The following is a 72,089-nucleotide window of genomic DNA, read 5'->3' on the forward strand; positions in this document are numbered from 1 at the left end:
TGGGCTTTGGTTTTACCACTCTTTTCATTCATTGTCATTTCATATGTGAGTAAAGAACCTATAAGATCATCTAAGGAAATGGTTTTCAGATTTCTTCCTTTCATTATGAAAGTGGCTTTTGGTTGCCATTTAGGTGGCAGCCATCTAAGAATTTTCCTTATCATCTCATAAGTAGTGTAGGTTTTTCCTAGTGCATTTAGGAAATTGATTATGTGAGTGAACCTAGTAAACATATTAGTTATGGATTCATCCGGGGTCATTTTAAACGCTTCATATTCACTTGTAAGCATATTGATCCTATTATCCCTAACATCTATAGTGCCTTCATATGTTACTTCTAATTTGTCCCATATCTCCTTAACTGATTTGCAAGTCATTATTCTATTAAATTCATTGGCATCTAAAGCACAATATAGAGCATTCATGGTACTAGAATTTACTTGTAGCATCTTATAGTCTAAGTATGTCATATCAATTTTCTCCTTAGGGACTTATTTTCCATCAACTATCTTAGTGGGAATTTGGTCACCTTCCATGACAACCTCCCATTTTTTCCAATTCATAGTTTGAAGATATATTTGCATTCTCTTTTTCCAGAAGGTATAGTTCAAACCACAAAAGATTGGTGGCCTAGTTGAAGATTATCCCTCTCCAAAGGGAGCTATGCCTAATTGAGTCATTTAGATTTTTTTATAGCTACTAATTAAGATTTGTTATAACCCCACTCTGATACCAATTGTTAAGTAAGGTGTAGTCCCAAGAGGGGGTGGATTGGACTTTAAAAATTTCTTTTAATTCCTTTTTAGAATTCTTAAACTTCTTTTATTTCTTTTAACCAATTCGTGACTTGTTTGTTTAATTTGTTAAGCACTCAAAAACTTAGTTTCTTTATTTAATCCTTAACCATACTTAGTTTCTTTATTTAATCCTTAACCATACAAACATCCAATCATTCAATAAAACCAATCAACTATAATTAGAAAGCAAACAACCAAGCCAATACACAACACTTATGTAATATAAAAACTCAAGATGGTTGTTTGTTTATATTGGCCAAATTTGAACCAAGCCTTGTATAAATGAATTTGCTTCTTCAATATGATGTGGAATATAAAATCCAATCACTCTTTCCAAATATTTAGAATTCAGATAAACTCGTAGTTAATTTCTCTTTGGGTGTTTAACCAAGTAACGTACTCCCATATGGTTTCCGCAAGGTATGGTATAACCAATGTACTCCTTTTCGGTTTCCACAACCCAAATCAAAATTAGACTTCAAGTTTACTTGATTTCTGTAGTACGTAGTATATATGATTATCAATTAAATCATCCACGCAATTTAAATATACTGAAAATAAAGAGTAAGGGAAAGAGAGATAAATATTTTTACGAGGTTCGGCTTATACACAACCTACGTCCTCGTCCTTGGAAAACTACCAAAGGTTTCACTAAACATGTTCCTTTGATGGGCAGAACAAACCTTTACAACACTCCTTGGTTAAGGCTAGAGCCCACCTTCTCCAAACGATGTCCCCTCGTTTGGTCACTCCTTAACTAGGCTAGAGTTCGCCTCTCTAAGCAATATCCCCTTACTTAGCCAATGATCCAAAGAATCCTTGGAATCGTCAATCTACAAGAAATAAATCAAATAGCAATGTGTACAAAAACTTGCTCACACAAAGAGCTAATTAGTATAACAATTTAGAAACTAATATACATCAAAGTAAATAACTATATGGAATTTAACTTGAAGCTTAATGAAGTATATCACCAATTAATTCTTTCAATGGTTAAAATATTTAGTATTTGTAGCACAATTCTAGTGGAAGAAGATAAGTAAAAACTTAGTTGAATTCGTGCAAGTTGAGAGCAAGAGAGAGCCTTGAGAATTTGAGAGCAATATGAGAGAGATGCTGAATTTTTGCTGAAGTGATTTCTTGGTTCATTGATTCAATGATCTTTGAGGCCTATTTGTATACTTTAAAAGGTATGTAACTTGGTCCCCAAGTGACTTGGAGTATTCCCCAAGTTTTCACAAAGTTTGAGCCCCAAGCAAACCATTTAAAAAATGTTTCCGTTAAGATTTTTTTAAAATTCTGTTTGTGGCAGTCGCCTACGACAATCTGGCAATCACCTGCCATGTTATTTTTAAAGGGTCAGTAGGGTGGCAATTGCCTGCCAGGACATAGCCAATCGCCTGGCTTGACCACCCAGGCGCCTATCCTGGTTCAGGCAGTCTACTGGTTGCTATCAGCTTCAAGTACCCTTCAGTCTTTTGCTAATAATTTTTTCTTTATAACTTTAAATTTGATGAGCTTGGTGTCAAACAAAAAGGTAAGAGAAAATCCTACAACTTTCATGTTGAACACTTTTTAAAATAAGGAGTTTTTGATAGATAAAAATGCACCTTAATGCGGATGTAGAAAAATTAATAACATTTGGAAAATCCTCTTTTTGGTGCTTTTCATTCCAAAAATGATTCTAACCTTTTTGAAATAATTTTTGACCTTATAAAAATATTTTCCAAGTATGTTAAAAGGTATTTAGGTCCAATAAATTAACCTAAGAGCTACATGTATCCATATTAAAATTCTTTGAAGGACTAAAATGAAATTTCCTATAAACTCTTTCACAATTTCAATTCTTGAATTCCTTGAGGTCTTTATGTTTGCTTCATCTTTCTTTAAGCTTTCATCAAGTTCTCTTTAATCCTTATACTCTCATGATCTTCAAGCTTTATCTTTAAATCCATTTTTGAATCCATGCTTTAAGCTTCATATTGATCATTCTTCTTTGAAATATAAGTTTTCATGAATTCTTTAACCTTGCATTCATCATTGAGTCCTGAAAATACATCACTTAAACAAAGCATGTTAAGTTCTACTTGTTTGTTAGCATTAAAACAAGATGTTAAGCCTTGTAAGGCCAACAGAAAAGAAGAAAGAAAGTGATTGTTGGTTTTTGGTTGGTATGACTAGATCTACAAAATAGATTGCCTACATATCCTCTGAGGAGGAATAAAGCCATCTGCAGTTCCCAAAAAAACATTTTTAGTTTCAATTCTAAAAACATTTTTTGGGTTATTTTATTAAACCTCTTGAATTTAAATGATTTGGTTTCTTTGGGAGGAAAACCATAAAACCAAACTTGAAACTCTAATTTTTCCTTTTACGAATGAAGCTTTTTAATCCATCCAACAACTACATTATAGATTCGTTAAGAAGTAAAATTTTCTAGAAAGGATATTTTGGTTTCTTTGAAGGGAAAACCATAAAACCTAACTTAAAAACTTTGATTTTATTTTTAGAAAAGTTGCCTCTTTAATCTATCCAACACCCATATCAAGATGGTTCATTAAAATGTCAAATTTTCCAAAAGAGATTTGCCTTTTTGAAGAAAGAAAGCCATGAAACTTTAACATGAGGATTTTTGACTTTTTAAAGAGAAAAGTCACAATATTGACATCATTTAGGACTCAACCAAGATCATAACACATCACATAAATATGATAATATTCCAAAAAAATCACAACAAAATATGAAAATAATGAGATATCAAAGTTCTAGACAAGCTAGTCGGCAGGCTACAAATAGGTGGTCGACCTCTTGGTAACTATTGACTATTTTTTTCAAGCTATCAAAGGGGTAGTCAACTGTGCCTACAAGGCAATCAAATATTTGTATGCAAAAAAAAAAACATGCATTTTTTGACTTCTAAACATTTTTTTTTTCTATATAATCAAAGTAAAAGCATGTTCTAACATCTCAAACATGTATGATTGATATAAGTAAATAAAGAAATCATGAAGAATCAAACTTACACATTCAAAATCATGCCAATATGCTTTTTCATTCAAAACTTACATAAACAATTGAAAATGAATGAAATAAAGGGTTAGGTATAGACCTGATTGAAAAACACATTTCTATCTATCAAGTGGAGGGCACTCTCACTGATGCACACAACCTAAACACCCAAATAATGAGGAATAAGAGATATGAAATTCTCTCTTTGAATCTTTCAACAAAACCCCTTATTATCCCCCAAGAAAGTGCATGAAAAACACTTAAATTTTCTCTCCATGGCCCTACTTGGATGTGCACTCATCTCTTTTCCAAGAGGTATATTTATAAACTTCCAATAGGATGGAGGGAAAAGAATCTTTGAATTTGAATTTTGAAAATTCAAATTCAAACTAACGACCACCAATTACCAACAACCAACTGCCAATGTTGTTGTCTGACATGTAGCAACTCTAGGACTTGTGGCATGCCTAGATCTGTCAGCCAATCATAAGAAAACAACACAAAAATTTAAATTTTTCCTAGATCGGTCAACCACTTGTTCGTAGCACCAAACAAAAGGATGGAAAGGGGCTAATCAACTGTCCATAAGTGGGTGGTCGATGCAAAGTAAAAAATTTTATTATCTCTATATTTTTTCTTGAATTTTGATATCTATATTTGAATTAAGATTTGTTTTATAAAAAAAAAAATGACTATCGACACCTATAAAGAAGAAAACACTGACTTGGAGTGAAGATAACATGATTACATTTTTGCAATTCTTAAATATCTTTTGCTGAAAAGGAGAAAGAAATTGTTCAAAAATCACCCAAAGAGAATGACTATGCCTTTTTTTTTTTTTTTTCAATTTTAAAGGGCATCGAGTTATGCTGAATATGCTTAAATAATATTCCAAGTTGAATGTCTAATAAGTAGAAGCAAATGCCTTCTAAGCTAAAAGTATATGCCTACCAATATTGTCTTTATAATGATATTATGAATGGAATTTCTAATGAAAATAGATTTAATATTTATTTGTACAATTTTTGTACACCTCCCAAATTAATTTCCTTCCTCTCTAGCGTTATTGGAGTATCACATACCGTTAAATGCTATAAATTGCTTTTGTTGTTGTTTTGATTGATATATTATGTTTCTTAACTTGGCATGTTTAGCTGCTTTGCTTGTTCATTAATAAATCTCTCTTCATCATTCAATTCATATGCTTGCATAATTTGTTATGTTTAAAATCCTAATTCAATTAGTCTAAGAATTCCTTGTTTTCCAAACTAAGAAAGTTGTCGAGCCCACCCCAAGCTTGTGAACTTATGGCTGCCAAGGAGTGTATTTCAGGACAACATCGTTTTGACCTACTAATAGTGTAGCAAACAAAACGACTGGGTACTTCGTCATCAAAGGACAGAGCTTCAAGCCTCTATACACCAACTAGTGAAGAAGAAGAAGAAGAAGAAGAATAAAAAGAAGACCATTAAGGAAAGGTTTTGTTTGAAGTTTTTTGTTAGCTAAAGAGTAGAGATTTTAGGCATGTGGGCAACAATTTCTATTCCTTTTGGGTGCTAATCGACCACCCATCTTTGCAAGATCACTTATAAATCATGTCAACCCAAAATCCTTAAATCTCCGAGCTTATTTTTATTATTATCCTCTCGCAAGCAAGATCATGGTTAGAATTAAGTCTGTATTCATTCCTTCTCTCTCTCTCTCTCTCTCTCTCTCTCTCTCTATCTCTCTCTCTCTCTCTCTCTCTCTCTCTCTCTCTCTCTCTCTCTCTCTCTCTCTCCATGTAAAATTTGAATTAGGGCTTAAATGAATTCTCCATTTGGAAGTTACATCAAGTTTACCAAATGCTAATAAAGTAAAAGCTAATTTTGTCTTGTTCAAAGTGAGAACCCTATAAAGCATAATCCAAAATGGAGTCACATAATACTAGTTTGTGTAAAACAACCACACACAAAATGGAGGGTATTCTTGTCTAAATTTATATGGATGTTTGGGGATCGGTGAAGGTAGCATCACAGGTTGGACATATATACTTCGTGAGTTTATCACGAAAGGTATAAGGGCACTTCATGCAGAACAAGTTAGAGACATTTGTCAAATTTAAATCATGGGAAGCTGAGGTGGAAAACTAGACTGGGAGAAAGATTAAGTGCCTCAGTTTAGGCAATGACATTTAGTACACAAACTCAAGCTTCAAAGAGTTTTGCGAGTAGCATGATATAAGATTTTACAATACGTCGGAAACCACAAAAAATTGTGTGGTGGAAAGGATGAACTGAACCCTAGCTGAAAAGGCTCGTTGTCTCAAGTTGAATGCTGGACTCGCTATGAATTTTTGGGTTGAGGTAGTGAGTATAACTTGTTTCTTGGTTAATAGACCACCAAGGGCATTACAAGATGGGAAAGTTGCTAAGGAGGTGTGGACAGGTAATGAGGTAGACTACTCCAAATTGATAATATTTGGGTATCCAGCCTATGCACACATTCCTGATGAGGAGAGATCAAAGCTTGAGGTGAAGTCTAGACGAAGCATTTTTCTAGGATATCAAAAAGGTATGAAAGGGTTCAAGTTGTGGGATCTAGTGGCAATAAAGGTGGTGATCAGCAGAGACGTGGTTTTCGATGAGAAAACCATGTTGCGGCATACTCAGGAAGAAGAAGAGAAACATGTGTTAGAAAACTGTAACAACAATAAGCATGTTGTGCAAGTGAAGTTAGGGACTTAGGGCAAAAATGCAGGGAGTTCTAGCTCGATAGATCAGCATGCAGTGCAGGTGGAGTTAGAAACTTATGGTGGAGATGATAATGTTAGAACATAGGGAGTTCTAGCTCAGATGACCAGTAGTCGCGTCGAAGTATAGCTATAGACATACCCAGGTGCATCATCAGGCCACCCCCTAGGTACGAATTTGATGATTTGGTGTCTTATTATAGAGACCCAAATAATTATCGTAATTAATAACAGAAGGAGGAAAAGAAATTATTTAGGGTCTCGTCGATGAACACAGGGGATTCGTCGACGAGAACACATAAGGGGATCGTCGATGAAGATGTGTCTCGTTGACGAGAAGATACCAAGAGGATAATTTGGCAGATTTGAATTTCGTCAATGAGGGGTGAGCATTCGTCAACGAATTTCCTTATTGACCTTGTCGACAAAGTGACGTGGCTCGTTGACGATGGCCAGTGTATAAATAGGCCTAAACCTCATTTTTTGGCCAAAAATTATGTGAAAATTCCTCTCTCTCTCTCTCTCTCTCTCTCTCTCTCTCCTCAATTCGTCCCTCCTCCCTTCACTACAAGATTTCGGGTCGGATTCTCACCGGTTCGACAATCTAAAGCCACCATGACACTCTTGGAAAAATTCTCTACAAATCTACTGGAGTGGATCGTCGGTGGGACTACCTTGAAATTCATCCCAGATTCAAGGTAAGACTTTTTATTCGAAATTTGGTCTTTTCATAGTTATAGGAAATGTTGTACATGAAGAAATACTGAATTTTAGTTCTAGGAGATGTCATTTTCAGGGTATTGAAGGGAACCCTACAGGTGCAGGACAAAAACCATATTGGGGCTTTTTGGTTATTAGGTAAAGGAATAAACTAAAGCAGTTATTTTCCATGAAAATTATTATTAAATTATTCGCAAATTTATGTTCAGAAAGCATGTATTATATTTGAGTATTATTGAGAAAATGCATATTTTGGAAAATACTGCTGATACACTGAAATGTATATTTTAGTATAAAATGTCAAAAAATATAATTTCAAAATGGAATGTATGGTTTTATTTAGCATTGTGTGGCATGAATACTATTTTATGAGAATAGCATTATGTTAAGGCAATTTTATGGATAAAGTATGTTTCAATAATTTTCAGAAATTACAAAACAATGCAGTACATTACGTTTTATAATACATGATAAATAACATGTCTATTCAGATCCATATGTATGCAATGTTCGGTGCAAATCCGTGATTCATAGCCGGCGCAAGGCTTTGTATTATGTATGATTTCGGCGAAAGGCCGTATTTATGAATGATTTTGGTGCAAGACCGTAGATATGAAAGTAATTGGCGCAAGGCCGTATTTATTTATGTTATTAGAGAAAATGCTATCAATCTATTTATGTTAAACAATATATTCTCATGTATTATATGTTATTAAAACTCGAATGATAGTTCAATTCAGTTTCAAGAGCACGATACCGTAGCCATACAAATTAGATTATTACAATTCAGACTTGTGCTAACCACCCCTACAAGTAGAGGGGGTGGGAGATGGATAGTCGATGTAACTTTCAATGTACAGTTGTAGACATCCACCTGGCAGCCCGGACCGGGTGTGGCGAGTCCATCGTACTTACAGACATTTTTGACTCGGCAGTGGTCGGCCAGCCATTGTTGGGTCTCGCCTTCGGGCTGCATAACCCGTCATGGGGGGTAATACATGACATCAACTAGTTATACATCTTGGGTAAATTTCAACATTATTAGTTATATCAGTCAATTCATGAACAATATGATTTATAAGAATTATGAAAATATATGTCTACTCAGTTATGTTATGATTAATGTTTTCTAGTATGTGAAATGTACTGTATATATACTATAACATTACATGTTCATGTTGTCACACAACGGTATTTAGTTTATTTTCCCTTACTGAGAGGTGTCTCACCCTAACCTAAATAATTTTCAAGAAATACAGAAAGACCTGCGAATTGAGGCCGCCATTGAGTTAGTTTGGTGCTACCCCGCTAGGAGGGTAAGTTTCAAACTAGGATCAGAAGATTATTGTTGTGGGATCCTAGGTATACTTTTTGTATTTTTTGATGTTTTAAGGATTGTTTATAAACACAATATTATGTTGGTTTGTAGTTTACTCTGGTATTATGTATATTATGGTTTGGAGAATGAAATTTATTTTATTTCTGCTTAGGTTTCCACTGTGTATGACAGTTGCGTCCCCGTTACCCACGAGTTTGGGTTGACTATATATTGTGTATGTGATTTATTATATGGTAAGATAGGTAGGTTATTACACTTATGCACTTATCACTAGTAGCGGGGATCATACTACCTTTCAAAAGGCAGTGCACAACTAGGAGAAGGGTAGTTGGATAGGCGCTATGGTGGAGGAGATGAAGTTACTGCATAAGAATCAGATGTGGGAATTGGTGGTGCTTCTAGAGGGGAAGAGGATGATAGTATGCAAGTGGGTAATTTTTCTATTGTACTATGTTGATGACATGTTAATTGCTGGGAAGATTTTGACTAAGGTGAATCAATTGAAAACTCTGTTGAGAAAAAGATTTGACATGAAGATTTTTGGGTTGGAGATTCGCAAGGATAAAGCTACAAAGAGATTGGGGCTATCTTAAGGTATTTTTGTGGACAAAACTACAGGAAGATTATGGTTATCTCAAGGTGGTTTTGTGGAGAAGGTGTTGGAGAGGTTTAACATAGTTAATGCAAAATCGGTCACCAGTACACTGTTGGTGAATCATGTTAATCTGTCTAGAACTTAGTATCCAAGGACAAATGGGGATGCTCGAGACATGTCAAAGGTCCCCTATGCTAGTGTAGTGGGGTGTTTTGGCAGACAACAAAGTGATCCGGCAGTTGTAGGATTTGTGGATGCATGCTATGTACGAGACTTGGATGATAGGAGGTCTACAATAGGGTATGTTGTGGGAGGGTCTATTTGTTGGAAGTCGAGGGTATAGTCTCAGGTTGCACTATTTACAATTGAGTCGGAGTACATGACAGTGGGTGAAGCTGCCAAGGAAGCATTGTGGCTTACAAGATTAGTCAAGGAGCTGGGTATTCAGCTAGGTGAAGTTCCTGTTACCACGGACAAGTTCAAGTATCGCTTGGACTTGGTTTATGTCTCCAGGTGTTAGAAGGGAAGCGGTCCCAATCTACTGTCCCAAGTTGAGCAACGGGTTATGCTTTCATATTTCTCCTAAGTGGTGAGTATTCGTCAAGGTGGAGATTGTTGGAGATGTGACTCATATTGAGTGGAATACATGAGTCGAGAAATCATGATGATGTAAAGAACAAGAAAGCTAGTTCCAGGATCAAACTGTTGAGTGTTTGGACGACGATATGAGGACATTTTGCTCTCGATATCAAATCATCGGCTATTTCAATTTGCCGTAGGAGCATCTCTCAATATTTAACCATCAACAGTTTGCCTAAAATCGTTGACGGTTTCGTTTGGCGCAGGTGCCGAATTTTTAAATTTGGATATTAGTAGATTGGGAGATTTCAGAGCATTTTCCTCCGGGGATTGTTACAAAAGTGTTTTAGATGCACTCTAAGTCTTCTGTGCTTATAGAGTTGATATATAAACTATATTTTGTAGCCCTTGATGTAAACTTGACGAATTGATAGTGAAAAATCAACCGCTTGCTCCCATGGACATAGGCACATTGCCGAACCACGTATTTCTTATGTCTTTGATTTTATTGCTTTCCTTTATTCTCATTGTGAGTGATTCTTTATGTATATTTTTCATTGGTTGCTTGCATTACTGGTTCCGATTGATTTGTTGGTTTCTGCTGTGCATTGGCATTGACATTTATGCCACTTCGGATTAACATTTGCACACAACCTAAACACCCAAACGATGAGGAATGAGAGATATGAATTTCTCTCTTTGAATCTTTCAACAAAACCCTTTATTATCCCCTAAGAAAGTGCATGAAAAGTAGTTAGATTTTCTCTCCATGGCCCTACTTGGACGTGTACTCATCTCTTTTCCAAGAGGTCTATTTATAAACCTCTAGTAGGATGGAGGGAAAAGAATCTTTGCATTTGAATTTTGAAAATTCAAATTCAAACTAGCAATCGCCAATTACTAACTGCCAATTCGTTATCTGACATGTAGCAACTCTAGGACTTTGTGCATGCCTAGATTTGTTAGCCAATCACAAAAAAACAACACAAAAATTTAAAATTTTCCTAGACTAGTCAACCACTTGTTGGTAGCACCAAACAAAAGGAGGGGAAGGGGATAATCGACTGTCCATACGTGGGTGGCCGATGCCTAGCTAAAAAATATATTATCACTTTATTTTTTGTTAAATTTTGATATCTATATTTGAGTTAAGATTTGTTTTATCAAAAAATGACTATCGACACGTGTAAAGGAGAAAACACCGACTTGAGGCAAAGATAACATGATTACATTTTTGAAATTCTTAAATATCTTTTGCTCAAAAGGAGAAAGGAATTTTTAAAAAATCACCCAAAGAGAATGACTATTTTTTTTTTATCCATTTTAAAGTTATGATGGATATGCTTAAATAATATTCAGAATTGAATGCCTAGTAAGTACAAAAAAATGCCTTCCAAGCTAAAAGTATAAGCCTATCAATATTATCTTTATAATGATATTATGAACGAAATTTCTAATGAAAACATATTTAATATATATTCGTACAATTTTTGCACACCTCCTAAATTAATTTCCTTCCTCTCTAGCTTTTATTGCACTTTCTTTTTCAAGTATCATAGACCCTTATATGCTATAAATTGCCTTTGTCGTTGTTTTGATGGATATATTATGTTTCTTAACTTGACATGTTTAGCTTGCTTCGCTTCTTCATTAATAGATCTCTCTTCATCATTAATTCATATGCTTGATTGCTTGCATAATTTGTTATGGTGAAAATCCTAATTCAATCAATCTAAGAATTCCTTGTTTTCCCAACTAGCAAAGTTGCCGAGCCGACCCAAGCTTGTGAACTTATGGCTGTTCCAGGAGTGTGTTTCAGGACGACATCGTTTTAACCTGCTAATAGTGCAGCAAGTAAAACGGCCGGGTACTTCGTCGTTTCAAGCTGTTGGGGTCGTTTTCGCCAGGTTCCAAGGATTGGCCAAGAGCAGAGCTCCAAACCTCTAACCCCAACCAGTGAAGAAGAAGAAGAAGAAGAAGGCCATTAAGGGACGGTTTTGTCCGAAGTTTTTGTTAGCTGAAGAGTAGAGATTTCAGGCATGTGGGCAACGGCTTCTCTTCCTTTGGGTGCCAGTCGACCACCCATCTTTGCAAGATCACTTACAAATCGCGTCAACCCAAATTCCTTAAAGCTCCGAGCTTCTTTTTCCGATTATCCTCTCGCAAGCAAGATCATGGTTAGAAGTAAGTCTGTATTCATTCATTCTCTCTCTCTTTCTCTCTCTCTCTATTTGAATTAGGGCTCAAAGGAATTCTCCATTTGGAAGTTACAGAAGTTTACCAAATGCTGATGAAGTAAAAGCTAATTTTGTCTTGTTCAAAGCGAAAACCTTATAATGCATAATCCAATCCAATTAACGAATAATTCCAGCTTCATTGGGATTTTGGAGTATGATCTGTGGCTGTAAATGCCAGCTTTCTTGCATCACAATGTGAATTTTCTTGCTTGAAAAAAATTAATAAATAAATAAACGAAACCGAAGGTAATGCATGGGCAAAACAGAATGCATCTTTGTAGATATGCTAGTGTCTAAAAGATAAGCTACGCTTGGATCAAGTTTCAGCTTGACTTGGTCTTAAAATACCTGCATTGAAGCTCGGCCAGATTTGTTTGGCCATCTGAGGTCTTTACCATCCTAACCAACCTGATCGTAAAATTGTGCGATTCTTGGGATTAAGGGGTAGCGCAAAACATGCTAGATATTAGGAAAACACACATGCATGTGCTTCTACTCAGTCCACAACCTCTTCTCAGTCCGTTCCTTCTACTCAGGCCTCCTTACCCATTCTATCACCTTCAATACTTGGCCCAGCTCCACACTTACCTCCCGCAAGCCCAACTCATTCACAATCACTTTTTTTTCTCGGCCCAGGCCCCAATCCACTACCGCATATATCTTCCCCTGCATCTTCTTCTGCCTCCCAATCTCCCCAAACATCAAACACCTCGCCTCCTTCGAACTCCATCCCCTCAAATGTCCCTCCAATCCTTGTCTCTCATCGGTCACCCATAATAACTCGTGCTCAGACCAATTCCTCCCATCCTAGAGTGTTCTCTGATGGTACTGCGCCCTACCCAGTCCGCCAGTGTCTCACCACCACTGTTCTAGTTCCTGTTCCTAATGAGCCTTCAAGCTACATAGTGGCCTCAAAATTTTCGGGTGCGGCAATGGCCAAGGAGTTTGCTACTTTGACTCAACCATACTTGGACGCTTGTGCCACCTGTTCCCTTTTCAAACATTCTTGGGTGTCGCTGGGTATAACGCATCAAGACCAACGACGATGGTTCATTTCAGCGACAGAAGGCCCGATTACTGGCCAAAGGCTTTCATTAGCAGTCTGGACTTGATTATCACGAGACATTCAGTCATGTGGCCTTCAACAATTCGTCTCATGTTGTCCATTTCTGTATCTCAGCACTAGGCATTGCGCCAACTAGATATTGAGAATGCCTTTTTGCATGGAGCTTTTACTGATGATGTCTTTATGCAGCAACCTCAGGGCTCTGTGGACCCACCTCATCCTACATTTGTGTGCAAGCTCAAAAAGGCAAATTATGGGTTGAAGCAAGCTCCAAGAGCTTGGTTTGATCAACTTAGTTCCTGGCTACTTGAGTATGGATTTCTTGTCTCCAAAGCTGATACTTCACTTTTTATTTTCAGTAATGGTGTTGTTAGAATTTTCTTGCTTGTCTATGTCGATGACATAGTGATAACTGCGTCTAACTCCTCCGTTATTGATACTTTGATTGCTGCCATGAGTATTGCCTTCCCTGTTTGGGATTTTGAGAATTTTTCTTTCTTTTTGGGTCTTGAAATTGATCATACCACAGCTGGTTTGTTGATCTCCCAAAGAAAATATATCAAAAATTTACTCACCTGCAGCAACATGCTTCAATGCAAACCCATGTGCTCACTAATGGTTGCATCACTTAAGCTCTCTAAATTTGATTTACCTGATTTTGATGATCCGGGATTGTTAAACATCCTATGGAGTATATAGAGTCCAAAGGGGGGGGAGTGAATGGACTCTTTTCGCGTATATTAAATTTCTCTACAAAATAAAATCTCTTGGCAAGATACAAGAAATTATATCACAATATAAATATAAATCATGCACAAGATATAAAGTAAAGAGTCTAAATAAGTGAAAGAACAACACCGGTATTTTTACGTGGTTCGGCACCAAGCCTACGTACACGCCTTAGAACCTAACCAAGGATTCCACAATCTACAATCAATTTGTCTTTCATCAGTGTAGCAAGCCTTACAACTCAAGAACAAATCCTATACTCGAGAACAAATTCCTACCTGCTCACAAAGAGCCTTCGGTTCACCAAGAACCTTCACCAAATGGTTCACAAAGAACCTTTACAACCAAGAAGATGATTACAATGGAATGCTCCTTAAATGAGTTGAAATCAATTGCAAACAAATCCTTACACTACTCTCTCAAGAAATTATTCAAACAAGATAAATGAGTAAAATAGGATTGAGCACTTGTGATGAATGACTAAAATGCAAAGTGCAAAGTGCTTAGGTTTTGGATAAAATGATATTTTCACAAGTATGATCAACAATGCTCAAAAACCATTCTTAAACAAGTCTAAGAACTTGTATTTATAGGAAAAAATGGGCTACTAGCCGTTTTATGGCCTTTCTGCCCGCCCGGGGGGGGGGGGGTGTTATTAAAAAACTATTTTGAAAACTAGCCGTTTTTCTGCCGTTGTTGTTCTATCATTGTCCCCAAACCATCGACGGTTTTTCTGGGCTCTCTGAAACCGTTGACGATTTCTTCCATACGTCGATGATTACCCCAAATCAGAAAAATTCTTCAACACAAAAGTTGTGAGATTTTTTCTTAACTTTCTATAGACACCAAGATTGCCCTTTTTGGAGTTTTCTAACAAAAGTTATGCCCCAAATACCGAAGGGTGTTCAGGACTCGAGGAAGCCCTACGGTAGTTGATGATTGCTCTATTTTTCCTTGTCAAAAAGTCTTTTAATAACTTAAACATTCGTGGAAAAAAGTATATGAAATATATTAAGTCTAATGAAGAATAAAACTTGTCCAAGTGAGTTTCCACTTAAATATAAGATATCTTGATTTATGAAAACATATTTGAAAGATCATTTGATATCTTATATGCTTAAAATGTCCTTATAAAAAGTATTTGACTTCCTTGAAGTTTTAGGACATTAGCCATGCTTTGATAAGACCGGGACCAAGCATGAAAATAATTATGAAACCAAAATGTTGAAAACTTGTCCCTTTGGAAAACAAAATTGAGTTTATGATTGTTTTGACAAACTCTTTGAATTAACTTTGAAAACCATGAAAGATGAATTTGTGACTTTAGGTTAAATCCATATAAACTCAAGTGTCCTAGTATGCATGCATTTGCTCAACTCTTGTTCAGAAATCGTGAATGAAACAAAACCGCAAGAGTTACAAAATGTTCCTACCTCACACAACCCATATTACATATAATTCAACATAAAGCTTCCTTTGGTTGTGCTTGGGCCCATCCAAGTACGTGACCTTTTGATCTTTCCCACTTCGATCGTCAACTCGGTTCAATCTTTGCCTTTGATCTAGTATTTCATGAATTAGTCACTGGAACCTGTACTAAACATAATCTGGAAAGATGGAATGCACGAGGAACAACAAGTAGGTTAATATCATCAAAACATATAAACTATGATAGTGTAGCCAACAAGGCTAACATTCTCCCCCGTTTTGATGATGTCTAACCTATTAAAAATTTATTTAATCTTTGCTTTTGTATTTATACTGACCATGACCTGATGTGCAAAGATAAGCTTACCTTGAATCACTAATGGGTTGTTATCATCAAAATAAGACAATTAAGCTTACGTAGCCTCTAAGGCTAACACGGTTCTCTACAAAAGCTTAGTTGGAGGTCTTCAGTACCTCAATTTCACCCACCCCAATATATCATTTGCCATGAATAAACTTTGTCAATTTATGCACCCCCCCAAACTTACTCATTGGAGTGCACTAAAAAGGGTCTTGCGATACCTCAAGGGTACAATCAACCATGGTTTATTTTTTACTTCTCAATCATGTTTTGTTCTCCAAGCTTATTCTGATGCCGATTGGGGTGGTTGTCCAGATGATTGACGATAGATCGGTGGCTTTTGCATCTATCTCGGAAACCATCTCATATCATGGAGCTCTAAGAAACAGAAAACAGTAGCTAGATCATCCATAGAAGCTGAATACAAATCCTTGGCATCTTCGGCAGCTGAATTAATATGGCTTCAAACTCTTCTCAAGGAACTTGGTCTGTTTTTACCTCAAGCACCAACACTTTGGTGTGACAACCTTGGTGCAACATACCTTTGTGCTAATCCTGTTTTTCATTCGAAAACCAAGCACATGGATAAACTACCATTTTGTTAAGGATCGTGTTTCTGCCAACACACTCGGAATTTCCTTTTGTAGCTCCAAAGATCAACTTGCGGACGTTCTTACCAAACTGTTAGTTGCAGAAAAATGTAATTATTTTAAAGCAAATCTCAATGTGGTTGACACCCCATTGGACTCGAGGGGGCGTATTAGACTATGTGCTCCTAGTGATAATTAGTTATACCAGCCCAGCTACAGCAGAATAAATTGTAACCAAAATATATTCTGTGCTGTTAACTGTAACCATTTGATATTCTTTGATTCCTCATGTAATGTCTATATATAGACACAGCTTTCATAAATAAAATGCAGAGAATATACAGCAAGTTTTCATTTCTGTTAACACATTCTCTCTCTCTCTCACCCACACACACATAAAGATAACAATTTTTCCCTTTTTTTGTTTGGAAAATGGGCCTCCGTCCATGGTTGAGAGAGATAATCATTATATAATTGTAGAGAAACTACAAGAGTACAAACACCCAAACAAGACAAGCATAACATAAGCCTCAAAACAAAAAGTTTCACTTCTTCCTACCATCTAACATAGTCTTTTTACCACTGTTTCTACGTCTTTGCATCATTGTGAAACCCCTCACAAGTCATATCTAATCCTTGTTTCATCTCTTACGCTCATCATGGTTACAGCTTCCCCTTTTTATGCACGCATGTATTGTTAGGTTTGGTGCAATCCCAAGAGGGGGGGGGGGGGGGGCAGGGTGAATTGGTATTTAAAAATTTTATCTCCTCCGTCAATCCACTAATCAACAGTATTACACAAGCCTAAGGTCAATCTAGTGCATGTAATATAAATCAATGCAAATATACAATGGAATTTAAATTGCAATAAAAATTTAATGAAGCATGCACAATAAAGCAGTAAAGGAGACGACACCCAAAAATGTTATCGAGGTTCAGCCAAATTGCCTACGTCCCCACCTTGACTAACAAGCACAAGGATTACCACTATAGGCTCACTTAATGGGTGGAGCGGCACCTATACAAACCAGGTCAATTAACATAGGGCTGACCTCAACCTTTACAATCAATCCTTACCAGGGTAGATTACCGCCCCCTTAGGCCACGCCTGGAAACACAACAGTATTCATTCAAATAGATGGTACAAAAGTAGTGCTTTCACGTAAAACAGATATGTACCCAAATACGCACATTTACATACACATCAATAACATGGATATAGTGTAAGTTCAATGATGCAAGTTTTGTGCAATCAACACTCAACACAATATAATGAGTACGATGCCCAAGAGTGTTCAACACAAGCAATATCTTGGATTCTAAATAAAGTAGTTCAATAGCAAATTAGTATTCCAAAGATGCGAATCAGATAATCAAACTAGTTCAAAAGAGTTTTTCAACACTAGTTTGAAAATACTTGCTTATTTGAGAAATCTTTGCACAACAAAAATCAAGCTATTGGACACTTGCAACAAAGATGCAAATATCCTAAGCTTATTTGGTTTATCCCCACACAAGATTTATAATGAGCAAATCTGTGTGATAAACCTAAGCTAAAACTCCCCAAAAGAAATACAACAATCAATCACTCAAATGAGAGTTTCTTAGCAAATCTAGCAATCACAAACACTCTAAATATGTTCTCTCAATCTCAGGATGTATCAAGGAAGTGGAAGTTTGAGAGTATTTGGACAAAGAGAGTGTTTTCAAAAGAGAGAGAATTTTTGGCTAATGAAATTGCTAATCTCCGTTTTAATCTTTGCAAATGAGTCTATATTTATAGGCAGGGGTAAAATTATAATCGTTTGGGACTTGTTGGGAATTATCAAAAAATATTCAAATAGTTAGAACACCATTAACCCAACTTAACCCATTTTTACCGTGGTTAAATTAATTCTAACCCGCCGAGGTTCAGGTGGCTGAATCGAGGTTTGGTCGCCCGAACAGACACAGCAACAAAAGTATTTTAAATGCATTCGGTCGCCCGTGTCATGGTTCGGCAGCCCGAATCAAAGTCAGTAGCATTGATTCGTGACTTTGGGTGCCCGGTCATATGGTCAGTTGGCCGAACTCGTGTTCAATCGCCCGAGGCTCATTTTTAACTAAATATCTTGGTCGCCTGAGTTGGTAGGCTTTCCCTTTTGAAGGGTTCAGGCGCTCGTGGACAGTGCGCACAAAATGGTTCGGTCGCCCGAGAGCCCAAGTCAACTGTTGACTCTTCAACAGTTCGGGTGCCCGAGGAGTTATGAACTCCAGGGGTTCGGTCGCTCGAGTTCTCTCAAATTCCTGATAATTGCTCAATTTAAGGCACAAATTTAACACTCCTATATATTATATGATATGTGCATGAGTGTTGAGACCTAGAGTTATACTAGGGTCTTACTGAGGCCGTTTTGAGATAGTCCCAAAAATCCGGTTCGGTCGACCAAAAGGTGCCCTAAGGTCATTCGGTCCCTATGGTCATTTTGAGCTTACCATATATTCAATATGCATGATGTGTAGGTAAGACAAATACAAACCACATCTTAGGTTACTATTACAGATCCATATTACAATCATTGAATTTACAACTACAAATTAAAGTCTTCAGGGTCTTCTAATTGCTTCAAGTGTCATTCCTTGAGATTTTCATTTAAGCCTGCACAAACACTTGACAATCATCAAATACCTGAGTATTTGTTATTATCAAAACCAGGTGCGACCTATAAGGTCAACACATGTACCCCCATATTTTGTTTGGAGTCCAAAGTTGTAATCGTTCATTGTTTACTGTGCAGTTACCAAGTGTTGACCAAGGAACAAGTGGGCATAGGAGAACTACCAAACTAAGCATCTAATCATATTTGATCCAAAGTCATAACATGGATTTGGAATTCTATTTTTTTTGGCCCAAATTACTAAGCATGCTGAAAAATCCCTTACAAACTCCGCCTTGAAACTTCATTTGATGCTTTTTCATTTTTTCTCTAATAACAAACCAAGTACCATCACATAGCCAAGACCAACCTAGAAAATTTCCTTATACCCATGTGGTGCTCCCACCAAGACCTGAACCTACACCTCAATTTATGACTAGCTGATGTAAACATATATCTTCTTTGCAATGTGTCTTCTTCTCGTATATATACTTGGTACACCCAAAAAAAAAAACAAACGTATGCGGGGTCTGGGGAAAGGGCTGACCATGATGGGCCTTACCTTACATTTTTTAGAGAGGCTGTTTCCCAGCCTTGAACCATGTGACCTCTACACCACTCTATCTCAATTCAAGGGGTCATATTGCTCTTTCCTAAACCAATATATCTACTGATTCCATGTACAAGCCTTGCTTCTGCTTGTACATATACCACATAAAACTATATGTGAAAGAAGATGTTCACTTGTCTGTAAATCATGCAAACAACAACACCAGTCTTCAACAAATGACCTGCTATGCATAACCCAAATTAGCACATCATCCGAACTCCAACTAAGTCAATACCCATGTCCAATCACTAGATCAGTTGTACCCATTTACTTAAGCAAGGAGTGTCAATTCAACCTCTCACCATGAGGAATTTCTCTTAGTCTCATTTGCCCTTGGAAATTCAATTCTCACACACCATTGAATTATTTTATATTTTTAATCATCTCCCAACCAATGAAATCACCAATCTTATTTTGTTAGGATTACCAAATTATAATAGCAGAAGAAGTGACCACTAGTTTTGTTGAACATTTATTGCACTCCTTTCCTCACAACAAAGATTTGCGCTTGCTACTTTCTTTTGGATCTCTTGTCATAGAGTATCCTAATTCTCAGCAAGATCTAGATTTATGGAGCACCGCTAGATCCTAATTCTCAACAAGATCAATACAGACAATGTGTTATAGATAAGGAGGTCGTACAAAGTCCTTAGTCCAAACATTTGCATGCTTTGCTGCGAGTCAAATGGGACTTCTAGCCATATCATCCTTCATTGTAATGTTGTGAGATACATGTGGAACAATTTGTTTTCATATTTTGGAGAGGATTGGGTGGCTTTGGAAACTATTCATGATTTTTTAATGAAGTTTGTGGTTTTTGGAAGAAATGAAAAGGAAGAATATTTTGGGATTTTGCAGTTTTTATAATGATGTGGCTGCTTTTTCTCGAATGGAATGCTAGAATCTTCTATGATTGGAAGACTTCTCCAAATTTTCTTTGGGAGAAAGCTAGGGCCCGTTTAGATTTGGAAAACATTTTTTGCTTTCCAATTTTTAGTTTTAAAGAAGTATAAAAATTTTAGCTTATTTTTTAATTTTTTAAGATTTGTATTAAATGGTAGAAGATAAAGAGCTTGCTTAAATTTGTAAAGCAATTTTTCATCTTTTATTTTAGAATTTTAAATAATCATAGAAAAGACAACTTGTTTTCCAATTTTCCAGAATTTATATAAGATAATGTTTGGAATCATGGATTTTGGGATTTGAATTTAGATTTTTTTATCCATAATCCACACAAATTAAAGTCCAAGATCCGAATACTATGCTCCCAAATACATAGTAAGAGTTAGAATTCTAGAAAAATAATAATACATCTTTTATATATAAATTTTTGGAAACACAAGGTGACATTTTTTAATTATTTGAAAAGTTAGAAATGAAAAATAAACTACTTCCACAAGAAAATAGTGACAAACTGTTTATTGTTGTTCATTTATTTTGTACAAATATTGTAAAAGTAAAAAATTAGGTAATTTTTTTGTAATTTCTTGAAAAACTAAAATGTAAAATGAAAACTATTTTCCAAAACCAAACAGACTCGTACTTTTTCTTTGTTTCTTTCTGGCCACATACTTCTGGGGTTTTTGGGGTCTAATGCTGTCCGGTATCCAAACGGATTGGAAGGCAACTTTGATGAAATATTTTGATTTTTAGTTTGCTCTTTTTATGCTTCTTGCTGGAAGAATTTCTTATCCTCCGCCCATTGTAGTTATTTCTCCTCATTAATAGGTTTGTTTTGTAATTAAAAAAAAATCCTTTCTGAATTCCTCCACCTACCTATCAAACCACATCTTTTGCATGTTGCTGATCTCACAAATATAATCTCCATGAAATAAACAAGCTTATATACTATTGATGACAAACAATTAAGATTCACCACTCAACTATTAAATAAGCTCAAAACCCATGGGAATGAAGCATCCATCTCATTACTCGTACTATGTTGAGCCAATGCTTAGTTGGAAGTCTAAACCATTGGTCATGATGCCACTACTTCTGCTTTGATACTTACTGAAGTTGAACAAAAGCTAATGTTGTCAAAAGTATTTTATTTTGCATTAGTGATTGGGAAAGGGGGGTGGGGCAATATGGCGCTCTAAGATTGACTCTCAATTGAGCAATGTTGTTCAAACAAGACTAAGTTTCACTTAACAAATTCTTCTAGTTTAAGAGTAGTATGACATTAATTGTGGTTGACAAGCTTGAACTAGTCAACCCTAAAAAAAATCCATTGTGTGAACGCATTCACAAACATTAAGTAGTAAGGAAGCATGAAGAAGAAAAGCGGTTCACATCGTGGGAAGTAGAGTATTGTGGTTCATTTCATGAGACATTGGTAGGTAACATGTGTTTAGTAAGGTTGCAAAACAGGCTAAAAAGGGATAGAAGAAAGATCTTTTTAAGAAATTAAAACTTTGGCATGAGGAAATATCATACTCTGCTCCCCAAACTAGTACTTTTTTACATAATGACTGAAAATGTAAATCCTACAGCTAATATATACATGAAGGATTCAAAAGTGAATGGGGATGACATAAGCGACTATGGGCTAGAATGAATCCCTTGACAAGCTTAGCTTGTCACACTCTCCCTCATTTAAGTGGTCGACATCTTCATAGACTTTGATGCGAAACACTATTAACCTTTGTAGACAAACAAGTCTACGTCTTTCCGTTGACACCTAGCTAATTTCTTGACCTTACCACTTCACTTAGAACTCTTGTCATTTGACACCTTGATGATCTAACTCTTTGCTTAGTAAGATCTTTTTGACCTATTTTTTATCTTTGTTTGATCTTCACAAGTTGACCGTGGGCTAGATCTTCGTTGCTGGCCTAGAATGGCTTCAGACAACTAATATGTAACACTGGGTGTAATTTCATCGAGGCTGAAAAGTTAATCTTGTGAGAGGCCTTGCCTTCGACTTTGGTTATAATAGGGACTAGTCATTCATATTTGTGAAGTAGTCTCCTATTTTGGCCTCAAAGAGACTTTAAGTTGTTCAAGAAGGAAATTAACAAGGGGATAAAAAGTAAAGATGGGATTCATCAGAATGGGTGGGATATTAGAGGAAGCGGCATTGTCTCATGCAAGTCCTTTGAAGTCCATTGCCTTGGGTGTGTGATGGCTTGTTGGAACTAATGGTGCCTCATTTGTTTTTGATTTATTCTTTTTAGAATGTACTTATCAGCTCTTTCTTTCCTTCTAAGGAGGGTTATTTTTCTTGGGGTTTCGACTCTCAACTATTTTTGCAATTTTAATGAAAGAGAGGTGGATGAGTTCATCGCCTACTTATTGCCCTAGATCACTCTTGAGGACCCTTTGGCTCAAGAGAAATGCGAGAACTTTCAAGGATAGTTCAACATTGTCTAGCTTGTTATGGGATTAAAGTAGTGTTTTTTGGTGTTTTTGTGGGCCTTTTTGTTCATTTTTTAGGGAACTCCCACTACTTGACCTTCAATGGGATGGGAGGGCAGCTTTAGCGTAGTTTGATTGTATTTTTTCCTTTTCTTTTTGCAGGTCATCTTTTCCTCCTCTCTTTGTTACTCATTCTGTTCTTTGCATTTATATTTTCCTCTCATCCGAAAAAATGAAGGAAATTAAGCAGCACCAAGTCCCCCATGTAGAGTTGAAATGGTCTTCTCCCTTGACTTGCCCATTTCCTGTTCTTTTGGTGGTTTTATCCTAGTAGGTTTGGGCAATATCTGCGTTATCTTGGCTCTGGGATTCTTTTCCAGGTAGGTTTCGTCTATTATGGTGGTTATAACAAACTCCTAAGTACTCTTGTTGTTGGTGGAGCTCTATTGAGAATTGAAATGGAACTTACCTGCATCTGACTTGCACCAAATTTTAGCATAAATGAAATGGCTAGGAGCAGTCTCAAGCAGCTTGCTGAATCTCTCCATTTGGCCATGGTCTAATAGTGATGGCTTGAAGTGATGTCAAACTTTGATCCGATGGTTCTAAAGAGTTCCTACCCAAGGCTTATAGATTTGATCTCTATGTCATCGATTATGTGATGTAAGACAAGAAGCAAGACCTTGGGAAGATACTTGCTGGAGAATAATTAATAAAAATTGGGTTAAGGGATTGTTGGGTTTGACTTAGTAGTTTATTATGTGTTTAGTATTAATTGGTATACGAATATGTGTATTTGGGGGTTGTTTGTAATATTTGTGTGAAGTAGGGGTATATTTGTAGTGTCATATGGTTTTAGGGGTTTATGTATAATTTCATGTAAAGAGGCTTTCTTATAAATAGTGTGTGAAAACCATGTTGTAGGCAGTTGTTGATGAATTTCAATAGAGTTAAACGTGAGTTCCCTCACCCCCCCTCCTCTCCCTGGTATCTCCTCTATCCTCCCTTCCTCTTCCTTCTTCTCGTCTAATTTCTCCATGGCTGCAGAACCTTGATGCTGCCCCCGCATCATTTGGTATCAGAGCCCAATCACGATCTCTTTCTTCCATTTCAATTCCTTCCATCTTTTCCTTTCAATCTTCTTCTACCCCCTCTTCTTCTCTTTTTCCTCCCCCGCTGTTCTGCAACTTCTATCTCCCTTTGCTGCTGCTTCTTCTCTTTCTTTTCTTCTTCTTTCCTTCTCCTTCTCTGTTCCGTAAATTCTCCCTCCCTCTCTGCTGCTGCTTCTTCTTTCTTCTCTTGTTCTCTGGTTTTCTGTTCTGTTCTCCCATTCTCTGTTCTGTATCTAATCCTTCCTTTCTGTTCTGTCTCTCTTCTTCTTCTTCTTCTTCCTTCTTGTGTTTTCCTCTCTATTTCCCTTCCATCATTCTCTCTCTGATTCTTCTCTATTCTGAAATTTCAGTTTAAAAAAAAAAAAAAAAAACTGAAAATATCTGCACTTTCTGAACTTTCTCAGAAATTCCAGTCATGTCCCATTTTTAAAAAAACTACCTTCCAGACCCCTTCATGCAACACCGCCCACACAAAAAAAAAAAAAGCCTAGAGACCCTCTCTCCTAAAATTTTTATCTCCTTCTGGCTAACAGTAAAGCCCCACGCACCACCCAAAATTCTCCAGCTGCTGACCCATTCAAAATCCACCCTTGCCTGAATTGTTTTGACACACCGCCACCATCACTGTATGCCCCACTCCCTGATCTACCCTTGCCTGAAAAATTGTAGCTGGAGGACCCTCGCCAGTGGTGCAAGTGCCCCATGCACTCCCCATGCACTGGCAACTGCGAGTGAGATTTTCTGTGAAACTCTCTTCTTGTTTCCAGTCTCACGAGGAGATATTTTGCTTGTGGACACAACATATTGCAAGCAAGGGTGATAATTTGGCATGAAGCCCTAGAAATTGTCACTGGCAGCATTAAAAATTAGGTTTTTTTGCTGTAATTTGTGAGTTTTCTTTGTGAATTTGTTTCATATCTGCAGGACAATCAATATCAAGGTGAATTAAAGATAGTTTTTGAGAAATTGGGAATATGGCTTGTGGGAAATTGTGTTAAAGGGTTGTGATATATATCTGCAGCATGTATATGCATAAATTCAGAAACATGGTGACAAATTATAGGAAAAAGGAATGCCATTTGCCAAACTTTGGGCAAATTTCAAATATTTCCACACATTTCTCAAGTGTGGAGGAAATGTATGCAAATTCATCATTGATGGAAAATGTCCAACGAATGTGATTTCCATAAATTGGGTCACTCGAATGCAGCTTCATCCGGGACCTTACCAAAAGCCTTATGAGATATCTTGGATAGATAACACTACTTTACATGTTTTTGAATGATGTTTGGTTCCTATCCAAATGGGTGACTATTTTGATAATGTTTGGTGTGATATCATACCTATGAAGATTGGCCATGTACTACTTGGTTTTCCTTGATTAGATGATTTGGGTGTGACTCAAGGACATGAGAACACATATAACTTCCACTACAATGGGAAGAAAATCATTTTGAAGCCTAGTCTACCAACCAACCAGGACAGAATCTAAGGTTAGTGATCATGTCAAAGTTACTCAAATTGAAGACACTACAAGCAAGGAAATGGAAGTGTTTGAAGACATCCATAGTCTTTCAAACATTCCTATTGTTGAGTTTGTCATCCTTGATGAGTTCATTGATGCTAATTCTCAAGACAAGTCTATGTTGCTGCCAATGGAACATTTTTCTTGCCTGATTCAAGCATTGAGTTTCAAAAAGTCCAAGTTTGCTTCTCCATTTTGATCCTCCAACATTTCAAAGTTAGAGGCTGAATTTTTTCTAACTGGGTGAGAGTTGATGTAGGACAAGAAGCAAGACCTTGGGAAGATCTTTGCTGGAGAATAATTAAGAAGAATTGGGTTAAGGGACTGTTGAGTGCAAGGAAACAGCCTTTCTGCATAAAAGTAGGGGTAAGGCTGCATACATTATGACGACCCTCCCCTTACCCTCTCAAAGTGGGGAGCCTTATAGCTTGGGGACGCCCTTTTTTTCCTTGATTGTTGGTTTAAGTTTGTAGTTTATTATGTGTATTTAGTATTAATTAGCAAAGGATTATGTGCATTTGGGGGTTGTTTGTAATATTTGTGTAATGTAGGGGTATATTTGTTATGTAACATAGTTTTAGGGGTTTATGCGTAATTTCATGTAAAGAGGCTTTCTTATAAATAGTGTGTGAAAGCCATGTTGTAGGTAGTTGGTGAATTTGAAATTGAATGTGAGTATCTCCTCTCTCCTCTCTTCCCTTTCTTCTTCTATTCTAATTTCTGCATGGCTGCAGAGCCTTGATGCTGCCCCTGCATCATTATGTCTTGGAGAACAACTCAATACTATACAATATGCTTAAAGAATAATCCTATAGTCAGCAGTACTTTGGTATTTGGAATAAAATGACATATCTCGAAGAATTGTCAATAGTCACAAGGATAGAACCTAATGAGGGCAAAGGTATGAGCTACATGTGCAAAGGTACACGTGCCCTGCATGAGCCATGCATCCTAGGAATGCCGTGCGTGTCCCTGCTGGAAAACGGAGTCAATGCTGCCAGATAGGCAAATGTCGAGAAGGTGAGGTTGCGAAAATCCTATATTGGACACAATAAATGTTTAAGCCCATCCTAGGCCAGATATATGACCATGCGTGATGGTATATTTCGAGCTTCATGTCCACCATTCATGAGGGCAGATTTCAAGCTCCCCATGAAGGAAACAAATGAGCTCCCTCTATATATATGGAAAAGAAAGATGGTACCAGTAAGTAAACATGAGACTCTAGAATCATTGATCTCGACTCTTCCTTGTTGAATTCCCTATTGACTTAAGCATAGGAGGGTTTTGCCAAAGCCTAAGTGCCAACTCTGGTCACATCATGCCCCATTTTGTGTAGGGTCCAAGGTAATATGGAGGCATTGAAAGTAACAACCAACCTTTTACATCAATTGGTGGTGTGCCTACACCATTTTTTGCACCAACAATTTAGTGTCATCTATGGGAAATGGTCAAGAAGCCATTGCATTTTGTTTATTGCTTTGAGAGGCATTAGACAAGGAGACCTAATATCCCCCTTTTTGTTTGTACTTGTAGCTGATGTTTTAAGTTGGATGGTGGATTGGGCAGTTGGTAGAGGGTTGGTCAAAGAATTTAGGTGTGGGGAGTAAGGGGATGGTAGTCTTTCATCTTAAATTTTCTGATGATTCCATTTTATTTCTCGACGACCATAATCTTTCATTTAGAAGAATTTTGGGTATTCTTAATGTTTTTGAGAGAGTTTATGGACTTACTAGGGAAAAGTTGTTTAGCAGCCCTAAGTGTACCCGATGAGAGGTCTAGAATTTCGGCAATAGAGGGGCTGATTTTTGGAGTCCACTAGCAGAGAGGATTATGAAGAGATTAGATAGTTGGAAGGGTGCCCTTTTCTCTTTTGGCAATCGGATTACGCTTATCCAGGTTTCTCTCTAGCATTCCTTTTTATTTTTTATTAGTTTTTAGAATTCCATTGGGAGTTGCAAGCAAGCTTGAGAAAATTATGAGGGGTTTTTTTTTTGTGGTGTGATCTAGGGGGTTGTAGGGACCATTTAGTAAATTGGGTGGAGGTTAGCAAGTCTAAAAAGGAGGGGGGGGGGGGGGGGCTTGGTAACTTGGTGTCTAAAAGCTTTGCTCTTTTAGCTAAATGGTTGTGACGCTTTCCCTTGGAAGATAATTCCATATGGCATAGAGTTATTTGTAGTAATGGGTTGGATGAGAATGGGTGGAATACGTATGCTAGCTTGAGAGGTTCTGGGGAATCTATGGAGGTCTATTCCCTAGATTTATTCTATTTTTACGCCTCACACTAAATTTGTAGGGGGGAGGGGATCCCGGATTCATTTTCAGAAAGGCCTATGGCTTGGGAATGATTCTTTTTCCATTTCTTTTCCACATTTGTTAGATTGTGCTTTGAGCCAAATAGAGTTATTTCTTTCTTTTTGGATTATGGGAGGGGCTTTCTAGCCTCTTGGAATCGTCATTTTAGGAGACCTCCAAATGATAAGGAGACAGTGGAGTTGTCTTCTTTGTTGTCCGTGTTGAACAATTGCAAATTATCCTTAGGTAGGGATGTTCGTTCTTGGTGTTCGGATCATTTAGGGGTGTTTTCTTGTAAATCATTCTTTGAGTTTTTGACCTATTCAAATTATCCCTTTCCTCTTTATTCAGTTATTTGGAAGGTTAAAGTTCCCACCAAAATTAAAGTGTTTACTTGGTTGTGCTTAACAAAATTAATACCAATAACTAGTTGCAAATTAAAAGACCTTTGAAGGCTCTCTCTCCAGATGTTTGCATGCTTTGTTATAGGCATTCAGTAACAACCTCTCACCTCCTTTTGCATTGTGATTATGCATGGAGGATTTGGAATAATTGTTTGGAGTTTTGGAAGAGAGTTGGGTCTGCCCCTATTCAGTGGAAGGTTTGTTAATCACTTCTTTTCCAAGCTTTTGAAGAAGGATAGGACAACTCTATGGAAGTGTAGTAAGTATGCAGTTTTATGGGGCCTTTGGTTGGAGAATGCGTGGATTTTTTCTAGGAAGAAGTTGAATTCTTATTTTGTGTGGGAAAAGATTCCGTCCTTGACTTCTTTATGGTGTATCGGGTTTGGAATTTTAAGAGAAGCTAGCTTTTGGGATTTAAAAAAGGATTGGGAGAATTGGTTAAATTGATTTGTCTTTTTATGTTATAGTTTCTTTAGTTTGTTCTAGATCTTTTTTGGGAGTTGCCTTTTCTCCCCCTTGTAAATTCTCTTCTTATTAATGAATTTCTTTTGCTATAAAACAAAGGTACTTGCATACTCACTAAGGGAGAAAATTGAAAACTAACTTGAGCGAATGTATCCTTCTTCTCCCACCTTTTTTCGGTTGGAGGAGTCCATGCACCAAGCTCCACCAAGGCATTTGCTCCTCCTCAACAATTCTAAAGCCATACAATACTAGATGTAAAACATTGGCAAAAAATGTTCAAGCCTTGGCCTTGCTTGATCACAACCCCTCAAATAGTGAGAGGAGCAAGTAATGTCCCTAAGACCCAGGGCACATTGGTATTTGGTTGCCCCCATTGGTCCACCATAAGGGCGGTAGAAGGCCCTTTGCTTAGTGGGAGGTTGATATACTTGGGTCATTGAAGTCCACCAGACAGTGAGTTCTCATTGTGGTCGTGGACTATTTTACCAAATGGGTGGAGGTGGAGGTCTTGGCCAACATTTTTGTGAAGGATCTTGAGTTTTTTGTGTGGAGGTCAGTTATATGCAGGTTTGGGATACCTTCACCATGTTGATGGACAACAAAGAACAATTTTATTGCATCTAATTCAAGGAGTTCTGCGGTAGGTTGAACATTTTCACTTGGTACACCTCGGTATGTTATCCCTAGTCAAATGGACAAGTCGAGGTGATTGAACCATTCTTTATGCCCTGAAGGCATGGATAAAAGGAGATCTCCATAATATTGTGGGCATACTACACCACTAGTTGAAGACGCGGATAAGGAGCTTGGTTTTTGAAACTAAAGAAGTCATCTTGCTATAGATTAGGGCACTTTCCCACAGGTCTAGTCTATGATTAATAACGACAACTTAAGAGAAAATCTAGACCACCTTGAAGAAACTAGGGGAGCTTCCTAGATTAAAACTACACTTCTACCAACAGAGACTACCCAATATTGCAACTAGACAATTAAAGAGCGATTGTTCAAAGATAGGGATCTCATTCTTTGAAAGTTAAGGGCAACATGAGAAGGGAATGAGACAAAAAGTGCCTATGAAGCTATGGCAATGACTTGGAACCTTGTGAACCTTCAAAAATATTTTTAGGCTAGGAAAAAGGGAATGGGAAAACACTGTAAACACAATATGTGCCTACGACAATGACAAAATTTTTCTTTTGGACACCTCACCTTCTTTTATAGACTTATTAGGCAAAATTCTCCGGGTTGAGCCTAGTATAAGGGAGTTGGATATGAAAACCACAAGGGTTGAGAGCCTGGTGTTGGGAAATTTGATATAAATCCTCTTAAGGTCTAAGAGCCCGGTACAAGGGAGTTGGATATGAAAATCCCCCCTAAGGGCTGAAAGCTTGGTGCAAGAGAGTTGTTGAGAGCTAGGTATAAGTTAGTCGGATGTTAAAACCTCTTGGTGCAAAGGACTTGGATGTAAATCCCCCCTAAGGACTAAAAGCCTAATACAAAGGATTCGGATATGAAAAACTCCCATAGGACAGCGCAATGTGAGGTAGTTAGATGAGAATTCTCCCAAAAGCAAAGATCCCAACCAATTAAGCGCATAAGGGGGACCTCCCTTGGGTGTGAGAACACATTACTGAGCACAAGAGCCTGGCCATAAGATCAAGTGGAGGTAAAAGGCCCTTTAGAAGCCATAGATTTAGGACTAGTTGAAAGAAGAGTATAGCATGCCTTATGGTAAAATTTAAATAAAAAAGAAACATTGTTCAAAGCCAAAAAAGAAGGCAATCACCACCATACAAAAAGTAGGGAAGAGCAAAATTGGTTAATGGCCAAACAAAGGGCCACAACCAAAAAAAAAATTGTCAAAGGTACATATAAATAAAAGGCCAAATCAGAAAATATAGGATGAAAGGTGAGTGCTGCGGAACCATCCTTCTCCTCTGGGGTTGAGCCTATTCTTCCTTATCCTTGACTTGAATGACCCCTTGAACGGGCTTGCAAAGTCTTGTTCTCACCCTACTTTTCAACCTCTATTAGTGGTGCAAGCTTTCCCTCTTTTGAAGCTTAGTAATTAAAGAGTCTAGGCCCACCAAGTAGCTTGAACTAGGATTGCCCAAACATTAGGGCATTGATGGCTAGCTTGTTGTAGATATTGACGTCGTTCGTCCAGGTGCTACCATTGGAGCGCTGCCATTATGCTCCACTATCCATTTTTTGCTAAAACTTCGTCATCTTATTCTACTACATTACCTACTCTTCAAACTCTACAAGGGCTCGCTGCTCAACAAAGATTGCTTAAGTCTGGAGATAGCTGCCTTGTGCAACTTGTAGACATGGTGGTTGTCCTCTCCTAGTGATAGCATGCTCCCATGTAACTCTGCCAGCTCCAAACCTGCACTCAGGAGTTGCTCCATCACCACAAAGAAGGCCTCAGCGATCTGTAAATGGGACATGAATGAGATGATTACATAGGGGAACCAAAGTGAATCTAACGTGGAAAGGAAATTGTTGGTACCTAGGAGAAAAGCTCTTTGATGTAGTTGGAGAGTTACTTAGAGTAGTCTTAGAGATCCTCTCAGGAAGTGCAAGGCCAAGGCTACTTATGGACAAATGCTATAAAGAAGGCGCATGAAGTGGGGAGGCTAGCCTTGATCTTTATAGAGTCACCATCCTCCTTGACTTTGAGTGACACTCCACAACCAAGGAGTCAAGGACCTTTTCAGGAGCTGTCAAAAACCTAGAGATTGAATCTCTATCGTGGATAATAACCTCGATTGCCTTGGTCATGCCTTGCCCTCTTTCCTTACGAAAGCTCACCATAGAGCATCCCACCTAGAATAGTTGAAGGTAACCCCTTAGTATCGAGTCCCTTTGATAGTGGGAGGTTGGACGAGGGCTCATTGGCAGACCTAAAAGTAGTTTTGCCGTGTGGGATCAAAGAGGACGAGGATAGGTTCACAGGGGGCTCAGCACCTTTAGAAGCCAAAGGGTCAGACATGCCATGTAAAAAAATGGAGCAAATAAAGAAGGAGAGGTACCCAAGAAAAACAATGGATCTAAAAGCACTTACCCTTAGAACAATGCAATATAGGATGGTAAGCCTTACCTGAACTTGCTTCGACTTAATGAGCGAAATCCAGTAGGAAGGGATGCTCTAGGAAGTCAATGCCTTGAGTTGGATTTTCTTGGCCTCACTTCAACTTGGATTGAATGAGACATCCTTAACAGGAATCCTCCACTAGCTAGTACATTGATTGTAGACTAGACAAAAATTACACCTCATGGAGGAAGTGCTTGTTGGGCTTCTCATAAAATTACACCACCAGTCTTATGTGGTGGGGTGCTACTCAAGAAGAAAAGGAAATTGGAAAATCTTGAGAGTGAGAGCAAAGCCCAGCCTCCCCCCCCCCCCCCCCCAAAAACACACCACACCACCCCACCCAAATTGGCAAGGATAACAGAAATGCAAAGGATCTTCTAGAAGTTGGGGATGAGTTAGGAGGGGGAGATGTCAAAAGACTTCAAGATCTTAAGAAAAAAGGGGTGGAGTGGAAATCGGAGCCTACTTTGAGTGCCTTCATACACATACTTCCCTTGTACTTTCTTGGCAAGCCTACTCGTCAAGGAGGGATGACAAAGTTCAAAAAAGGAAGGGATACCATATTCACTCCTTATTTGATAGAGGTTCCTTCCCTTCAAAGTGCAGGGTTCGCCTAGGGAACCCTTGAGCCCCTTTGGGTGCATTTCCCACTGCTTGTTGGCTCACTCTTGGAGTGTTAGTAGCCTCATCTTGGGGAGAAAAAGGGTGGGGGGGTCGCTTCTCCTTGAACAAGAGGCACCTCTACGTAGTTGTTATGGTCCTCCTCTCATCAATGCCAATAGTAGCAAGAAGGGCTTGGAAGGGTAATGAAAGAACCCTAATAAAGGATGTGAGAAAGCTAGAGAAGAGGTGAGCAAAAGAAGGAACCAAAGGCGTACATAGTGACAAACGGTAGCAAGGCGATGTTGGAAGTAGTGACAAAAAAGAAGGTTGAAAACCCAAAGATCGAGATCAAAGAAGCGAATGGGAAAACAAAACAACCTATGGAACTAAAAATCAAGGAAGGGACAAATCTGGTGCTTTAGCCAAATGTCAAGCCCTAGTTGCGCATAAATCCCAAATGGCGCAGGGCTTTTTTGCAATGTGCTTAAGAGAGACAAAAATTAAAACACCGCCATTGCAACATGTTTGTGGTGGTACAATTTCTAGGGATCCTCCCGTAAAAACACTAGGTAGTAGATTAGCTATCTGGTGCAACACAGAGAGCCAAAGAATTGAACGTGATAAGACCCAAGCTCAATCCATGACAACCCACCCTCCCATGAAACAAAACCAACTTTCTATAGCTCGGATCACCTTTGGAGGGAGCTAATGAGGCCAAAGATATCGAGTGCATGTGCAAAGGCACATGTGCCTTGATGAGGTGCTCACCCTAGGATTGCCACGTCTTGGTTTGGAAAAAGGAGTCACTGCTCCTATATAGGCAAATGTCCAATACTACACTACAAAGGTGGGGTTGTGTGAATCTAAGACTAGGTGCAATAAACATTGATACTCTGCCATGCATGAGGGCAGATTTTGGGCTCTCCACGAAGGAAATAGGTGAGAGATTCGTCCTTGTATACAAGATATGAGAGAAGGTACAAGTGAGTATAACATGAGACCCTAGAATCATTGACCTTTTGTTGTCCTTGTTGAATTCCCTACAAACTTTAGCATTGGAAGGTTTTCTCATAGCCCTGTTCTGGTCACCCGTGCTCTATTATGTGCAAGTTCCAAGTATCATGGAGGCGTTATGTTTGAACCTCAGAGGTCATGACTGTTCACATTGACCGTTGGTTTGCTTAAACCATTTTTCTCACACCAAGGTTCCCAACTTTGGCAAGGTTAGTGCTGAAATCAAACAAGACAATCCCCTCAGTTTCATTGGCATTCTAAAGGAAATTATAAATCTTCCTCCTCTTAATCTTGTCTCGTTGACATGCAAGACAATTTCGCATAGCCAACCTCGTTGTCTTGCATGTGGAGCCAATGATACCTTTACTTCAACAATGCCAAAGTTGTCGTGTTAGGTGGCCTACCCACAAGGTGCCATGGCATACCCACTAGCGCTTTCTTGAGGTTGCCATCATCCACAAAAAAATTGCGAGCTCTGCCCTCTTTCATTAGGTTTATGATGGTTTGGGCCGTTGAATCTTTAGCAAAATTATCTTTGATGCACTCTCTATTGTGCCAACCTCATTGTGCGACCATTTAGGTGGCTGCAAGCTTGACCTTCTAACTCAAAAGCATTTGCAACCTGATTGATGTTGATGATGGCTGATTTGGTGTGAGGAAAGAATTGTGTAAGTTTTTATTTTTAAAATTTAAAATTTATTTGATTTGTATTTACTTACAAACTAAAATGTTGCCAAATCATCCAAAATTTTGGCCACATGTCAAATACTTATTGGACATCTAAAATTTGACATGATTAAGTTGTCTAACCTAATAATTTCTCTAGAAGTAGTAAGAATTTGTTCAATAGCTCACAAAGTAATCAAAGCAAACAATTACGAAGTTGTCGTGTTAGGTAGCCTACCCACAAAGTGTCATGGCATGCCCACTGGTGCTTTCTTGAGGTTGCCATCCTCCACAAAAAATTAGTGAGCTTTGCCCTCTTTCATTAGCTTTATGATGGTTTGGGCTGTTGAATCTTGAGCAAAATTATCTTTGATGCGCTCTCTCTATTGTGCCAATCTTATTCTGCGACCATTTAGGTGGCCGCAAGCTTGACCTTCTAACTCAAAGCATTTGCAGCTTAATTGATGTTGTGGATAGCCCTCAACTTCTCTACGTCCTTGCTCAATCAGCTAGTGAAGGAACTTGATCTGCTGTTAAATAAAGAAGCATTTTTGTTTCTTGATAGAAACTATTCCTTTATTTGGGAATTGCCTTCTATAGATGCTCTTAGTGCTTTTCTCGAGTAGAGTTATAAACAACATCATCATCAGCATATACTAGGACAAACATTTCAAGGTAATCGCGCAAAACTTGGTTGATTAAAGTGCAGAAAATCGTTCCTTATTTAACCCAAATGAGACAACCAAGAACTTTAAAACCTGTCAACAAGTAATGCAAGCATTATAGTCTCCACCTTCCATTATTTGCACTTGATAGTGGCTTGGTGTACGTCAAGCTTTGTGAAGTACTTCGCATTATTGAGCTGATTTGAAAAGTTCTCACTTAGAGTAATGAGGTATAACTTGTTGCACATAGTGACTTTGTTGAACATCTGTGCTTAATTTAGATAACTCAGGGGGTACCATTTGGCATCAATCCTTGGGATTCTTTGAACACATCTTGCATGGTGGTAGGAGCTCTTGGACCACTTTTTCTGTCACAAAGTACAAGATAGGTTGGTTCATCCCTCCAAATCCCATCTAGAGTTGCATGGTAAAGAGGAACTTCTCATCACTCTCATTCTTTTTAGTTTTGGCATGACTTGAACAAGCGTGACCTATCAAGTAGAGATATCCAGCAGAAGGCGTGGGGATGACCGTAGTCTCCTATAGGAATTGTATCCCAATGTTAGTTGAAATTCATCCTCCAAAACAATGAATCGATTGGCATGTACCTCCTATGGGCCAGGCTTTAGAGGCTCATTTTTGTCTATTCCTAGTGTTTTTTGGGTTATAGAATTCATCAGTTTCATGTGGCATGAATCTTTATCTCACGTGAAGCCAATTCTTTGCACTCTACCTTGTAAGATGAAGTTGTGTGGCATTGATGTCTATCATGGCATGGCACGAGAGCACTCCCATTGATTTAAGGTCCCACAAACATTAGGCCATTATCTTGAGTAACCTTTGGTTCTTTCACCTTTCTATCCAATGCATTGCGCAATTGCACTGCATCCATTCTTAGGATTTTGCCTCTTCTTGCCCTTTTGACTCCTTAGCGGTGGAAGCTTCCAAAGCATTGGGTGAATATGAGGGTAATCAACAACTCAATGAGAGCCTCAACATAGGAAACAAGCAGATTTGTGCTTACCACTAGGCGTGTTGGAAGCCTAAGACAAGGATGACTTCCTTGCAGATGTTGGCTTGGTATCAACTTTTCAACTCTCGGGCTTGCCCATTTTGAAAGACATTTAGCCATCCCCATATAATGAAATCCACTTCTTAGGAGTGGAGGAAGCTTCTCCTGCATAACTGCCATCACCTAGGCTTTAGCCAAGTCTTGAGCCTTTTATTGGCGGAACTCAAGTCTTGCCATAGTTTTAACCCTTTTAAAGAAGTTGAATAATGTTTGTTTTCTCTTTAATGTTTCAAATCAACGTCCGAGGACCAAAGTCTCATTATGCCACGTAAGAACCATTATTTGAAACCATGGTGCATGTAAATTATTGTTGAAATGACTAGGAAGTTAAAGGAATATAAGAGGTCACGAGACCATTTCAAAATGCTTTTGTAAAAGAAAAAAACAAATCCTTAATGTGGTTTTTTTTATGGAAAATTGGGTTGTTGATAGTAAATAAAGGGTAAAAGATACTAACCTCCCTTGACGGTTGGCAAAAGGACATGGACCTCCCCCGAGGTTTCAAAAATTCCACAAACCTCCCCTAAGGTTTGCCAAAAAGACACAAACATCCACTTATATTTGGCAAAAAGACAAGCCTTTTGAGGGACATGTGTCCCATAAAGCAAATGTTAGGGGAGGTTGATGGGATTTTTTGAAACCTCGGACACTAATGGGATAATTTGTAAGTTCGGAAATGAAAAAGCTTATAATCATGTATATGGGGACTTTCTCATCAATGTTATGGAGAAAATGAACTTCGGATGTGGAAGGTATTTTCACACCTTTCTCCATTCTTATCAAAGAGACTTTTGTTTGTTTGTTTGTTTATTATTATTTTTATTTTTCACCCCCCTAAGGGGCTTAGGCAAGTTGACCCTCTGTTCCTTTCCTTTTCATTTAGTTATGGTGGTTCTCTGCAAAATGCTAACCAGAGCTGTTGGTTATGGTTTGATTACTGGTTTCACAGTAGGAGGGGAGAATAGAAGTGTTATTTCTCAGTTGCGCTTCACAGAAAGCACAACTATCTTCTAAGGTGCTAAGTTGAATGGACTTCTTTAACTTGAGGTGCATCTTGCTGTCTTTTAAAGTGGTGTCAGGGTTGATGGTTAATTTCAGGGGTTGAAGGAGGTGGCCTAGTAGACATCTTACTGTGTAATGTAGGGTGTGTTCCCTTGATTTATCTAGGGCTTTTTAGCGGCTAACTTCAAACATGAAGCCATTTGTGATCCAACATGTTAATTGCCCAACATGTTTCTGTATTTCATGTCTCTCTTCACTCTGCCAACCTTTATGGCTACTATTTTAGAAGGGATTTAGATATTTTTGTGGAGCAGCAGTGGGGTAGTGTTCAAGTACCCACATGGTTAGATGGGGTGTGGTGAAACAATTCCCATGGCTAGTACTGGGATAAAAGAAATGACTAGCCTTAGCAGGGTCTTGTGGAATGGCTATGGTGATCTATTGTGGAATGGGATGAATTGTGGAGAGTGATGGTTGTCACTAAATATGAGATGGATCATGATGAGCGTATAACTTAGTGAGGGGGCTGTGGACGTGGTGATGTGGGAAAACATTAGGAAAGATGCAAAAAAAAGTGGCTACTTTGAGGAAAAATCATCTCTCAGAAATCAGAATCATAGTTACAGGAAATTGCAAATAAGAATAGATTTGCTTGGAAAGCCACTTGGAAGACAAGCCCCCACAAGGGTAGCTTTCTTTGCTTGGGAAGCTGCCTGTGATAAGATCTTGACCCTTTAAAACCTGCAGAAAAGGGGAATCATGCTAGTGAACAGATATTTTTTTTCAGAAATGAAAATCAGGGACTGGGCACCACATTGATTTGGTGCAATTGGACCAGGAATCTGTGGGACAGTGGCTTGGCTACACTGGGGATTAAATGGGTGGCATCAGTTCTGTTTTGGAATAGTTATTGGCTTGGAGAGGTATATGATTTTCAGAGAGATATATTTTATATAAATATAATAGTGATAAAGTGGGTTGGATCCCTCTTACTATTTTTTGGTTAATTTGGAGGGAAAGAAACATTAGTGGTTTTGAAGGTGTCGATAATTCCCTGTTAAGAATAACTGGTTGAACACACTCTTTTTATGGTTTAGTGAGCTGTATTATGTGAATGATCAGGCTGCCATTGATTTTGTTGATATGATCTCTCTGTAAATTCCTCGTGTCTTCATGTTGCTCACCTGGGTGTGTCTAATGATATTCTGGTCATCAAGATCCTTGTCATGATAAAAGTTCCTAGCTTCATTAGAATAAGAAAGTACTTCTAGATGGCTGGTAAAAGCTTTCAGATCAGAGAAAAATTAAATTTCTATGGGAAATAATGAGTTTTTATTGTTATTCATGAAGACCTTTGCAATGTCAGTGATTGTCATTTTTACACCAGTCAAATTTTCCTGTAATCAGCGGAGAAATTTTTCTCAGAACTGGGCATCTTGGGTAATGGGTTTGACTGTTTAGTTGCATCCATCGCCATAATGAAGATAGGTAAAATTAGAAGCCAAATCATCTGAATAATTTATCTAAGAACTGGTGCATCTGTGGGTGACATTACTTTTGTTGTTTTTTTCCTATGACCTAGAACATTATTCTTTCTCTTTGGAACATTGTCCTAATCTAAAGCGAATTTGAATTGTACATATTGGGCTACAGATTTACCATTTTCAACCAGTGAAAGTCGTTTGAAAGAGGAATTCTCAACTTTTGGCCAAGTAGCTGAAGGTACATCCAATATCTGTTCTTGCTAGTTGCAGAAGAAAACTGGAGTTGATTCAGTTTATATCCATATTTGATGCCAATGTTGTGCAGGTATGTTGGAGGGTTATGGGTGCAATTGTGAGTCAGATTTGATAAATATCCCTCGTGCACATGCACGTGCACGCAGTCTGTCCATGTTTAAGATACTATTTTCATTGATTTTTATTGTTATTTTTATTTTCATTTTTATTTTTATTTTTTACATTTACATGGTTAAGAAACTTTGCTGGAACTATTTTTTTAAGAACTTTGGTGCAATTCAAAACAACAAATTGGAATTAACCGACAAGAAGCAGTTCATCAGGTTTATTCAGTTACATTTCATCAAGATTTTGTGGTAAAAAATTTCTGCAATCTCCTTTGTTTGGTATGTATTTCACATCCATGCATAAAAAACTCTTATGTATAATATGGAACTTAGGAAAACCCTTATGCTTAGCAGATTATTGGTTGTCAGTAGCATTTGATGTTTGAGAGTAAAATATTGGATTTTTTTTCTTCTTTTTCTGAAGACTCTTCATCGAATGGAAATGAAATGGGCTCATTTATTGTTCTCTCTCTCTCTCTCTCTCTCTCTCTCTCTCACGCTCACAACTGTAAAGTAATGCCATTTTGTACACATTGCATCTTTTAAACCACATTGCAGTTAAGGTTGCCAGAGATGAAGCTACAAAGAGGTCCAAAGGGTATGCATTTATACAATATACTAGTCAAGACGATGCCATGCTGGCCATAGAAGAGATGGATTCCAAGGTTGTCCTTTGTCCACTTCTTCATGCACTCTTATTTGCCTCCCTTGGGCATTACTAATCCTAAAGACTCATCCTTTTCTCTTTCAGAACTTTGAAGGTAGGGTGATTCATGTTGATCTTGCTAAGCCTGTGAAGAACGTGGGCAGGTCTCCAATAACTTCTGGGCCTCCCATGGATAATAATCCGCCAAAGCAAGACATGGAAGAGGATTAATTAGAGTTGCAGCCAAATTGTAATGTTCAGCTGATTCCTAACTTGGCCAGGCTTGGTCCGGTTTTCCAGCCTCGTTTGTCCGACTGCATTTGACTTGTCCCTGGCCACTTTTGATTGGTCGGAGAAGGGGAATTGTTCTCCAGATGGGTTGTTGTATTGTTATCATATGACAATTTGTTTGGTGTTGAATGGTACATTTGGTACATGGCCTTAAATTTGTAGAGCATATGCATTTGAAATCATATAGGAAAGCTAGATATACACAATGTTACACAAAATAATGTGTGAATATCTTCTTCTTTTTTTTCCTAAGCTATGGTGCGTGAATATTTAGTAGAAAAAAAATATTGCATTTCCTGTTCAGCCATCCTTCATGTTTTCATAATAAATGCTGAACTGCTTTGACTTCTTTCTGTCACAGTAGGAACTTAGATGACTCAATGCACAATAAAATGCTTATGCCGCTGCTGTGCAAGCTAATCTCACACAAACTTAGTTTGGCGTCTTTTATTTGATGTCATCACTTTCTTCTGCGTTAGTTTTTCATTTGCCCTGCCCCTCCAACCTCCTGTAATGCTACCGAGAACATGAAGCCTCATTCACAGATTTCAAATCGTGAAGCACTGTAATGAGAAGTTTGTGAATAATAGTTATTATTTTTGTTATTTCATTTAACATGTAATAAGAAAGGGTAGTGGCGTCACTTTCACATTTGGAATTTATATTGTGTAGAAAGTGAAAATTATTGCTTGAAAAATTTTAAAGTTTAATCAACCTTAAATAAAATTACTTGACTCTTTCCATGCTTAAGCACTGCCTTATATAACTTCTTCATCTATACTACATAAGCAATATTCTTCTTAAGTTTATTAGTTGGCAAATGGATAAGCTTTTAATTTACCGAAAGAAATTTACTTTTAAGGTCTCACATGGGACATCCTTCTGTTCTTGAATGCCTTTCTAGGCATGAATGTAAAATACTGTGTATGATGAGTATTCTTCTTTAAAAAATATCACCAAATATCCACCACATTTTAAAAAATACCCAATTATACACGGCATAAAAATTGAATTCACGTCTCAAACACTCACTTAACCTTGATATTTTTTTAATTTTCTTATTTCTTCATAGACTAATATCTTACGTAATTGTACTCCCAAATCCTACATGAGAATGCAAACCATTAATTATTGATTTTCTTGAACTAAAGTATAGTTTAGTAACTAATGAACCGATAGTATATTAAATAAGTGTTATAACTTCACTCATAGTAAAATCAAATTACTTCAGAATATGTATTAACTAATTTCTCATCCTTACATATTACCTCCTCTTTTGATTTCGAGTTTGTCACCCGTTTTAAAATCCACTCCCTCCTGTTGATTGTTGAAGGATGGACTTCCGGTATGTTGCAACAAATATAATGATAATAAAAAGAGAATGAAACAGCTTATGAGAAAAGCAAAAACATTTTTGCAATTCCCTTCTAATGTCTCCCTATCATATTCCAACTCGGTTAAAATAGCATAAGAGGTTGCAGAAACGATTTTTTTTTTTTTTTCTTTGGTTCAATTTTTAACTTTTAGAACTTTTTACTGGTAGGGTTTATAAGGGAGCATCATCTGCCAGAACAGGGTCTGGCTTTGAATAACTTAAACCGCCACTCACTGCTTGCCTGTAGACTGTAGTTTTATTCTTGGATGAGGAAAGGGAAGTGGGGCTGCCCTTGCCCCTGAGATTCCCAGTACTCCAACCGGAATTGAGTGAAAGAAACCAGCCTTTGCCGTTCAATTATAGCACAAGACAAACTCAGCTCAGCTCCTCAAGTCCCAAGGGTATTCATTCATTTCACTCCTCCTCAATAAACCAACCAACCCTGGCCTTGATATGCTTATTTTATTGCTTGTATTCATATTTACAACGCATCATTCGAAGATATAAATTTGAATAAAAGATATTCATTTGTTTTATCTTTTAAAAGTTAATAAAATTTATATCACCAAACAGAGATGAAGATATTGAAAAAGAAGGGGTCCAAACTGTGCTTCCGTATTTTACTAGTTTATTACAGATATTGGAGTTCTGTGACTTTTGAGCTAGCAGTTTGCAGAATTATTATTATGATCATGATGATTGTAGGTTGTGAAAAGCGCGAAGTCCACGTGTTGCGACGACAGAGCACAGGTGCTGAGGCAGCAGGGCTACAACATAACATGGCGATTCAGTTCATAGGGCTGCAGGAGGAGAGGGGTATAGGGTCAAAGGTAGGATGGGAACGAAGACCGATGGTCAAAGATTGGACAATGAGAGGGTCTGGAACATCTGAATTGGATGTTCATCTGTTTGGATACAAGGCAAAAACAAGAACAATACAAACCTGAGTGGACCCTACTCCCATCTCTCTCTTCCCCTCTGCAAGTATCAACCATTTCTTGTCGCAACTTCGCACGTCATCATGTCGATGGAGATGTGAGTCTTAAAAGGTCGTAGCACTGCACTGCCAAACCACAGTTGCTATTGCTTCAATGCAACAATGATAGAACAAGGCATGCAGCGCCCCTGTCTCTCTTCTTTCTTTCTAGCTAGTCGTGAAAAAGCTTTTTGTAGTGCTTTTGGAGTGATAAGAAAGGTTAACTAATGGAGTAATGCCATTGTTCATGAGTCAGCAGCAATCGGGATGGGTCTACATGGCTAGATCAGAATTCAGAACGATAGAAACACAGTTTTTTTAACCGTCACAAGTCCAACAATGGCATTATACTTCTTGGTTAGTTGCACAATCTGCATAACATGAATAATAATCATGTAAATAGTATAAAGTTTATCAGTTTTATGTTTTTTATTATTAGAGTTAAAATAACATAGAGGTAAGTATTTATCAATCATTTAGTTTTGTGATTATTCTCTTATTTTACATTTGAAAGTTGTAAATTTTGATTATATGATGAAATCACAATATACTTTTAGCAAATAGTTAAGAGTCTACGACTAATATTAAACGGCCTTTCACAAGGTGTGAAGTGTTTGGTGATAACAAATGTTATTAGAGTTTGATTACTTATTCAACAAATTAATTTGGTTGCTTTTGTATCGTGGGATTATAAGAAGCATCAATAATAGATTATGTTAATTAAAATTGGAAGAATTGAAATGCAAAGGGTGCAGGTTGAGAGAGCCAACAATGTGATTGTAGAGATGGCCAAACTTTTTGAACATGCAGATGTATTGAAGGGATCACAAAAATATCAATAGGGCTCTATCATGGAAATGTCAAAGGACTTCCATGTTATGGTAAAACCTTTATAGATCCAGATAGGAGATCTTAATGGCAAGATGAAACTTATGGTTTGTGCTGTTGGTAATACTAACTCTATAGGGATAAAGTATTGAAGAATAAGGGCACCAAAACCCATAACATATGGGGGGTACCTATGATGAAATTGGAGAACTTCTTATTTGTTATGGAACAATTCATTCGGCAAGGACCAACTTGACGAAGGCGAAAGTATCCATGGCAACAATGTACTCGGGTGATGATGCTAAGTTGTGGTGGCTTACTAAGTACGATGAAATTTAGAATGGACAATGCGTAATTGAGGGTTGAGCAGACTTGAATAGAGAGTTTGAGGCAAATTTTTTTCCCCTTAAAATGTTAAGTACAATGCTCATTGCAAACTATAAGATCTCAAAATATATATATTATAGTTAGGGAGTAGGTAAAACAATTTTCTACTTTGATGTTGGACATTCAAGATATGTCAAAAAAGACAAGTTGTTGTTTTCTTAAGGGGTTGAAATCATGGACAAGGGCATAAGTTCATTGACGAAGAGTTCAAGACTTGCCTACAACATAGGTTTCCGCAAAACGCTTGAATGACTAATATTGAAGAGAGTTCCATAATGTCCAAAAAGAGTAGCATTTTAGGTGAAAACAACAAAAAGTCTTTCAGAGGGGTTTGCCCCAAAAGCGAGGGAGTCGACAATAAGGCATCAACTTCTAAGTAAGCTTCATTGTCTTTATTTTTCAACACAACTAGTGGTAATGGTTAGCATGCATGTTTCTTATGTCGAGGCCCTCATAGAGTTGTTGATTTCCTTCACAACTTATTGATCAATACCTTGAAAGCTTGCATTGTAGATGGAATAAAAGGACAAGATAAGGATAAGAAAGAAACCCTAGGGATGGTCACAGTGCAGTTACTCGATGCGTGGAGAGGCTGACAAAAGAATCAAAAGTTATTCGAGCTAAGTGATTAATGTTTGTGGATTTGTGAGTTAATGGGAAAGTGTCGGTGCTATAGTGGATACCAAAACTAACCATAGCTTTATCTCACAAATAGAAGTGCAAAGACTCAATTCAGGACACATGAAGGTGATTAACTCCACAAGTTAATCTACTCTAGGAGCAATCAAGCAAATGAATGTGAAGTTTGTGTAGTCGATAGGATATGTGATTTAACATTTGGATCGATGGATGATTTCCAAGTAATACTTGAAATAGAAGTCTTAATTAAGATAGATTAAGGCAACACTAATGTCATTTTCTAGTTTCTGTAGTCTAGTAGATCACTTTTAGATAGTGCAAGCTATTGGAAAGAAAGGGGATGACGAGAAATTCCTTTTAACTGTACAACTTAAAATGGGATTGAGAAGGGTTTAGTAGACATATCTAAACATGTTGGTGACGAAAGAAGAGTTAGGCCAAGAGCCGGTGCCATATAAAGTTGTGATTTTAGAGAAGCTATCACACAAACTTGCCTCCACAAGAAGATATGGAGCATAAGATTAAGTTGTTACTCTGGGTGGAGCTCCCTACTAAAATGTCATACTATATATATGGTGTCTCTAGAGCTAGCAAAGTTGAGGAAGCAACTTGAAGAGTTGTTGGAAGTGGGCTATATGTCCTTCTAAAACACCATTAGAAGCACCGATATTGTTGAACTTTGTATATGTTGCAACTAATCAACTTTCTTTCTTCTAATACTTATTTTGTACTTTATTTAAAAAACTTGTTTTCAAAATTCCTAATAATCTACATCATTATTTGGCTTAGTTAACTTGGATTTTGCACTTCAATTAAATCAAATATTTTCTAGATTTCATCTCACCCAATCAGGAAAATATTGTAAGCTTGATTGGATTTTATTAGCACTAATTGAAAAGTCTTTTTGAATAAAGTTTTTGGGTTTTCTAAATCTTAACTAAATTTCAAATTTAAACTATATCTTTTGGAAACTATTCAAATATGGTTGAATTCAATGATTTTGAACTTAATAAATATTTTCTCACAAAGGAATGAAAATATCACTTAATATATTTCTCTCTTGTTTGGCGACAATAGCTCCTCTAGCTAGTTCGCCTCATAGTCAGGCAAGAATTCAAATTTGAATTTATTACTTAATGTGTACTATTTTACAAATTATTTTCTTAAATTTTAAATTGATTTTTTGCTTGATTCTACAAAGCTGAGAAGGTACCCTCATATATATATATATATTAGATACTCTCTCAAAACACATGCAATAATTCGTATAAAAGATGAAGCTTGTTGAACCTGAAGAGAAAAACCGAAAGCTTTTAAGTGTCTAGTGAGAATTGAAGAAGTCTTGAGTGATTACCATAAGCTACAAATTATTCTTTCTTTTTTTTGCTAAAAGAGGGCGGCACCTTCATTTATTTATTAATAAACTCTCACTTTTGGAGGAGGAATACCGTGGTTACAAGTTAAAACCAACCAACCAAACTAGGACAAACATAATTAACAAATGAGATAAAAACATAAAAACGACCAAAAGCAAAACGATATACACCAAACGAAACTCTAGAGATGAACTAACGAGGAACGGAAACAAGACCCCACCTATCTATCCAAAAGATACCTTTTAGATAACGTGGTAGAAGATGTTGTTCTTCATAAATTACATTATTTCTCATTTCTCCTTCTTTAGCAAGAATATCAGCCGCACTATTGCCTTCCCTATACTGATGCATCACCATGACATTCACTCCTTCTAACTCTACCACGAGCTCCTCCCAAAATTCCCAAAGATACCACAAAGTATATATACCTTTCCGAAACCAATCAACTACAATTCGCGAGTCACTTTCAATAATCACATTAACATAATGCAAACATTTACACAAACGAATTCCTTCCCTGATTGCTTTTAATTCCGCACTATTATTCGTATACCATTGCCAAAAATAACTTGAAAAAGCCGCTTTTACCATGCCGTAGCAATTGTGAATAATTCCTCCACCTCCTGAAATACCCGAATTGCCCCTACAACTCCCATCACAATTAAGTTTTATCCACCCTACTGGAGGTTTAACCCATGAAATAATTTTTCCCAGCCTATCGCAAACTCCTTGATGCTTAATTTGAAACTCATTCAAAATCTTAATGTCCGACTTCTTCAATGTTTGAAAAGAAATGGTGCTCTCAGCAATAAAACTAACACAGAATCGAACACTTCTCCACATCTGATTTACACTTTGATAAACTCCTTCCATTCTCACTTTACATATTCGATTCTAGAGGCACCACGTAATCAAACATGGAATTAGCCTGATTAAAATACCTTTAATAGACAATTTTTTTGCATAGTGGAACCAATTTGCCATTTTATTTTTCCAAAGAAGAGATCGTTGGAAAGGAATCCCCAATGCCACACTAGCCCGATGCCAAACCTCTGAAGCCACCTCTCCTAAAGAAAGAATATGATCAATATTTTCCTGACTTCTCTGAACGTAGCAATCACAAGCTGAAACCATTGATATTCCTTTGGTATGAATTCTATCATCTACAACCAAGCATCTAAACCAGGCTCTCCATAAACACATTGAAATTCTTATGGGCAATAAAGAATGTCAAAACCGGTCATTCCATAAAAAATTATCACTTCTGCTCCTCACTGCCTCCCAAGCCGTTTTTGTAGAAAAATTACCGTCCAGGGCAGGCTTTCAGACAAAAATATCCTGCCTACTTTTACCCGCCGGCACCTATTGCAAAATTTCCCTTACTTTATCAGCACCGACCAATTCCCTTACTAAACCAGAGTTTCAATTATTATTTAGCCAGAAATCCTTAATACACAGTTTCTTATTCAAAAATCCTCAGTGCTCATAGATAACGGGCCTAATGACAACCACCTGTTGAATCAAAAAGAAGAGTTCCCACCTCTCACCAAAATTTTAACATTATCCATAACTTCTGGAATGGTGGCCATAATTGATTTCCAAAATCGAGAGTCATTTGGTTATGAAGATTACATACTTCATTGTGTTAATTTTATTTCTTCTTAATACGTCGAAAGCTTAAGACTCTTAAATCAGCCAAATTCTCCTAATCTTATTTTTGGGTTGATTAAGTAAACTTCTTGAGATATATTCTTATAATTATTGTATTTCATTGTCTCATATATATATCTTGCTTAATTTGGATATGTTGATTCGTGGACAGTGTGTCCTGAGTTTTGGTTGGTTTTGTTAAGTCATATATGGCTTCTTATCCTAATTGGGTTTCTACTCAATTGAATTCTCGTTTTAGCTTATTCTTAATTGACTTATTAATTGTTAATTATTTGGACAAGTTGGTCGAGTGCTGTTCACACAAGTGTTTTAATATCTTTTGATACAGTGAAAGCTCAAGTCTCTAGTTACTTAGGGAGTGGAGGTGGGTTAAATTGACCAAATGACTACAAATCTTGATGTATTTATGATTGTTTGCTTGCTTGCTTGTGTGAACCCTTATACGCTTCTATGAGCTTACTTTGATTGTTACTTGACTTCATTTAATAATTAGAAAAAAATATATTTAATCACATAATTCACCACCCTTAAGGCCTAGGACCAATAACCTCGTTAAAGCCACTAGGGAAAAATGCATAGTCTATCATCCATTATGAGAGGTTGGAACCAATTCTCATTAGTCTAGGCGGATTGCAGCTAGAGGAAAACTAATAATGGTAAATATTTGAGGGTACATGCTTGTCCTTTAGAGACATTAGAGAATCCAATAAGGCAATCACTAACGCAACTAGATAGGTAATAATGTTATACTAAAATAAACTACTATGCCCCAGTGTAAAAAGTGGGAAGGCATTTAAAACCTCAATTCGAGTAACTGCAAAGGAGGTGAGATATGAAGTCAAACGGGAAGGCATGAAAGATAAGTACAATGAACCATATCATAATACTTGTTACAAAAGATATTATTTGACTTTAAAATAAGTATATATTGCAAGAAGTAATTTTTCTAGAAGTACATTTTTTTTTTTTTAAAGAGAAAAACAAGTACTTCTTGTGAAGTAGCTTAATACTTTTAACTACTTATAAGGAGTCACATTCATAGCTGGTGGAAAACTTGTAAAAAATGAAAGAACTTATGGATGAAAAGGTTACTATACTCTTTTTTTCATCTCTCTTCCTTTCTTCACTCCTTATCTTCATTGACGTAGTGTGTCACCTTTAAAGTTTGCCAATGAATACTCATCCAATAATAATGCCTTCTTCTCTCTCCCTCTTCGGTTTCAATATTGAAACCTTCACTCCCCAAACTCTCATTTCTATTTCAACTCTGCCCCTACCCAAAACCTAATGATCATTGCCTCGCCTCTTTCATCACTTTGCCTTTTCTCCTATTCTCCTCCTTTACTACTATTTGCCTTAATGACAACCAAAGGGAAGGGTTAATTGAGTTCAATGAAAATTAATTGCTTGATTAAAAAATTTTAATGCAAGGAAATCATACAAATATTAAACACAATTAAAATAAAGAGAGTAAAGGTCAAGAAATGTGAAATTATTTTATAGTGGTTCAACTATCCCAATTCTACGCCCACTTTCTCAAGGCCAAATCACCTCGAGGTTTCACTAATTTGCTTATTTTAACGGAGACAAGATCACCAACTTACACTCCTTACTTTGACAAAGGCAAGGTCATCAAATACAAATTTTGAACAAAAGGGAGATGATTTCCTCACAAGGAAAGATGTATAAACGAAAGCACAAGAATATAACTCTCAAAGAATTATCAAGGAGATGCTACAAAAGCTTTTCTAGAAATTCTCTCAAGAAGATCAAATTAAAGCACAAGAGATTTATTAAAGCACAAGAGATTTAATAAGAGAAAAATAAAGTTTGAACTTTTGGCAAGACAATATATATAGCTTCAATGGTGCTCATTGGGCTTTAAAGAGCATATGTATAAAGTTCTCGGTCAAACTATCCATTTTTTACATGTTGGAGTTTGACTTCTAGTTAAACAGGTCAACCTATCTCAAAGGTTGGTTAGCTTAGAACTAATCATTAGAGTTCTGATTAAACCATTGGAGCCTAAAAAAAAGCAAGGTTGATCCCTTGGACCAGTTAACCGCCTAGGCCTTTTGCAAAGGCCAGTGGACCTACATAAGCACCAAACTGCCTAGCCATTGTTTCAAGGTCGGTTGACTGACCCATAGAGCCTTTAATGCACTCGACAGACAACCTATGATAGTCTCCATTTTGTTTTCTTGTTCCTATATAAGTTACTAATGTGAAATTTGCAAAACAAGCAATACAAAAGAAGAAGAAGAAGAAGAAGAAGAAGAAGAAGAAGAAGAAGAAGAAGAACAAAAGAAGCAATACAATTAACAAAAACTCTTGAAAATATCTTCAAGTTTTATCCATATCTCCAACTTGAGTTCTTTTAAAGCCATGTTTAACACAATCCAAACTCAAAGTATTTTAATAGCAGTTTGTTATCAATAAAATTAGAACATGGATGTTGGTGGTTAACAACTACCTACTCTTATCTCCTCCTTATGCCTCATACCTTGCACCTCCATTACTAGTTGTCAATGGTCGATCTACTCTAGTAGCCTTACACGATAGTGGTTGATTGTTGCACTAGAATTGTAACGACCCGAAGAATAATGGTATTTAAATAATAAAAAGAAAGGAAAATGGAAACCGGAAACAGAAGGAGGCAGTCGACGACATTACATTTTGGAAAAAATAAATCCCGAGGAATTTTTTAGCTCCTTATTGACAAATATAGAGAACTCATCAACGAGGGTATAACAGGAGCTCATTGATAAGGGTTGGAGTTCGTCGATGAACTTTCTATAGGACTCGACGACGAGGTGACGTGGCTCATCGATGAGGAAATACAGAGGGGATGACTTTGGGTTTTCTGAATTTGGTCGACGAAGGGAAGAGTTCGTTGACGAATTTTCTCTTGACCTCATCAACGAGGTGACGTGGCTTGTCGACAAAGGCCATAGTTTAAATAGGCCTAAAAATTCATTTTTGGCCGAAATTTCCTACGTAGCACTTCTCTCTCTCTTACTCTTCGGTTCCTCCCCCTTCTCTCTTCGATTTCGGGCCGAATTTCCGTCGGTTTGAGGATCTGAAGCCACCACGACGCTCCTGAGAAAGTTCTCTGCAAGTCTGCCGAAGTGGATCGTCGGTGGGGCTGAGTAGGAAACCATCCCAAATCTAGGGTAAGACTTTCTACTCAATATTTGGATTTCTGACAGTTGAAGAAAGCGTAGTACGCGTAAGAATACTGAACTTTAGTTCTAAGAAATTTCATTTTCAGGGTGTTGAATGGGGAACCCTACGGGTGTAGGACAAATTTTCTTATGAACTTTTCAGGAATCAGGTAAGGGAATAAACTAAGCTAGTTTTTTTTTTAGAAAATGTATGTACATATAGCATTTGATTTCAAGAAAGTAAATATGTCCATATATATGATTTATATTTGAGAAAACACTGTTGAAAATGATGGTATGTTGAATATGCGGAAAACCTGTTAGTGTGACATGAGTAGAAATTGTTATAAAATACTGTTTTCTAGAAATGTGATTATGATACGGTTTTTTATAATGGAAAACCGGCGTACAAGCTTAGATTTTTATATGTTTTTTTGCGTACAGGTCGTGCTATGTGTATGATTTGCCAGCGTACGGGCTGAACTATAGATATATTTTGCCAGCGTACGGGCCATGCTATGGATGTGATTTGCTAGCGTATGAGCTGTGCTATGATATGATTTGTCAGCGTATGGGTCGAGCTATGGATGTGATTTGACAGCGTACAAGTTGTGCTATGATTTGCCGGCGTACGGGCCGATGATTTTCATGATATATGTATATATATATATATATATATGCAAAATGATATGATTAATTTGATAATTAATGATATGAAATATCTATGTATCACAGTTTCAAAATATGCTATATGATATCAGAATCTGGTTGGCTTGGTCTAGGCTAGCACTTGCACAGTACCGTTGCTATGTGTCCATGGTCATCATGATCATGATATTTGTGTTAACGTCGCTGTACGGAATGTGGTTTTTAAGAAGTGTGTGAGCACCCTTGGTGTACGGACCAAGTCTAGCAGACCCATCAGACTTATAGACTGTACTTTTGACTTGACAGTGGTCGGCCAACCATTGTCAGGTCTCGCCTTCAGGCCACATAACCCAGTCATGTGGGGGTAATACATGACAACAACTAGCTAACCTACTAGGACTGTTTTTGTCTTATACTTTATGAGATGAAATATGATTATGAAAATGCAATATGTTCTGTCATGTTATGATGGTATATATGTTTTCTCAGATATGACATAATAGTTATTAAATATGTTTCTACACAATATATGTATAACACGGAATACTTATGTTGTCACACACTAGTATTAGTTTATTTCCTTTACTGAGAGGTGTCTCACCCCAAAATTTTATAAACTTTTCAAGAGCCCCAGATAGGAGAGCGGAAAAAGCCCCGCTGATTTAGTGCTGTTTGTCTGCCCTCTTTGAAGGGTAAGTGTTAGTAGAGACAGTTGGATTTTGTGGGAAATGTCCCTAGATCTTGTTTTTGGGATGTAAACACTAAAATACAATGGTTATAGTGACTCTAGTATTTATGATATTACGATGGATGTTTTCGTATTTATGATAATGTGATTGTATGTTTCCTGCTGCTTAAACTTCCGTTATGTGTTTTGATGTATCCCTGGTACCCATGGGTCCACGTGGATTATGATCTGCTGAGATTTGTTATATTGAAATTATTATATTATGAAAAAAAAAATGGGAAATTAAGGAAGTCGTCACAAGAATAGTTACTTGTTTCCCTCGCACGCCTCTCTCCCCCTCTTTGACCTTTTTGAATCTTAAATAAAAATTATTGAAGAATTTAATTAAAGAATTTTAATTAAAATAAAAATTAATTAAAATTTAAGTTAGAACATAATCAAAATTTTAGACTAAAATACATAATTATGAAATATTAAATGAAAATATTTTGTTTATTTATAATAATATAATTAACATAAAATGTCATTCGACGTAATTTAACATAATTAAAAATGGTAATTAATTATCTAATTATAAATATTAAATTTTCAATTGAAATTTTAATTAGTATAGCTATTAATTCAATTTTAATTGAAATATTAGAAATTTAATCAGAAAATATTAATTAAGTATGTTAACATAATTTAATAAATTTATAGTATTCTATTATGTATTATATATAATAATTATATGTCAAAGTATAATAATATTATTCAAACGATAATAATATATATTCAAACTATAATTATAATAAAATTGGATATCAAACATTACTTATTTTATAAGTTCTTACAATTAGTACTTTTTTTTTAGAGACAACTAAATAATTCTTACGACTTTATGCACTTTTTTAATTCAATACTTATTATCAATATGACTTTTTTATATGGGTATTTCTTTTTTCAAAACAGTATTTTTTACGAGAACCTCATTTGTGAGGAGACTTGGGACTTGTTTAGTTTTAAAGAATATTTTTCTTTTTCCAATTTTTAGTTTTCCAAAGAATTATAAAATTTTAGTTTATTTTAGAATTTTTCAATATTTGTATAAAAAAAAGTTTAAAAAAAAATGTAAAGAATTTGTTTAAATGTGCAAAAATAGTTTTTATTTTTTATTTTTAGATTTTAAAATAATTATAAAAAGGACAACTTGTTTTATAATTTTCTAATTTTTATATAAGGTATACTTGGAATCGTGAATTTTGATACTTGAATTTATATTTGTATAGATTTAGAAGAAATTCTATACATAATACGCACAAATTAAAGGCTAAGATCCAAGTCTCATTTTTTTCATATGCAATGTAAGAGTTGGAAATTTAGAAAAATAATAGAAAGAAATGTTCCAACTTTTTTATATAAATTCAAAAATTTGAAAAATAAGGTGGTATTTTTGTAATTATTTGAAAAAATAAAAAATAAAAATATTTTTACAAGCAAATAGGCCGTGTTTAAAATATTTCATTGGGGATGTAACTCATATTTTGAGCGGGATGCATAAACTGAGGAAAGCAGCGTGAAGTGAAGGACCAAGAGAGAGATGCAGGATGACAGCCATGAGAGAAGCCGTCGACGGCTTGGGGTAACCGTCAATAGTTTCAGGCAGTGCTGTAGAGTTTCTTCTCGATTTCAAACTGTCGACGGTTTCATTTGCGGATGTCATAGATTTTTGAATTCGAGATCAATAGATTGGACTAATCGGAGGGATTTCCTCGAGGGGATTGCTAATTACAAAAGTGTTTTAGATCTACTATGGGTCTTTTGTACGCATCAAATTGATATATAATCATCTTCATGTAACCCTAGATGAGATTGAGCTTGTAAGCTTCATTGTTGATAGTGAAAAGTTGAAAACAACTGCTGCTCCCTTGGATGTTGGCAAATTGTCGAACCATGTAAATTCATGTGTTTTGATTATTGCTTTCATTGATTCTCATTGTTGAGTAGTTGCTTGTTTAATATATAGTTCATTATCGAGTGTTTGTTTGCTTATTCCATTGATCGTTCGAGAGAGTTTGTGTGGGGTTGTCTGATGCGCACATTCGGCGCCGATAATTAGTTTCTGAGTGCTGATTGTTGAGAACAACAATCGGTATTAGGCTTGGGTGATTATTGGTGTGGCAAAAAACATATCTATTATTATAATAAATTATGAAAAAAATACACTTACACCCCTTGTACTATACCAATACCCCATAAACTTAAACTATCAACTGGGTAAAGGAATTAACTAACCTCTATTAACTAAAACAGTCAAAGTACTTTTATATGCTTTTATTTTATCACTTTATTTAATTTGTTACCAACCTCTCGACAATAAAAATTAAACAACCATATAATTGCCATAATTGTTGTAAAATTTCAAATATTATGTATATTTACTATGTATAAAATGCATTAATTTTTGTACACAAATAAATAATTATTTCATTTTTTAAAGTTAAATTCCTCAAAATTTTTATCTTTTTTATTATTATAATTCAATTATTTTTTATATTTTTTTAATACCCTATTTATTTTATTTATTTTTGTCTTCCAAATTCAAAAATAATTTGTTGTCTTTTCTCTCCTTATGGGTATTTCCGCGTGCTCATTTAGTAAAATTTATTAGTAATAATATTTCTTAGGTTTATAAAGGTAATTTTATGTAAAAAGCATTAACCATTTATATTTTTTTGTTAATAGAATGAACTTTTTACAATTATAAAAATAATTTAAGGGAGTGTAAGTGTTATTGTAGAAGTTCAAGAGAGCATTCCTAATCTTATTAGGAAATAGTTTACAAGTATATGTAATTTTTTTAAAGATTATTTATAATAAATAAAAGTGTATTGACCAACCGGGCTTGCTTAAGAAGTCTGACTTTGGTAACCTAAAGGTCACGGATTCGATTCCTCACTTGTGATTTGCGCGATGAATTGCTAGGGGTGTGTCAATGGTGGGCGGCAACATTTCCATCCTCATAAATTTTGCACTATACAGGAAGGTCCAAAGGGCTCGTCGGTGGTTATTATTATTAAAATTATTATTATTATAATGCCAGGATAGAAAAACTAAACGTCAAACACTTACGTGTAAAGGGTGCATGTTAGACTGACGACGCATTGTACCAAGTAGTGTAGAGAGAGAGAGAGAGAGAGAGAGAGAGAGAGAGAATTTTATTAAGTTAATCTTCCATGGTGCAGTCAGCAAGTCTCGTGTTTATCACCCTTTACTGCACTTTTAAAATATTATATTTTCTTGAGAAAATCATATGGGGCGGTCAGAGCACGTGGATTTATATAATTATAATTATCACCGTCAATCCCCATAGTTAATCACCTTTAGTACATTTATGCTTCATAATTTTCAAATTAAATTTGTCCAGATTTTCACCTTATAAAATTAAACTTGTTTTTATGCAAGTTGCATGTGATGTCGAGCCCGACTTTACAGATTTAGATTGCTTTAGATGCTTAATTTTCTTGAATTAATATTAGTCTCTTTAAATTGAGAAATGTTATAAAAGATGTATGAAAATAAATGAAATAAATAAATAGAGACGAGACAGAAATTTTATGTGACTCAGATGTACCAATCCACGGACGGATGAGATAAAAAACTTTATTATTTCGGGTGGAATTACAAGATGATTTGGAATACAAAATATCTCTCACCTTCTTTCTATATGCATACTTACTTCAAGCATGCAAATATGTATACAAACATGCAAATATGTGTGTTCCAAATGAGAAGGGAGGGTGCCCTTATAAAGGGCAATAAGGATAGTTAAGTATTTATTGGGGTGAAAAACGAATGGGTGAAAGATGGGGTGACATTTATATTTTTCACAACACTCCCTCCCTTGGATGTCACCCATATCTTAACTCTTTCTGCTAAGATTTTTAAGATGTCTCATTCCGATGAGATAAACCAATTTCTAGAAGGAGTGAACTTCATGGTGAACCATCAATATAGGAAAGACAATAGTGCGACTGATTTTGTCACTAGAGAAGGAGAAATGAGAAATAATGTTATCTACAAAGAACAACATCTTTTACCACGTTCTCTGAAAAATATCATTTGGATGGATATGTCGGGTCTCACTTTCTTTCGTCATTGATTTTTTTATTTTAGTTTTTTTTTTTTTTTGTTAGGCTTGCGTAGATTTGTTTCTTATTTATCTTTGTTTGGATTTGTAGTCCTGTGTTGGGTGGTTGTTGGTGTTTTTTTGGGAGGCTTTTAATGTTTTTTATCTGTAATCTCTCAATGCTTGTCTTGTAATCACGGTATTTCTCCGCCAAAAGTGAGAGTATATCAATAAATAAATGGAGGTGGCGCTCTCCTTCTAAAAAAAAAAGTGTTCGATTATCAATTGATCAGATCTGCTGAACATCTATATCACCAATCTTCTGGAGTTCATGTGTATAGAAGAATTTTGGAGAGATATGTTTTGTTCTATCACCCTTTATGTATCCTCCTCTTAGTGCCTAGCTGATAGCTTCCCTGCCTCTGTTCCTCCTCCCAACCTCATTTTAATTCACAGTAGCTTGTTCTTAAATTTTCCGAGCCCCCTTACTATTTTGTTTGGGCCTAGCACTGCCTCTCTCCTCTTCTGCGCACAACTCCCGGTCCTAGCTGATTTGCTGCTGCGTGTTTCACTCTCCTACCAGAATGTGCAGGCATAACTACCCCTGAAATTCCTCCTCTACTGCTACCCTTTTAGTTAACGAACAACCTCTAGTTTTTGGCATTTCCTCACATTCCCCTATGATTAAATAAAAGGGCACACAAGACTCCTCTCGGGTCCCAGCATATGTTGTCATAACTGCCCAGCACTGATTTCCCAACCATCTGTGTGCGAGAGCACCCCCAAGATTCCAGCGTTGTCTTCATATACAACTGTTGGAATATCCTTGATTGATTGAAAAGTACAATTTTCTTGGATATGAGAAATCATTGATATGAGCCACACGCATTCTCTACTAGCTTCATGGATAGCTAGTATTTTAGAATGATTGAAAGATGTTGTTGTAATCGTCTGTTTTATTGATTTCTAAGATATAACAATTTTTCCTTAAAGAAATACATATCCAGTTTGAGATTTAGCATTGTGAGGATTAGATAGATACTAGCATCTGCATATCCTATTAATTGTGATTTGGATCAAATGAACAAAATATACCAAAATAAGATGTACCTCTCAAATAGTGTAAAATGTGTTTAATTCCATTCTAGTGTCATCGAGTAGAAGCATAGCTATATCTTGCTAATGGATTTACAGTAAATGCAATGTCGGGTCTTGTACAATTGGCCAGATGCATCAAAGAGTCGATAACACTTAAATATGGTACTTCAGGACCAAGTAATTTCTCCCTCTCATCATGAGGTCGAAATGGATTCTTCTTAACATCAAGTGATTGCACCATCATTGGAGATCCCAAAGGATGAACTTTGTCCATATATAATTGTCTTAATACCTTTCTGGTATATTTAGATTGATGAACAAGAATTCCGCCATTTACATTTTCAATCTGTAGACCAAGGCAATATTTTATCTTTCCTAAATCTTTCATCTCAAATTCCGCCATTAAATAATTAACAGATTTAGTGAGCTTTTTAGGAGTCCCAATTAAATTCAAATCATCAACATAAATAGGAATTATAGAAAATCTGGATTCTGATATTTTAATAAAAACGCGTGGACAAAGTGGATCATTCATGAATCGATTGTACCACATGCATCCATATTGCTTTAATCCATATAAAGAACGTTGGAGTTTAATTGAATATAAATTTCTGGGTTTTACTTCAGCCAATTTAAATCCTTCAAGGATTTTCATATAAATTTTATTATCCAACGATCCATATAGGTATGTTGTTACTACATCCATAAGACGCATGCTCAGTCGTTCAGCGACTGCTAGCCCAATTAAGAATGTGAAAGTGATTCTATCCATTATGAGAGAATATGTCCCCTCATAATCAATTCCATATTTCTGTGAGAAACCTTATGCCACAAGTGTAACGACCTTCCTATTTTACCGTAATTTTTTTATATTAAATATAATAATTCTAATAAAACATAATCAACCTGGACCCATGAGTACCAGCAATATACTTGAAATACAACACTGATACTTAAGTAGCGAAAAAATCAAATCATCTAACCAACACAATACCAGAGTTTTACTAAAACTGTTACATACATACTCACATATCGAAATAACCAAAAAGTGCCCTAGGGTCAGAACCCAAAAATTCATCAGACCCTAGTAAAATGACTTACCCTTCTAATAGGGTAGGACAGTCGACCTCTAATGCTGTGGAACTCTATCTGCTCTTCTATCTGGAGCTCCTGAAATATTTATATAGTTAGGGTGAGACACCTCTCAATAAGGGAAATAAACTAACATCAGTCTGTGACAACATGAGTATTTTCGTGTTATACAACCGTCAATATCATATCTGTTTGAAACATAATTCATCATAATTTGGTATAACATACTGAGTTTCTATACATGAAATCATTATATATAACTGTACATGAAATAACATCCTGGATGGATAGCTGGCTGGTGTCATGTTTTACCCTCACATGATTAGATTGTGTAGCCCAAAGGCGGGACCTAGTAATGGCTGGCAGACTATGCTAGATCAACATAAGTATGTAAGTACGATGGGTCAGCCCCTCTTATTCCGGACACTAGAGGGACGCCTGCACTACCATAAAATCACATCGACTGCCAATCTCCCACTGCCCTTTATGACAAGTGGTAGCACTAACATATACATGATCGTAATCATATAGTTACGGTACCGTACTTCATAAAAGCCTAAACCAAGCTATCCGAGTTCTGATAACATATAATATATTTCCAAATAATGATACATGGCTATTTCATAATTATATCTCTCACGATAATATTTCCATAAAATTTTGCATAAAATATCATATAAAATTCATGGCTCTTGCGCCGACATTTTGTATCTTGTAAATCACGTCCCTTACTCCGGCATAGCATTTTCATATAAAACCCATGGCCCCTACATTGGCATATCATATAAAAATCATAATTTGAAATCTTTGTACCATTTTTAATATCTTCATAAAAAAAAGTAATAACATGCTTATTCTGAAAACATAATATTATGATATTACATAAAATCATAGAATTTCATACTCATGTCACATAAAAATGGATATTATTCCATTCATAAAATTTACACAAAATCATAATCCCTGCTGAATAGATTACAACATAATCCCTGCCGAATATATTACAATAGTTTTCCTATTAAACAACAGTATTCCCAAACTCAGTTCTATAACATACATAATTTCCTTGAAAATAAAAGCTGAATATTAATAAATAATTTCATAGAAATACTGACTTAATTTATCCCCTTACTTGACTTTCTGGGAAGCCCACAAAACACCCAAACTTACACCCGTGTGTTTTCCAGCTCAACACCCTAAAATTGATATTTTCCCAACAAAAACTTCAGTATTATCTTCCTTAATATATTCTCCTCAGTCCAGAAACACCAAAAACCTAATAAAATTAAAATACACTAACTTACCCAAATTTTGGGATGGTTCCCAAGTTGGCCTGACCTACAAATCACTCCAGCAGATGTGAAAAGAATCTTCCCAAGAGTGACGTGGCAGCTTCGAATTGTCGAACCGGTCCAAAATCCTAGAGAGAAGGTGTGGAGGACTAAGTTAGAGAGAGAAGGGAGGTTAGGATGTCATTTTCTCTCTAAAAATCCGAGTTAGAGCTATTTATACAACCGGCTTCGTCAACAAAGCCCAATAGAGAGTTCGTCAATGAACACTTATTCATTGTCGATGAATTTCAGACCCTGAAATAACCCCTCTCTGTAATTCCTTGTCAACGAGACACGTGTCCTTGTCGACGATCTCAATAAGCCACTTCGTCGACGAACTCTTTGCGTTCGTTGACGAGATCCTGCTGTGACCCCTTTAAAATTTCCTTTTCCTCTCTATTTTATTATTTAAATACTATAATTCTTCAAGTCTCTACATCCTCCCTCCCCCCCCCCCTTATAAAATTTTATCATCGAAATTTACTATTTGTATTGGTACCATCCTTTAAAGAAAATGGGCTACTTATTTTATTACTTACCCTCACTTATGGCGGAGGAATACCGTTGTTACATTCAAGGTTTTAGGAGATTACATATACACATAAAATAAAATTCTCCCACAACCAAAATACTATCTACTACCAGAAATTTATTATACCTAACTAACCTACACAAAAGAAATTTTACATATTCACCAGTAACTTTTCTTAATTACTACTAATCCCCACTGAAGAGATACAGGTACTTCTGTCGTATCTGCTTTTCGAGTTCCCATGAAGTTTCCTCTATCGTATGATTTCTCTACAAGACTTTTACTAAAGGAATCTTCTTATTGTGCAATTCCTGTTCTTTTCTATCTAGAATCTGCACTGGTACCTCCTTATATGCTAGAGTATCTATGAGCTCTATCTCACCATAATTGATCACATAGGAGAGGTCTGGGATGTGTTTCCTCAGCTTGGAAACATGGAATACATCGTGTATTCTGGACAAAACAAGTGGTAAGGCTAACTTGTAGACAACTGACCCCACTCTCTCAAGGATTTCAAACGGGCCAATAAACTTAGGGCTAAACTTACCCTTCTTTCCAAATCTCATAACTCCCTTTAATGACATTATCTTCAGAAACATGTGATCTCCCATATCAAATTCTAGTTTCCCGCGCCAAGTATTAGCGTAACTTTTTTGCCGACTCTGAGTAGTACTAATTTTGTCTCTGATGAGTTGAACTTTATCATATGCCTACTGTACTAGCTTTGGCCCCACAACATGCCGCTCACCTAACTCATCCCAATATAAAGGAGAACAACATCTCCTACCATAGAACGTTTCATAAGGTGTCATTCCAATACTGGCTTGATAACTGTTATTGTATGCAAACTCTACCAGTGGTATATACTAGGTCCGACTATCCCTAAAATCCAACACGCACGCCTGCAGCATATCTTCTAATATCTGAATCACCCTCTCAGTATGGTCGTCCGTCTGAGGATGAAATGTCGTGCTGAAAGATAATTGAGACCCCAGAGCCTTTTGAAAACTTCTCCAAAATCGTGACGTGAAACATGGGTCTCGGTTTGACACTATAGACACTGGCACACGATAAGAACGAACTATCTCTTGAACATAAATCTCTGCCAGTATGTCCATGGAGTAGTTGACTTTAATAGGAATGAAGTGAGCGGTTTTCGTCAATTTATCGACGACCACCCAAATAGCATTCTGACCATGTGGTGCCGGTGGCAAACCCATCACAAAGTCTATAGATACATGATTCCACTTTCACTCTAGGATGTAAAGTGGCTGCAACTGGCCTGTCGGCCTTTGGTGCTCAGTTTTTACCTATTGGCACGTCAAACACTACTGTACGAACTTGGCAATTTCCCTCTTCATGCCACTCCACTAGTAAGACTCTCGCAGATCCTTATACATTTTAGTACTACCTGGATTAACCGTGTACAAGAACCTGTGAGCCTCTTCTAAGATCATCCTTTTGATATCAGCATCTGAAGATACACATAATCTGGTATGGAACCGTAAAGTTCCGTCATTAGAAATACTGAATTCATCTCCCTGTTTGTCCTGCACCTTAGTTATCAGCTCTGCTAAAATATTTAATTACCATAAACATTATAAATTTAAAATATTTAACACTTAATAATTGATTAATGGAAATATTTGAAGGAAATATTGTGGATAATTATTAACTATTACATTAAATATTTATAAAGCATAATAATATTGTTTTTATCTAATAAATTACAAATTTCAATTAGAAAGTTAATTAAAATAAACATTAGCACTTTCAATAGACATTTTGAACATTTTATAATTAAAATTAAAATTTTTGATTAAAATTTTTAATTAATATTTTAATATTTTGTAATTAAAAATTAATTAATATTGATGGTAATTAATATTTTAATTTCTAGTTCAAAATTTTTCTAATTTAAAATTAATTGAAATTTAAAGTTAAAAATTAAATTATTTTCTAATAAAAAATTAGCTAAAATTTCAATTAAAACTTTATAAATAATATTTCTAATTAACATTTTTATGTATTTTATAATTAAATAATTAATTTTTTAGCTAATTAAATTTTTTTTATTAATAATTTATCATTTTAAATATAATAATAGTATATGATTTTATTATATTGTAAAGGCATTGTTGTGCAAAAGCCAAAATAATAAGGACAATTTGGTCTAAAAAAGTAAGATTCCCATGGGTGGGATTCCATTTAAACATACCCATACGAAGAGGTGGGAATCCTTTCACTCTTAAACATGTGAATATTTCTACCACGTCAAATTTTCAAAACTCAAATGGGCATCACATTGCCGAAAATCTTGAAAGATGACATGAACCAAATACTCTCTTGCGAATTTTTTTTTTATATATACATGAGGAATTAGAAAAGGAATGACATAATTTAAGAGCATTTCCCCCCTAAAAGAGAAGATTTCCATTAAAAAAAAAAAGATTTATAAATTTGTATATAATTAAAAGTTGCTAAGTGATCATAATAAAAACATATGTTGACTCATTAGTGATTTTATTAACTTTTAAGGGAAATTTGCATAATTTTTGTTGGAAATTAGTAGTAGTGTAATGACCTATACATACTTGGCAAAATAGATAAAAGCCCATTAATTCAAACCGAATTTAATTCATTTCAACCAACTTATATCCAATCCACCTATTTAACGAGTTGAATATGGATCGCAATTCGGCCATTTGACAAAATTATACGTCTAGTTGGTTATTGAATACCAATTTCGATCCATTTTGTCAGATGTATGGTGGAATTTGTAACGTGACAAATCAAAACATCGCAATTAGTTATAGAAACTTTAAAGGGTTTTAAGTTATCAAGCAACATCTAGTGGTCAATTTATTTAATAATTTCTTTTTTTAAAATAGTTATAATTTTTTTTAAAATTTAAATTTACATGAAAAATTACATTTACAATTATGAATTTTTTTTTTGTGATCAATAATTGAGAATCATATTTCAAGAATAATTGTCAATATGTTTTAAATTTATTATTGTATTTTTAAGAATAGTTGTGTTTTCTATTTAATAAACAATTTACAATTCACCAAATTATAAAATTAAACAATTTCAATTAGTGTTATGAAATATATTATCAACCAAATAAAAGAATTTTTATTTGTCAATCGTCATGAGTTGTCTGTCAACCACCATTACTTAGGATAGCAAAACAGGTCAAAAGCCGAGTGATTTGTGACCCACCCGTTTAAACTGAATTTAGATTTAGTACACGTTGACCCATTAATAAATGAGTCAACCTGAACTCGACCCATTCATTAAACCGGTTAACCGGGTTCAAATCGATAGGTGACCCATCTATGACACATTTAAATAATCAAGTCTTTTTAAAAATAAATGAATTATATGCTTTAAACGAGTGATCCATTTATTAAACAGAAATATTTAAAACATAATAATCACACATTAATAAACGAATCAGTCCAAACCCAAACCCATTTAATTTCAACCCATTAACCCATTTTACCACCCCTTAAAATTTGCTTATCCTTATGATTTGATCTAATTAAACATCATAGTTACACATTAATAAATGAATCAATTCAAATTCAAACCCAAATTCAAACCCAAACCCAAGCCCATTTAATTTCGACCCTTAACTCATTTTACCATCCCTTTAAATTTGCTCACCCTCATGATTTGATCTAATTTACTTTTTCAGGTTGGGACTCATATCCCAAAGAGCTCAAAAGTAAATAAAAATAAGAATTTGTCACAGGGGAAGGACAGTAGTCTTAAGTTGGGATATGGGGTTGGGCTCCAGGGCAGTGCAGTCAGCAGCGTAGAGTTGGTCACAGCTGGAGGTGGTGACAGCAAAGGTTAGGGAGGTGGTGAAGCGTACGGAGGCCAAAAGCCTTTCAGCCCAACGCCCATCCCATCCCTCTTCTTGCGAAGTTCGTTTGTCCCCATTCATTTTTTTTTTTTTTATTATTTCTTCTGGTTTCTGACGCCCCTTTTGTCCCCATTTTGACACTTGTTCTCCGTACTCACCAGTTTGCCAGGTGGTGCAATTTCCTACGCCACCCACTCGCGCACGCTGCTCTTGCTATCTTGCGCGCAGCGCGAACTGTGCCTTCTGGTGCACAGCTCCGAGAACAGATATGGACCTAGGCCTTAGCTGAAACGTCTTCCCTCCCACACCCTTCAAATCACCATTACTCGCTCTGCACTTTGACTGCACTGGGTGGACGTGGATGGATTATTGGATTTAATGCATGTAAATCATCTTCTCGTCAAATATGAAGATTTTGTTTGTGTGGTTGTCAAGGCATCAAATCATGTCTGTCGTGAAATTTGCATTTCAGTTTCTTTTAGTCATGCAGTTTGAAAAGATAAAAGCAAATAAACTACGTATATCATTAATCACATCACAGTACAAGAGCTTTCGACCTAAGCTGGCTTAGCTGCTGGAGCAGCATGAAAGAATTTATAGTGAAGTTAATTAGATTGACCTAAGCTACATGATTTACCCTGTTATCCGATTTGTTTAATTATTTAGATGCCTCCTGATCAGGGTTAGTAGCTGAAATGAAACCAATTAATTAGCACCTTCCAAGCAATTAAAAAGAGATTAAAAGAAAAAAGAAAAACTATTAATAACCACATTAATCATCGAAGGACTATCCTACCTAGTTAACTAGCTGCCCACGACGCATTACATGCATGGGATAAATTAATCAAAGCCAGTAGCTCATAACAGATGCTTACATATAATGACATGATAGTTTAGATTAAACTATAGCTGCTATTTTGTTTTTTTTTTTTTTCGATTTTTGTTTTCCAAAAAACAGCCTAGAAGAATGGGGACCTATGGGGATTTCCTTTCCTCTTGCTGCCCAGAGAAGGAATCCCCGGAAGAATGCGACTACTCCCTTTCTTCTTTTTCAGCCCCCCAGCATCAAAGAAACCATGTGAACTGCCCATGGCATCACTGCAAAATGATGAGCAGCCGTCAGATCGTGATCCCTCGACCTCATCGGTGTATGAAAAATGCGATTTGTCGAAGGTGTAGTATATAATGCCTGAAAGATCTTCCCCTCCAGACACCATGTGATCAACCTGCACCATTCATTCATTCATTCATTTTTTTTCCTCTGTACGTGTATTAATTTCTGAAACAATTCACATAATAGCATAGTACACCAAATGCATGCAATCAAACACCGCTTGCTGTAATTCTTCTACATAAACAAAATCAAACCATAGATAATATGAAACACTTCTAAAGAGAGAGAGAGAGCGAGAGGCATTTGAGTGTTGTCTTTGTCACACTTCAATGGAATTTTTGCAGTTGCCTAAAGTTTTTTAAGGACCAAGTTAACTTTTTCTCAGAATAACGACCATATATATAGACAAAAACTTAAGTTATATATATATATATATATATATATATATATATATTATAAAGTTTTACGACAGCGAGTACTGGAAATCATCATCAGCACAAGAACCCTTTTAAAGAAGCAGTCAATGGAGGAAGGAGGGAATTGAATTAATGGACCTTGCAGGAGAGAGAGCAGAATTGGAATGGCTCCTGAAGGATCCTTTCACATGTGCTGCAAATGTCTGAAGGGCATTTGGAAGGCCTAGACTGTGGTCTTTGTTTCAGGAACAGGACCTTGGCACTATTTATGGTGTAGGGCTGCAAAACAAGAAATAACATATATACATCATTATAATATTTTTATATTATTCAATGCTATAGATATAAATTATAACTGTCAAACAACTTCAAGCACACATATTCAGGAACAGAAAAATCAGAAAATCATTTGATTTAATTATTCGTACCTGGATGCATGAACAGTCAATGAGCTTCTCGAGATCATCCAACCGAACAACATCATGGTAAACATACCGTCTCACCTGCCAAACATGATACAGACTTGGACAGTGATTTGGATCGTCTCATACATAGTTAATCGATCCATATACTAATATAAGCAGTGTTTGGGAGCATTTATTTGATGCTTGAATTTGTATTTATTTGCTGTTAAAAGAAATTTAATATTATTTACATATTTTCTTTTTGTTTAAACCCAAACGAATCCAAAATAGAGGGTTGGAGTTTCATGCTCTAAATGCAAGGTAGGTGTTTGGAAAATAGGAAAATAGATTCATGTTGATATTTTCGTACGAAGTCAGGTAATTAATTACCAACCTTTTATTAAAGAAATTGAATACCTTCTGCAAGATGGGTTCAAATTGGAAATTGGGTCAAAGTTTTACTTTAAATGAAAGTCACAGCTAAGAAACCTTTACAAGAAAATGGTGAAAAAGGCAAAAAGGCATAGACCAGATGTGGGAAAGAAACCAAATTAGAAAAGTGGGAACCGAAAGGGAAAATCTAAAAACATATTTTAAGAAGAGGTTGAAATTTCAAAAAGGATCAAGGAATTGGGGTAACACACGATCAATTCTAAAGAAAAACTTTCCATTCATAGTGTCTCAAAGAAGAACACAAGCAAACGCCGACAAATAGAAAAATAAAAGGGGCCAAAAGCACCAAGAGTATCAGAGAATTTTCAGAATTAGAGAAGGGGGGGGGGGGGGGGGGGGGACAAACAGTTGATTAAAAATTTCAGCATGAAAGAGCTTGGAAGAAGTTTGTACAAAGAAGTATGGATGAGTAAAAGAAATTAATAAGAGCAAAGTTTTAGGGAATAGCAAATTTTTGCAGGAATTCAATAGAATCAAAACAAAACATCAATTGCCATCCACATAATTGAACATGAACTCACTGTGGGTTTTAGAGAGACAGCCCCAAATGAAGACAACCGAAAAGATCTTCTTTCCATTTTTTACAGGGTGAAAAAGAAGAAGAAGCAGACAAACAGTATCATATATGAATTACTCCGAGGAAAAGAATTTGAAATACCCACAGCAGAATTCAGAGACACCAAAATTAAATCAACAATAATGAAGAAGTAAGAAATGGAAAATTCAGAAGAAAAGTAAGGTGTAAATCTTTTATCCTTACCTCTGAATTAACACAGTTCAAAACGAAGACCCCAGAGAGAATTTAGGCCAAAGATACTGAAGAAAATGGAGGGCTATATATGAACTTAAGCTGTACTGGAGCAGCCTAAACTACAAACGCAAATAAAGAAGGGGAAAGAAAATTTGAAAAAAAAAAATTAAACGATAAGGAGTAATCAAATTTGTTAAACTGTAGAATTGTAGACACACACACATAATATATGAATACCTGGAGGAGAGGATGAGAGGTATGAGAAGGAAGGCAGTGAGGACAAATGCTTAGACAACACTCCAAGCAAAATACGTTCTTCTCGTTCTTCCTGTGATTCTCATGGAACCCGCATACAACAAAGAATGTCTCAGCAATTAATCCTTCAAGCCATGCAGGCTTCTCTCTCACCATATCTTTCTTGCTCTCCCTCCTTCCCTCACTCACTCTCTCTCGCTGAAAGGGTGCTCTATATATATAATATACTTGGGAAGAGCTCTAGCGTTCTGTTAATTTGGCTGAAAATTCACAGCACACTTGCCCAAGAAAAATTCAGGCAAAAGAAATGTTTTTTTACTTTTTTGTTTGCTCCCTATGCCATGTGAATAATTACAAGTGAGTATAATTGATGCCATATATTTTATAATATTAAAAGTAAAAAAAAATAATGTAGGCATTTATTTTTAAATTGAAAAGTATTAGAACTCAATTATTACTAATTAGCAATAATAATGTTTAGTATAAATAAAAATACATTATAGATATTAACTTACAATGCATGTGTTTGGAACAATGAAGATTACAAAATTAAATTGGTCTATTTATAATAATTTTTAAACAAAACATACAATTAATCCATAAATCTATCCATGCATGCAACTAAAAAATATTAAAAAAGAGGAAAAAATCGTTATTTCATTAGGAAAATTAAGGGCAAGATTGTTATTTGATACATGAAAATAAATGTAGTGTCAATGATAGTTTTTTTTTTTTTTTGAAGTGTTTGAAAATATTCAATAAATATGTATCTTAAATTATGGGGGTCTTGATAATAAAAATGATTATAAGATGTTTAAAAAATGAATGTAATAAATGCATGTTTTGAACTTGGGTTTGGACCCAATGTTCATGTCCTGACCCTATATAGAGAGGTCCACATTTCAAATCCCTTTGGAGAGGATTCCTCCCGATTTTCTAGAGTGAGGGGAGACTTTTGGCGGGTTTTAGGGGTAGGAAGGGGCCCCTGAGGGTTGGAGGTTGGGGGTGTTTAGTTGTGTTATGCCCCAACTGTCCACACTTTCGAAACGAAAAATGCATGTTCAAAATTGTGTAGGCATTATGATAAATATATGACATATTAATTATTTAATTGTTTTAAAAAGGCTTGACTAGTTTTGTTAATTAATATTTATTTTTAATTCAAAATCACTAAAGATTAGGATTGAGATTTTAAAGACCATAGAGAGGCTCTTGTTTTGCTTTTATATATATATATAGACACGCGCGCCCGCACACACACTTATAAAATATTATAATCAGTATTACATTTATTAAATTGTAAAATTCAACCATACTTATTACTTTTATGAATATGACATCCCACTCATTGAATTTTTTTAAAAATTATCAAAAAAATAAAAAAAAAATTACTTAATAAAAGAACCTTTCTTTTGTTAATTATTAGTTAACCATTAAGTCCACATAAAAAAACAATATATATAACCATTTCATTCAAATGTACTAAGCTAAATTAGGAAACACAATCATCTTATAACAAAACGTGCCCCATAATGTAACAAGGGTGGTATTTTTCTTGTCACCTACTGCCAATTGATTTGGTTGTACCTATAGAATCCATTAACAAAGGAGAGCATGAAATGTCTTGTACATTATGTTGCCAACCAGAGCATCAGTATGTGTATTAAGGTTTGTAACTAAGGGGAGGGATTGCATAGATCTAGGCTTCAATGGTTTGGTCTTAGGCTTCAAATTTTAAAAATGCACTTATAGATCCCATTTGGGTAAGGGTTTCCTAGTCCTAGACTTTAGACTTTCAACTATTCTCTACTTATTTATCTTCTTTTTTAATTCTTATTGGGGAAATCTTCGACGATTTGGCTAAACCATCAACTATTTGATAATAGATTTTAGACAATTTGCATACTATCTTAAATCGTTGACAGTTTGACCTAATTCATTGACGATTTGACCCAATTCATTGACAGTTTCGCTCGGAACCTAGCACAGAATTTTGAATTTTGAATAATGGACGTTAAGTTGATTGAAGTTTGAAGGGAAACCTTTGAGGAACTTTATATATACACTATTTGTAACATCCTCAAAATTCTTACCATTTTTTTTTTTTTTTTTGTATATCTACATCTATACTTAAGCAGCGGAACACAAATCACATAACCATATATCTATGTAAATACTGTACAATACCAGAATCCAGTATATATCGACCATAGTCATACAAAACAAGTCCCTCCAGCATCATCTATCCCAAAAATACAAAACTCTGTCAAAAGCTCACCCTATAACTAGGGTAATCAAAATACTCTCTATTCGTGAGCTTGATCTGCTCGCCCAACTGGCTCACCTAAAAAATGTTAAAGTCATGGGGTGAGTCGACGTTCAATAAATGGAAATATGCTATTACTAGTATGTGGCAATAAAGTTAGAAATATTGTTTAAATAACAACTAAACTGTAATACGATAGTAAATCTGTAAAGCATATCTTTCTTTTCACAATTTAAAATATAATAGTATCATTTGTGTTTCCTACTTTTCATACTGCTAATATCATATTATACTCATCATATACTGTAAAATTGTATACATATACATAACTATGTTTTATTCTTGGAACTCTGTATGTCATGATTTGACCCCTTATGACAGAGTTGTGCGGCCCGTAGGTGGCATTTAATCTGGTCGGCCCTCCAGATAAGTCAATATACTCTACACTACCTCAGCCCGGCCAAACTGCATCCACTCCTAGGTTTGGGACTGGCTACTACCTCGCCAAACCGGCCCCCTCCACCCAGTAAACTGGGGAGCTGCATACTCTCTGAGTACGGTCGACGGTACCCACACACTGTCTGAGATATGTGGTTGCACTCTATCTGTAACTAGCAATGGTACCGTGCTCTGTATTCTTAATCTATATCTATCTGTATTCTTTCCTCAGGGATCTGATACTATATATACATACACACACACACACACACACACACACACACATATACTATTTTACTGTTTTCATCATGTTTCCAAAATTACCATAACGCTATATTTCTGTACAGTAAATACTGTAATCTCTATATACTGTATTTGTAGCATTTTGATGCTATCTCTGTATATCTGTCTGTGTACTTTGTATATTATGGTAAAAGGAAACATGACATACTATAAACACTGTATATACTGTTCTGTGTAAAGCTGTAATATATACTGATCTGAGTAAAGCTGTAATATACTAATTTGGATAAATATCTGTGATATACTAATCTGTATAAAACTATAACATACTGATCGGAGTAAAACTGTATACATGTATATGTGTATATATATATATATATATATATATATATATCTGTTTTATGAAACTATTCGTATAAAATCTGCATATGCATACATATCTTTTTGTATAATCTCTGTGAATATATAACTATATCTATGTATTCTGTATAATTCCATACGCTGGAAAAACTATATAAGCTGTACATATTGTCTATATCTGTGTAATTGGTATAGTATGATATAGTGTAAAAACTATATAAGTTCTACATTACATAAATATCAACTTAGGCCACACAAGTATTTAAAACTCATATTCTGTAAAACTGGATAATAAACTAGTATGCACATATGTATAAAATCTTTGATAACATTATAAAAATTCCTAGCATAGCATATTTCCCTTACCTTAGCTTTGAAAAGCTCCTACTAAATTTTGGCCCTATACTCACAAAGTTCTTCACTCAACATTCTGAAAATCAAATCCCCCAGAACAAAACATCAGTATTTTTTCGTGTTTTGTATTTTTTATAACTGAGGGAAAGGAAAATACTGAATAAAATGTCTTACCCTGAGATTGGGATGAAATCCAAATCAACTCCACCAACAATCAGCTCCAACAGACTTGCAGAGAACTTCCCCAGGAGCGTCGTGGTGGTTTCAGATCGTTGATCCGGCATAAAATGAGCCCAGAATCAAAGAGAGAAGGGGAGGGAGTCGTAGGGGAGAGAGAGAGAGAGAGAGAGAGAGAGAGAGAGAGAGAGAGAGAGAGAGAGAGAGAGAGAGAGAGGAGAGTTCTGCTCTGATTTTTCCATCAAAATCCGGCTTTTGGAAATTTATAGCCCTGGGTTCATTGACGAGACATGTTATCTTGTCGATGAGTCTTTAAGGAATTTTGTCGATGAACTTCCTCCCTCGTCGACGAATTTCAGGCTGCCCCCAAAACATCTCTCAGTATTTTTCGTCGACGAAAACGAGATCTCGTCGACGAGGTCTTAAAGAAGCCTCATCGACGAAACCCCTGTGTTCGTCGATGAGGGCTAGGGATATTTCTTGGAAATTTTACCTCCTAAATGCAATGCTGTCGACGAAGTCGGTTGCCTCTTTCTGTTACTGATTCCATTTCTCTCCCTCTTTATAATTTAAATACAATTATTTTTGGGGTCGTCACATTCTCCCCTCCTTATAAAATTTCATCCTCAAAATTTACTATTTGTATCTCCATCTATACACTCCATCATTCCGTAAAGGAAAATTGTCTACTTATTTTATTTCCTGCCCTCACTTGTGGCGGAGGAATACCGTGGTTACATTTATGTTCTGGGAAATTACACATATAAAACTAAAAACTATCTACTAACTAAAATAAATACATGTACCTGCAAAAGAAACTTATCTAACTATTATACTTTACCTGAGTACTTCTATACCTCTAGGAACAACTGCGGGTATCTCTATCTAATTTGCTCCTCGAGTTCCCAAGAAACTTCCTCTATAGCGTGATTCTTCCACAAAACTTTTACTAATTGAATTTCTTTGGTGCACAATACTTGTGTCTTTCTGTCTAAAATCTGTACTGGTGTTTTTTCATAATCGAATGAGTCCTTCAACTCTATCTCTGCATAACTGATTATGTGGGATAGGTCTGGAACGTATTTCCTTAACATAGCAACATGAAACACGTCATGAATTCGAGCCAAAGCTGGTAGCAAAGCTAGCCTATAGGCAATTAACCCTATTCTCTCAAGTATCTCAAAAGGGTCAATATACCTAGGGCTCAACTTACCCTTCTTTTTAAACCTCATAACTCCTTTCAGAGGAGCTATCTTAAAAAATACTCGATCTCCCACGTCAAATTCTAACTCTCGGCGGCGAGTATCTGCGTAGCTTTTCTACCAACTCTGTGCTGTACTAATTCTTTATTTAATTAGTCGGACCTTGTCATAAACCTGTTGTACTATCTCTGGACCCAAAATTCGCCTTTCACCTACTTTATCCCAGAAGAGAGGAGATCGACATCTCCTACCATACAATGCCTCGTATGGAGCCATGCCGATACTAGTATGGTAGCTGTTATTATAAGCAAATTTGACTAACGGCATAAACTGAATCCAACTACCCCTAAAATCAAGCACAAAAGCACGAAGCGTATCCTCT

The 72,089-nt window shown here is 36.2% G+C and overlaps 2 protein-coding genes across 3 annotated transcripts; one reads left to right on the top strand and one right to left on the bottom strand.

The window, feature by feature from the left end:
* The first annotated feature begins 11,450 nt into the window (after positions 1 to 11,450).
* On the top strand, positions 11,451 to 39,705 carry LOC131160133 (glycine-rich RNA-binding protein 4, mitochondrial). 2 transcript variants are annotated; one of them, XM_058115488.1, is made up of 4 exons: positions 11,451 to 11,954; positions 38,358 to 38,426; positions 39,109 to 39,215; positions 39,302 to 39,705. In XM_058115488.1, exons 1-4 carry the CDS (start codon positions 11,810 to 11,812, stop codon positions 39,425 to 39,427), a joined length of 447 nt encoding a protein of 148 aa, XP_057971471.1. In that variant the 5' UTR covers positions 11,451 to 11,809; the 3' UTR covers positions 39,428 to 39,705. The 2 variants fall into 2 exon arrangements, with proteins under 2 accessions (XP_057971471.1, XP_057971472.1); XM_058115489.1 differs by lacking the exon at positions 38,358 to 38,426 and having other exon boundaries at positions 11,614 to 11,954.
* A 24,528-nt stretch (positions 39,706 to 64,233) lies between these two features.
* LOC131160815 (protein RGF1 INDUCIBLE TRANSCRIPTION FACTOR 1) lies at positions 64,234 to 66,823 on the bottom strand. The gene is made up of 4 exons (XM_058116696.1): positions 66,650 to 66,823; positions 65,233 to 65,307; positions 64,943 to 65,083; positions 64,234 to 64,500 (listed from the first exon to the last, which is right to left on the bottom strand). The coding sequence occupies exons 1-4, from the start codon at positions 66,821 to 66,823 to the stop codon at positions 64,234 to 64,236; spliced, it is 657 nt and encodes a 218-aa protein (XP_057972679.1).
* Positions 66,824 to 72,089: the final 5,266 nt, after the last annotated feature.

The sequence above is a fragment of the Malania oleifera genome, chromosome 7, assembly GCF_029873635.1.
Source record: "Malania oleifera isolate guangnan ecotype guangnan chromosome 7, ASM2987363v1, whole genome shotgun sequence".
NCBI classification, from domain to species: Eukaryota; Viridiplantae; Streptophyta; class Magnoliopsida; order Santalales; family Ximeniaceae; genus Malania; species Malania oleifera.

Coding starts and splice junctions, on each gene's coding strand:
- LOC131160815 (XM_058116696.1), bottom strand. CDS start 66,823: ATGGTGAGAGAGAAGCCTGCATGGCTTGAAGGATTAATTGCTGAGACA. Junction 65,308..66,649: donor CCTCTCATCCTCTCCTCCAG/GTATTCATATAT, acceptor CATGTTTGGCAG/GTGAGACGGTATGTTTACCA. Junction 64,501..64,942: donor TCTGCTCTCTCTCCTGCAAG/GTCCATTAATTC, acceptor TGAATGGTGCAG/GTTGATCACATGGTGTCTGG.
- LOC131160133 (XM_058115488.1), top strand. CDS start 11,810: ATGTGGGCAACGGCTTCTCTTCCTTTGGGTGCCAGTCGACCACCCATC. Junction 38,427..39,108: donor TTTTGGCCAAGTAGCTGAAG/GTACATCCAATA, acceptor ACCACATTGCAG/TTAAGGTTGCCAGAGATGAA. Junction 39,216..39,301: donor TAGAAGAGATGGATTCCAAG/GTTGTCCTTTGT, acceptor TTTCTCTTTCAG/AACTTTGAAGGTAGGGTGAT.